Source organism: Chelonia mydas, chromosome 5, assembly GCF_015237465.2.
Source record: "Chelonia mydas isolate rCheMyd1 chromosome 5, rCheMyd1.pri.v2, whole genome shotgun sequence".
In the NCBI taxonomy this organism is placed as follows: Eukaryota; Metazoa; Chordata; order Testudines; family Cheloniidae; genus Chelonia; species Chelonia mydas.
The window spans coordinates 53535027-53607115 of record NC_051245.2 but is presented as its reverse complement, the minus strand read 5'-3'; the positions used below and the strand labels follow the sequence as shown (position 1 = coordinate 53607115).

The 72089-nt window shown below is 40.5% G+C and overlaps 1 long non-coding RNA gene across 1 annotated transcript; it reads left to right on the top strand.

The window, feature by feature from the left end:
• Positions 1-12792: 12792 nt before the first annotated feature.
• On the top strand, positions 12793-58930 carry LOC122465864. The gene is made up of 3 exons (XR_006290980.1): positions 12793-12875; positions 51423-51490; positions 58832-58930. It is a non-coding gene; the product is annotated as an uncharacterized LOC122465864 (long non-coding RNA).
• The last annotated feature ends 13159 nt before the right edge of the window (positions 58931-72089 follow it).

Genomic DNA, 72089 nt, shown 5'->3' with positions numbered 1-72089 from the left:
AACTGGAATAAAGGGTTTTGTTTTGAATTGAAATTATTGCTCTGTTTCTGAACCCATTTCCTTTTCTTGTTTGTCTATTTAAATAAATTACTTTTGACTGAAATAATTTCAGTCTCAAAGAGGCAAACAGACACTATCCCCCGCCCCCCCCCGAAAAAGAAATTAAATAAAAAGGATAAGCTATAAGTACATAAAAATGACTGTGTAGCTGTCAGTTTTTATTGGAAATGGTGCATCATGTGAAGGGAGTGTGTAGAGGCTGAAAACACTTTTCAGAGATTGGAGTGTGTATATAAGGGAATTAATATATTTGATTTTGTTTGTGCACATTGGTAGAAAAAAATTAGTTCAAAAGTTATTGTAAAACATTCAAAAAAGACAAAATTTAGTACCAACATGATGGGTGAACCTGAGCAGAGTTTTCACTTGAGTAACACAAATGGTTATATTTATATGGCCTTTTTCTCATTTATACTAAGGCTCCTTCATGCTGCTCTTGCATCATTCTCAGCAATGGTATGATTCCCCTGTGGAAATCAAAGGGAGTTTTACCATTGATTTTCAATGGAAGCAGAGATCAGCAAACATTGAGAACTTTTCAGTGCTCATCCTCAGACGAAAGGCGCCAGATTTACTTCCCTTGAGACTGAAGTCCTCTATCTACTGAGCAGGCACATCATAGGCATGAGTTGAATCCTGAACTGGTTGCATATGTAACTTTTTTGAAATAGTGATGCAGAAGACATCTTGAGGGCTGTTGGTTTCTTTGGGAAGCTTGGAACCTAAGTCAAGCCATATTTAGAACATAAGAATGGCCATACTGAATCAGGCCAAAGGTCCATCTAGTCCAGCATCCTGTCTTCCAACAGTGGCCAATGCCAGGTGCCCCAGAGGGAATGAACAGAGCAGGTAATCATCAAGTGATGCAGCCCCTGTCGCCCATTCCCAGCTTCTGTTAAACAGTGGCTAGGGACACCGTCCCTGCCCATCCTGACTAATAACCATTGATGGATCTATCCTCCATTAATTTATCTAGTTATTTTTTGAACCCTGTTATAGTCCTGGCCTTCACAACATCCTCTGGCAAAGAGTTCCACAGGTTGACTGTGTGTTGTGTGAAGAAATTCTTCCTTTTGTTTGTTTTAAACCTGCTGCCTATTAATTTCAGTTGGTGACGCTTGTGTTATGAGAGGGAGTAAATAACACTTCCTTATTTACTTTCTCCACACCAGTCATGATTTTATAGACCTCAGTCATATCCCCCCCTTAGTCATCTTTTTTCCAGCCTGAACGGTGCCAGTTTTATTAATCTCTCCTCATACTGAAGCCGTTCCATACCCCCAGTCATTTTTTGTTGCCCTTTTCTGAACCTTTCCAATTTCCATGTATTTTTTTTTTTTTAGATGGGGCAACCACATCTGCACGTAGTATTCAAGATGTGGGCGTACCATGGATTTATATAGATTTATTTATATGATATTTTCTGTCTTATTATCTATCCCTTTCTTAATGATTCCCGACATTCTGTTTGCTTTTTTGACTGCTGCTGCACACTGAGTGGATGTTTTCAGAGAACTATCCACAGTGACTCCAAGATCTCTTTCTTGAGTGGTAACAGCTATTTAGACCCCATCATTTTATATGTATAGTTGGGATTATGTTTTCCAATTTGCATTACTTTGCATTTATCAACATTGAATTACATCTGCCATTTTGCTGCCCGATCATCCAGCTTTGTGAGATCCTTTTGTAGCTCTTCACATTCTGCCTGGGACTTAACTATCTTGAGTAGTTTTGTATCATTTGCAAATTTTGCCACCTAACTGTTTACTCCTTTTTCCACACCATTTATGAATATGTTAAATAGGACTGGGCCCAATACAGACCCATGGGGGACACCATTATTTACCTCTCTCCATTCTGAAAACTGATCATTTATTCCTACCCTTTGTTTCCTATCTTTTAACCAGTTATCAATCCATGAGAGCACCTTCCCTCTTATCCCATGACAGCTTACTTTGCTTAAGAGCCTTTGGTGAGTGACCTTATCAAAGGCTTCTGAAAATCTAAGTACATTATATCTACTGGATCCCCCTTGTCCACATGCTTATTGACCCTCTCAAAGAATTCTAATAGATTGATGAGGCATGATTTCCTTTACAAAAACATATTGACTCTTCCCCAACAAATTTTGTTTCTCTATGTGTCTGACAATTTTGTTCTTTACTATAGTTTCAACCAGTTTGCCCAGTACTGAAGCCAGGCTTATTGGCCTGTAATTGCCAGGATCATCTCTGGAGCCCTTTTTAAAAATTGTCGTCACATTAGCTATCCTCCAGTCATTTGGTACAGAAGCTGATTTAAATGATAGGTTACAGACTACAGTTAGTAGTTCTGCAATTCCATATTTGAGTTCCTTCAGAACTCTTGGGTGAATATCATCTGGTCCTGGTGACTTATTACTGTTTAGTTTATTAATTTGTTCCAAAACCTCCTCTAAGGACACCTCAATATGTGTTCTGTCCTTCCGATATATTTTGTACCCTGGTATTACTGTGTCCCATTGATTATCCTCATTTCACCAAGTTTCTGTGATGCCTATTATATCAATATCCTTATTTAATATGAAGCACTGTAGTTCACCCATCTTATTATTCAGACTTCTAGAATTGGTATATAAGCACTTTAAAAACTTGTCACTTTTTAGCTGTTTGCCGTTACATGATGCAATTGAATGGGTCTTTTTTTTTTCATTTGACTGTTTCTCATCAGATCCTACCTGTATTTTATCATCTTCCATCCTCTCCTCCTTACTAGGACATAGAGAATCTCCATTAATAGATCCTCCCCTAAGAGATGTTTCTGTCCAAACCACATGCTCCTCCACACCTGTCAGCTTTCCCCCAGCCCTTAGTTTAAAAACTGCTCTATGACCTTTTTAATTTTAAGTGCCAGCAATCTGGTTCCATTTTGGTGTATTTGCAGTCCTTCCTTCCTGTATAGGATCACCCTTTCCCAAGTTTCCCCCATTCCTAATCAATCTAAACCCCTCCTCCCTACACCATTGTCTCATCCATGCATCAAGACCCTGCAGTTCTGCAGTTAATCTCATCCGTGTATGAGACCCTGCATGTGGAACTGGAAGCATTTCAGAGATAAATGTCCTGGACTTCAATCTCTTACCTAGCAGCCTAAATTTGGTCTCCAGGACCTCTCTCTGATCGTTTCCTATGTCATTGGTACCTATATGTACCAAGACCACGGCTCCTCCCTAGCACTATATATAAGACTATCTAGATGTCTTGAGAGATCCGCAACCATTGCACCAGGCCAGCAAGTCACCATGCAGTTTTCCCAGTCATTGAAAACCCAGCTATCTATGTTTCTAATAATTGAATTGTCCATTACTAATCATAGACTCATAGAAGATTAGGGAAGGGACCACAGGTGATCATATCGTCTTCCTAATAACTGGAGTTCCCTCCCCCGGAGAGGTATCCTCAGTGTGAGAGGATACCACAACATCATCTGGAAGGAGAGTCTCAACTATGGGATAGTTTCCCTCTGCTCCAATTGTATATTCTCCTTCCCTGATACGTTTATCCTCCTCAACAGCACAGAGGCTGTCAGACTGGGGGTGGGACCATTCTACTGGGTCCCGGAAAGACTCATCTATGTACCACTCTGTCTCCCTTAGCTTCTCCAGTTCAGCCACTCTGGTCTCCAAAGCCCATATATGGTCTCAGGAGCTCCTTTCACCAAACACACACATATGCCACCTGCCCATAGGGCAGATAATCATAGATGCGACAATGGGTGCAATATTTACTTTAAAGCCCTCTAATAATAGTCTTATAATAATAATAAGCCAGTAATTCCACATTATAAACTCCTCTTATGCACACCACATTATCTCAATATAAGTCCTTTGACTTCAGTGGAATTGTTGCTGATTGTCAGTGGTAGGAGGGAAGACTCAGGCCCCAGGAATGAAATGATTTATCATGATGTGTCAGAGCCCACTGCCCTTTCTTGCTCAGCTTCTTCCACAGACCAGAATTTATATAAAAAAATATCCAAGGGCTGTTGGTCTAATAAAAGCTTAATATGTTCAGTGTTTTTTGTTGTTGTTTTTTTAACAGGAGATGGCTAGAGCAGCAGTCCATGTAACAGGTTAGATCCAGGTAGGAGTCCTTAGAATATACTGCACTGGATTTGGGAATGTCGGAAGGAAAATTCCAAAAGGAGATGATGAAAATAGAAAGATACTTGTTTCTCCAAAAGGTGGGTAAAGGCTAAAACAAAATCAAACTTCACAGAAAGAAATAATTGTGTGTTGGTAAACACTTGCTCTTCACGACAAAATCCATAAAATTTTACCATTGGATACACAAAACATGTATGTCCTTGACCAAACCACTATGTGAATGTTTCTCTATTTTGCTGGGTAGAAACTTCACTTCAAAATAATAATGGACGACTAGGATGATCCAAGGAATGGAAAAACCTGTCTTATGAAAAGAGACTCAAGGAGCTTGGCTTGTTTACCTAACCAAAAGAAGGTTGAGGGAAAGATATGATTGCTGTTTATAAATATATCAGAGGGATAAATACCACAGAGGGAGAGGAATTTTTTAAGCTCAGTACCAATGTGCACACAAGAACAAGTGGATATAAACTGGTCATTGGGAAGTTTAGAGTTGAAATTAGACGAAGGTTTCTAACCATCAGAGGAGTGAAGTTCTGGAATAGCCTTCCAAGGAAAGCAGTGGGGACAAAAGACCTATCTGGCTTCAAGATTAAACTCAATAAGTTTATGGAGGAGATGGTATGATGGGATAGTGTGATTTTGGCAATTAATTGATCTTTAAATATTCCTGGTAAATAGGCCCAATGGCCTGTGATGGAATGTTAGATGGGGTGGGATCTGAGTTACTACAGAGAATTCTTTCCTGGGTATCTGGCTGGTGAATGTTGCCCACATGCTCAGGGGTCAGCTGATTGCCATATTTGGGGTCGGGAAAGAATTTTCCTCCAGGGCAGATTGGAAGAGGCCCCAGGGGTTTTCAACCTTCCTGTGTAGCATCAGGCACGGGTCACTTGCTGGAGGATTCTCTGCACCTTGAAGTCTTTAAACCATGATTTGATTACTTCAATAGCTCAGACATAGGTGAGAGGTTTATTGCAGGAGTGGGTGGGTGAGATTCTGTGGCCTGCATTGTGCAGGAGGTCTGACTAGGTGATCATAGTGGTCCCTTCTGACCTTAATATCTAGGGGTCTAATATTTTACTTTCAGCCAATTGTCTTAGCTGGACCAGATCAATTCTGAAAAAATCTACATTTTCTTTAGTGAAAATGCATTCAGTATTTTAGTTGTGTGACCATGTATAGGGCAGCATTTTGTTGGAAGGCCATTCTGAATGCAAACTTTTTTCTTTTGAGCTTTATGCTTTATCGTCTTTCTTTATAGTCTCACAACTAATTGTGCTGATGTAAATCTTCTTCTTATTTTTGTATGGCAAGAGATGTAATTAGCAATGTTCAGATGACCAAGTCCGAATCAGTGGGCCAGTGAGTAGCTTTGGAAAGGCTTGGTGTGAGTCTGAGATGCCAACAGCAAATGATCAAACAAGGCACTGATTTACAATATGATCCATAATTTGTGATTGGTGTCCAGATTAATTTCATGTGTTGTCTTTCATCTTCCAGAGGAATAAGAGATGACAGCATCTGTCAGATAATGTTCTGAAATGGTTCAGTGAGGAACAGTAGGTAAGCAGTTCTTTTGTAGAGTTGGCAATCAAGTGTGTGTTTGGGACACTTATTTTCCCAGAATTCATTCCAGTGTGCCTCAGGATAGAATGAGGATGTTTTAAGAGCTTCAGACAATCCCAAAAAGGTCTATAGAAACATAGAAATGTAGTGCTGGAAGGGCATTCAAGATATAATCGAGTCCCGCACCCTACACTGAGGCAGGACCAAGTAAACCTAGCCCACCCCTGACAGATGTTTGTCTAACTTGTTCTTAAAAACCTTCAATGACAGGGATTCCACAGCCTCCCTTGAATTCCTATTTCAGAATTTAACAACCCTTATCACTAGAAATTTTTTCCTAATATCTAACTGACATCTCCCAGATTAAGCCCATTGCTTCTTTTCCTACTTTCAGTGGACATGGAGAACAACTGATCACCATCTTGATTTTAACAGACCCTAACATATTTGAAGACTGTTATCAGGTTCCCCCTCAGTCTTCTTTTCTCAAGACTAAACATGCCCAGTTTTTTTATCTTTCCTCAGAGATCAGGTTTTCTAAATCTTATCATTTTTGCTACTTTCCTCTGGACTCTCTCTCCAGTTTGATCACATCTTTCCTAAAGAGTGGCGCCCAGCTTAGGCCAAGTAAAGTAGAACAGTTACCTCTTGTGTGTCACATATGGCTCTTCTGCAACACATCCCAGAATATTAGCCTTTTTTTGGAAATGCATCACATTGTTGGCGTATATGCAATTAATGATCCTCTATAACCCCTGGATCCTTTTCAGCAGTACTACTATTAGCCAATTATTCCCAATTTTGTAGTTGTGCATTTGATTTTTTTCTTCTAAGGGTAGTACTTCTTTTTATTGAATTTCATCTTATTGAATTCAGACCAATTCTCCAATTTGTCAAGGTCATTTTGAATTCTAACCCTGTCCTCCAAAGTGCTTGCAAACCCTCCCAACTTGGTGTCATCCACAAATTTTATAAGCATACTCTCCACTCCATTATCCAAATCAACCCCAGACCCAAGATTGACCTCTGTGAGACCCCACTAGATTCATACTCCTAGTCTGACAGCAAACCACTGATAACTACTCTTTGAGTACAGTCTTGCAACCAGTGGTGCACCTATTTTATAGTAATTTCATTTAGACCACATCTCCCTCGCTAGCTTATGAAACTGTCAAAAGCCTTACTAAAATCAAGATATATCATATTTACAGCTTCCACGCCTTTCATTAGATCAAGAAACCTGTCAAAGGAAGAAACTAGGTTGGTTTGGCATGATTTGTTCTTGACAAATGGTGCAAGCTATTCCTTATAACTCTATTGTCTTCTAGGTGCTTACACATTGATTGTTTAATAATTTGATCTGGTATCTTTCCAGGTATTGAAGTTGAGTTGATTGGCCTATAATTTCCTGAGTTCTCTTTGTTCTCCCTTTTAAAGATAAGTAATATGTTTGTCCTTCTCCAATCCTCTGAGTCCTCACCAGTCCTCCATGAGTTCTCAAAGATAATTACTAATGTTTTGGAGATTATGTCAACTGTTTCCTTAAATTCCCTAGATTAATTTAATCAGACTCTGATGACTTGAATACATCTAATTTAATTAAATATTATTTAACCTGTCCTTTCCCTGTTTTGATTTGTGTTCCTTTCCCCTTGTTGTTAATATTAATTGGGTTGTGATCTGGTCACCATTACCCATTTTAGAGAAGACTGAAGCAAAATAGGCATTAAATACCTCAGCTTCTTTGATATAATCCGTTATTAGCTCTCCTTTCCTGCTAAGTAGAGGACCTACATTTTTGTTCATCCTTCTCTTGATCATTATGTATTTAAATAACCTCTTGCAAGACTCATGCGGGACTTCAGAAGGTTCTGGTGGTCCCCATGAATTGATAAGTTCAAGTTGGCTGTGGTTAGGTTGTACTCACAGGCTGTTTGTGACTTTCTTTCTCTGAATTTTGGGTGGGAGTACATGGGCCAGAATGGACAACCATTGAATGGTTGGTTATTTTAATGTTCCAGTTATGAATCTCATTGTGGCAGTAAGCTGCAATCAGAGATTTGGTATGTGAGCTACCCACCCAGATTGGTGCATAATATTCACTGGTTAAATATGCCAGTGATAGTCATTGTTTGAAATTTGTGCCTCAGCACCCCATGTTGTTCCCACAAGTTTTCAGAGGTGACTTTTCTTTTTTCTGATTGTGTGTGTGTGGTTGTTTTTTTCCCCTTTTTCACATGTCTTTTCCAGATGAGCTTTAAAAGTCAAGCTTCTGCCCATAGATTCACCCAAGTACTTCGTATAGGGCTCATTTCAGATTTGTTGATCAAAAAAAAAAGTGATGTTGAATAGTTCCTTAGCCATTTTATTGTTTAGGTGGAAAACTATTACCAAAGTTTTGAAGGTGTTGGTGTGGAGCTTCCAATATTAAAAGCATTCCATTATGTTAAGGTTAGTGGAGAGGATGTCACTGATTGTGAGATCTTTGTTATATTGCAACAGTGATGTTGTCAGCATAAATGAACTTACACAAACTTGTCAGGTAAGTCACTAATGCAGATGTTAAACAGTGAAAGAGCCAGCACAGATTCTTGAAGTAAACCTTCAGTGAGGGTGAGACTGATTATCCATTTGAAAGGACATGATATATATGGTTGCTTAACATTGTGGCCAGGAATTGTGTAGTGCTACACAGCATTTGTTAACTCTTGAGCAATAGCTCAGACTTCATCATAGGCAGTGGATAGCTCTAACAGCACTGTTACAGTTTTTTAAATCTGCTGGAAGCTGGAATCTGCTAGAAGCCAGCCTCAATTTGACTAGTAATGGCAAGAACCTGGTCATAACTTTGTTCCAGTCTGAAACTGGCCTGTTCCTTTGGCAGGATGACCTGAAAGATAAGGGTGAGGCAGGCCAGTAAGACCCTGTCCATTAAGTTGCAGACAGCAGTGATATTGCATTATACCTGGTCGCATCATTCTGATGGTTTCCCATGTTTGAGGTGGGAAACAACTATTGCCTCACACCAGCTCCTTTGGGATCGTCCCCATTGAATGAACAGCAGTGAATAGTTCTGCCAACCATGCTCATCCCTTTGGCTCCAAATTCTTAATGTGAAGCAACAGCATTGACCATCACTTTTGGCTAATAATGGTTTACCAGGTCAGTGACTTCACACTTACAGAGGACTGTCCGGGTTTTACGACTGGAATGAGTTAAGTGAAGACCGTCCACTGTCTCATTTAATCTGTTTAGGTGGACAGAGTTCAATTACTCTATTTGTGCTTTTGCTGTGTTTGGATCATCACTCTTCTCATACTCTTTGAAGAGTGCTTCTGTCTCTGGCTACACTATATATACATATAGGGGCAAGATGACAACATGGTGCTTCTGTTATTGCAATTGATCAGAAAACTACTGGACATTGATTTGTCAGTTTCCCAGTATGACTTACGTAAATCCCCTACAATTAACTCTGTTACTTACGCTTTTTTTCTGAAGGAGAAGTAAAGAGGTCACTTTTCCCCTTCCCATAAGCACTGAATTAGAAACCATTGTCTTATAGAAATGTTCCACAGAAATAGAAAAACAAGGTTTTTTGAGAAATTTCCCTTACAGTATGTTTGTAAATTTGAATGCCAAAAACCATTGCTTTGCAAATGGTGTCTGATTTCCAAGCTATAGTATTTACAGTGTTCACTCAGTTAACTTTTGCTGTGGAAGCCACTTTCTTATGAGCAGGAAGTGGTATGGATTCTGATTCCAATAACAAGTGTGGGGTGGGTGTAGGGAAGCAGGCTGGAGCAGTCATTGAAATGAGTTGTATTCCCCTTCCTATAAAGGAAAGGTGGCATCTGGCAGGGCATTCTCTATGCGGGCTCTGGGACTCTAGAACTCATTCTCCTCTTTTGGTCTGATGTAGCTTGAATTTGGTGACCTTCCAGGAATGCTGCAAATTACACCTGCTTGAGAGGATTTTGGAGAGGGCTGAGGATAGGTTTACTAGAAGACGAAAGAGTGGAAAAGACCTTTTGTGGGTGGCTCGCTGGCTGAACTCCTGAAGAATTGATCATTTGAATGCTGCTGAGATTAAAAATATATGTTAATATGTATTAGAGAGCCTAGAGCCTCCAGTAGAAAATCAATAAATTCACCCCTCTGTAGGGGTCTGTGATACCCTTTTGTGCACTGTTCCAGCTCCATTCCACTCAGAGTTCATGGACTGGGAAAGTGACTAGGCCATTTTTTACAGATATAAAATGAGAGGCTTGCCGCATCTCACTTTGCATCCATGCAGGCATAATCACAAACTAGGATTACCTCAAGGATTGTTGTTACAATAAAAATAAATATCAAGTAGCAGCAAATTTATATTATCCTCCAAAAAGTACAAAATCAATGTCAAGTGATATAAAGAAAACATGTCCACTGATAATATTAGAGACAATAAAGCCACTTTGTAATATTATTGTATTTGATATCAGTGAGGTTCATCCTGTGGACCTTGAGCCAAACACTTCTTTCTTCAGGTCTTTGCATGGAGTGTCATATCTACAGCTGAGAATCAGGCACAGAAGCAGTGTGGGGATCAAAAGAAAGCTCCCCTTATTCCTTGATACATGTGAACAAATGCAGGGAGCACTGAATATACTCACCTGTGGAGAAGGAGACCCCCAAGACATATATTCTCTTTTTTTCCCCAGCGGAAGAAAACAATGCTGAGATCTGGCCATCTCTGCCTCCCAGCTGCAGCAAAAGGGAGGGAAGGAGACAAACAGGAGAAATGTTTTTGTGCCTTCCAGTGGCAAGGGTGGGAGATGAGATGAAGAGCTATTAATCACTCAAAGGAGACATATGACCAGAATATCATCCTATACTAATGCAACATTCTAATTAAACTTATTTATATAATGCCATAGTGCTTTACAGCTTTAAATGAAAAGTATTGGTCCCTGAGACAAAGTTTATCAATAGCTCTCTGCAATACCTTGGCTAGAAAAAATAACTACTCAGCTCTTGAAGGGTGACTGCTTACGAAGTCATAATAAACAGCTCTCACTGGTAAGACACTCCCCCGTTGAACAAGGAAATTCCAATGAGTTTGAGGGGAAAAAAAACATTTCTGTCCCATTCTGTGTCAAACTCCATTTTAAAAACATGTTGAACAAACAGTAACTTGTTTCTGGGAGCTAGCATTATGATGGTGACCAGAGTGAGATTAAAAACAAACTGTGGTATTCCAAGCACATACTTCACTCAGTGGCTAGCCCATACCCCAATGGTAGCTGTTTCATTTCATTTTCTTGACATCCCCGCTTCCTTGGAGTTCACATAACCGTATGGCATCTCACTAGCTGAGATACCATATTGATTACACTCTCAGAACATGCTTTGATGTTGATCAAAAAAGGAGCTTTTTCTCCAATCTCAGGGCCAGTTTTTTTAAAAAGGAGGTCTTAAGGTCTATATGCAAAACAGGAGTGCTATTAAACGCCTACATTTTTTTCATGTAATTGCCACACCTGTGTGTGCAAATAAATCCATGAAGAAATGGCTAGTTGGAATCTCTGTTTGTACATGCAAATGTAGCTTATTCTGCATGTAAATGTGAGTGCTCAAATGAATATGGACCACAGGCCTCCTCTTTAATACAATAATGAGAAAAAGCCTTAACATTTCTTGGAAAAGAATAAAATAAATAGCTTGGATTATACTATTACATTTCTGGTCAGAGCTTGTATAAATCACATGAACATCTGAAAAATCTTAAATTTTTGGAACCCTTCTTCAGTTTCCCTAAACTCAGAGGTCCTCATCTCTATGTAAGGCGCATTTAACACCACCGAAATTAATAGTTACTCTAGTTTTGCATTGGTGTAACTTTGATTAGAATCTGGCCAAAGTGTCCAAGTAAAAGTCCTTTTTATCAGAGACAACACATAATTGTTTATAGTGGAGGTGGGTGTGGGAGAGCACAATTGAAAAGTTCTGATGGTATGCAGCAGGGCTCAGGGCAGGGCATATAAACCCTGGCAGAAATTGGAGAGGGGGGCCATGACCCCACATGCTCCCACACACACACATCGTCTGTATGACCTGCTGGGAGGTGTTTAATTAAACCTGTGTATTTAAAATTTAACTATTTTAAAGTTGTGGGCCTGTGTGATCTTTATAGTTGACAGGAGATTGCATGGTACTTCTTTCATATGAATTCATAAAGGATTAAGTTACTACACAGGCAACTTATATAAAGGGAAAATAGAGGAGGAGTGTGATGGGGTATACCAGACCCTCTGAGGCCCCTTTCTGGAGGCCTCATGGCCCTGCCACACTCCGCCCCAGAAAAGGGAAATGGAGAGGGTCCTCCAAGCTGCCTACAGTGGCTGTGTGGGACACAGCCAGTCAGGGCCCAGAAGGTCAGTATAAGAAGAGCTGCAGGGCCAGAGTAAGGCCAGTTCCTTGCTAAAGCTGGAGGAGTGTGGATGGGGTGTGACTGGCTGAGGGAGCTGCAGAACATCAGACAGGGTGATGCTGCCAGAAGCAGGGGAGAGTGAGAATGAGCCTCAACTGGTGGCTGGGACTCCATCAGGACAAGGCCCTGAGGTAAGTGTGAAGTACGTGACATGGGGCAAGCGGGAAGTACCTAGGGAACTGGAGCAGTGGTGTGACTTAGATAAAGGGGCACAGCAGACAGTTGATATCTACAGGGTCCCGGGGCAGGTCTGGGCTCCCCTACCCCGCATTAGCCACTGGGGGAAGTGGCCTGGGCATTGAGGCACCCCAGAGGGGGAACTGAACTGCAGTGGCCCAGCAGGAGAGCTATGGCAACAAAGGTCCTAAGAGGGCGAAGACATTGTCTCCAGGGAGGGAGCCCTGGGGAACTGCTCTTATCCCACAGCAGGGATGACTTGAGGGAGACGTTACAGAGGAAACTAAGAGAGACCCCTTTTGGACTTGTACCCTGAAAGGTTTTTGCTTTGCTCTCACAGACAGACTGTGTGTGACTTTGCTGGAGGGCTGAGTCACCGAAGACCACCACAGACAGAGAGAGAGAGAAGGTGCAGGCATATGCACTCAGCCAACAGAACGCTCATGATGGGTGAGTGTGCCCTGTTACAAAGAGAGACTAAAGAATTCCTCTAATGCCTTGTAAACCTTACACAAGCTAGTCTGAGCATAAGCTTATGCTCAAATAAATTGGTTAGTCTCTAAGGTGCCACAAGTACTCCTTTTCTTTTTATCTAAAGTGATCACTCTCCTTACAATGTGTATGATAATCAAGGTGGGCCATTTCCAGCACAAATCCAGGGTTTAACAAGAACGTCTGAGGAACGGGGAGAGGGGGGGGAATAAACAAGGGGAAATGGGTTACTTTTTATAATGACTCAACCACTCCCAGTCTCTATTCAAGCCTAAGTTAATTGTATCCAATTTGCAAATTAATTCCAATTCAGTCTCTCGTTGGAGTCTGTTTCTGAAGTTTTTCTGTTGTAATATCGCAACTTTCATGTCTCCAATCGCGTGACCAGAGAGATTGAAGTGTTCTCCGACTGGTTTATGACTGTTCTAATTCTTGACATCTGATTTGTGTCCATTTATTCTTTTACGTAGAGACTGTCCAGTTTGACCAATGTACATGACAGAGGGGCATTGCTGACACATGATGGCATATATCACATTGGTAGATGTGCAGGTGAACGAGCCTCTGATAGTGTGGCTGATGTTATTAGGCCCTGTGATGATGTCCCCTGAATAGATATGTGGACACAGTTGGCAACGGGCTTTGTTGCAAGGATAGGTCCCTGGGTCAGTGGTTCTGTTGTGTGGTATGTGGTTGCTGGTGAGTATTTGCTTCAGGTTGGGGGGCTGTCTGTAGGCAAGGACTGGCCTGTCTCCCAAGATTTGTGAGAGTGGTGGGTCGTCCTTCAGGATAGGTTGTAGATCCTTGATAATGCATTGGGGGGTTTTAGTTGGGGGCTGAAGGTGACGGCTAGAGGTGTTCTGTTATTTTCTTTGTTAGGCCTGTCCTGTAGTAGGTGACTTCTGGGTACTTTTCTGGCTCTGTCAATCTGTTTCTTCACTTCAGCAGGTGGGTATTGTAGTTGTAAGAATGCTTGATAGAGATCTTCTAGGTGTTTGTCTCTGTCTGAGGGGTTGGAGCAAATGCGGTTGCATCGTCGAGCTTGGCTGTAGACAATGGATCGTGTGGTGCGGTCAGGGTGAAAGCTGGAGGCATGTAGGTAGGAATAGCAGTCAGTAGGTTTCCGGTATAGGGTGGTGTTTATGTGACCATCGCTTATTAGCACTGTAGTGTTCAGGAAGTGGATCTCTTGTGTGGACTGGTCCAGGCGGAGGTTGATGGTGGGATAGAAATTGTTGAAATCATGGTGGAATTCCTCAAGGGCTTCTTTTCCATGGGTCCAGATGATGAAGATGTCATCAATGTAGCGCAAGTAGAGTAGGGGCATTAGGGGACGAGACTGAGGAAGCGTTGTTCTAAGTCAGCCATAAAAATGTTGGCATACTGTGGGGCCATGCGGGTACCCATAGCAGTGCCACTGATTTGAAGGTATACATTGTCCCCAAATGTGAAATAGTTATGGGTGAGGACAAAGTCACAAAGTTCAGCCACCAGGTTTGCTGTGACATTATCGGGGATAGTTTTCCTGACGGCGTGTAGTCCATCTTTGTGTCCAATCTCTGGTCACGCGATTACAGACATGAAAGTTGTGATATTACAACAGAAAAACTTCAGAAACAGACTCCAATGAGAGACTACTGAATTGGAATTAATTTGCAAATTGGATACAATTAACTTAGACTTGAATAGAGAATGGGAGTGATTGAGTCATTATAAAAAGTAACCTATTTCCCCTTGTTTATTCCTCTCCCCCCCCCCCCCCCCCGCCACTGTTCCTCAGACGTTCTTGTTAAACCCTGGATTTGTGCTGGAAATGGCCCACCTTGATTATCATACACATTGTAAGGAGAGTGATCACTTTAGATAAGCTATTACCAGCAGGAGAGTGGGGTGGGGGGAGAGAAAACCTTTTGTAGTGATAAACACCCATTTTTTTCATGGTCTGTGTGTATAAAAACATCCTCACTGTATTTTACACTTTATGCATCCGATGAAGTGAGCTGTAGTTCACGAAAGCTTATGCTCAAATAAATTGGTTAGTCTCTAAGGTGCCACAAGTACTCCTTCTCTTTTTGCGAATACAGACTAACACGGCTGTTACTCTGAAACCTAAGTATACTGATTCGAAGTCTTGAGACCTGTCCACTGTACCCTGTTGCCCCCACCATTGAAACCAGTGACACCACTCAGATGCATAAGACAATTGCAATTCAGCCCTATATGTGTCCCAGTTCTGCAAGCACTTATGTATATGCTTAACTATTGGCACATGAATAGCCCTACTGAAGTAAACAGTGCTACTCATATATTTAAAGTTGTACATATATGTAAATGTTCACTGGATTTGAGCCTATGAAACTCACAAAATATTCATCCTATTTATATGTAAGTAGGGCTAGTATTAGGTCTGACCACCATGCCTGATGCTGAAAAGATTTTGAAGATGCACATCTCTAACTATATAGGTCCTGGTTCGTTTATGTCTTTAAGCACATATGTAACTTTAAGTATGTGCATAAGCCTATTGAATTCAATGGTACTATGCACAGAATTAGTTAAACATGTGCTTAATTAACTTGCTGAATTAAGGGTGACAGCTATTGAAGAAAAAATTGTTCAGATGGCCCAAATTTACTTTTAAGCGTCACACTGAGTCATAAACACACTTGTTAGGTATAATTAATTATTTCTATTGTGATAGCATCTAGGAGTCATCATGGATATCAGGAAACCATTGTGCCAGGCACTATACAAACACAGAACAAAAAAATGGTCCCTGACACAAATAGCTTACAATCTCATTGTACAAAGTCCATTCTCACAAAGTATAAAAGACAGCAGGGAGCTATAGACAGATGGGGGAGTACAAAGAAATGAGACAATTTTAATCAGCATGATAGGCAGTGATCTCTGCGCACCAGCAGTTTAACCATTGTCAGTTGTTGGTTTTTTGTAGTCATCACGGCAAAGGAGGGATTTGCAGGGATTTTGAAGGTTAGGTAGCTTAGCAGATGTTAATGGGGAGCACCTCCCATGCGTGACGGGCATCATGGGAGAAAGCACAAAGGTGCTCATTTGAAAATTTAACAACTGGCCAGTGAAGGCCAGCATCATTGGCTGACTGGAGGCAGGAGGAGTAATTGCTTTTCTCAAAGTTATACTCCTTGGATTCAAGAATCCATCAAATGCTTAAAATTTATTTTAGCCTTTAATAATCTAATTGCTGTGGTTATTCTACTAGAATTACATTTTTAATCAACAATCTTCCCTTAATCCTCATTCAATAACCTTCGTTTACCAAGTCTTTAGTTATCTCGCTAAACCCTGGCAATTTTAATTCCACCTTGATTTTTTTTTAATTTTAATCTCACTATTTAATGTTGTACTATAAATGTAGCTTCTTTATACAGTATATAAATTTAGCTTCTTTATACAGTATGCTCCCCAGCAGCTGTTTTCCCTGCTGCATGTGGATTAATCATATTGCATATTATCAACTCTCATACAGTGTTTCACACTTCATGCACAGTAGATAGAGTACCATAAATTACATTATGTGTTCAGATCAACAGTTCTGTCTCTCACTCAATGTGTCCCTTCATCAGCTGTGTTATTAACCACTTTAATTTTGATTTTTACATTTATAGCTATCAGAATAAATGTTTACTGTTTCCACAGTAGTGCTAACCTTATTGGTTTGGCAGGATTTTACTATAAACTGCATTTTTTAGACTAGAATATTTTAACAGCTTCAAATTGTATCAAGTTGAAACATGGCAAAAAGATTGCTAGCCTGAAAGTGGTCTTGTTTTTAATACTGAAATATTGTAAATGGGTTAGACCCTGATTAGCATCACAAAATAAAGACTTAGGCCTCAGTTCAGCAATTTACTTTAATACATCTTTAAGTCCCATTAATGTCACCAGTACTTACACCATTGCTTAAAGGTAAGAATGAGTTGTATATGTTGAAATCAAAATTAAAGTGGATCAATGAATCAAGGTTATAGTCCTAACTCTGAAGAGCTTATGATGTAAAGTTTTGGAGTTTAAACTGTAATGTAGCATTGTACAGAAGCATAAAACCTAACAGATCTTGTAGTTAATGGACAGTGGCTGTGTCCTTTGAATCCAAATCCAAAAACAAAACCTGATTCTTCCAAAGTGAGAAAAATACATTTTATGTACCAATCCAACTGATTAGTCTCTCATTATCTTTGCTTAAGGTTAGTTCAGGCCTTTTACTATTGCTGCAGTTACCCTCCCTCAGTCACCTGTCCTATTGTTTATGTATGCTTTTATTAATTTAATTTAGATTTTTCTAAAAGCCTCATTGTGTCTAAAGTTCAATATAAATACATAAGGATGGTATTGAAAAGTGGGTTTGGGCAACATGCAATGCACAGGGTCGTTGCCTTCCTTATGTACTACTACTTATGTAACTGCTATTTGCTAATTTTCTGCCACTTTGGCAATTATAATTGAGTCTGTCAATGTGTCCTAAATATTTTAATTAAATCTACCCAGTTTCCATCTAGATCCTGTGTTTTGTGGTTTTTGAAGGGAATCATTAACTAGGTTTTTTTTCTCCTCTGAAGTGACTGTATATACCAACGAGTTATCTAGTTCCTTTGGTATTTTCTTTTAGTTGCTCCAGCTTAGATTTTTATTTTATCAAGTAAATTAGAGGAGATGTTATCTATGTGTAAGTCTTGACAGAAATTCAATACCACTTGAGTGATCGGATGTGAAAAATCTAAACTTGAAGAATTTGTCTTGTTGCTATCACTTCTCCGGATGGGTGTTTGTGAGGCTAAATGGTTGCTTGCTCTCATGCAGTGTTGGAAGAGTTGTATTGCCAGAGACTTTGTGCTTCCCAAGTTTTGGTGGGATGGTACAACTTGGGCAATGCCTATAAACCTTAATCCAGCATGCATCAAGTATTGCATCTGATGTGCTGATGAGAACTCCTATGAGCTCCCAAGAGGTCCATATTAAAATTTAGCCAGCAGAATGAAGGGGGGTTTGGAGTGACTTCTCTATCCACAGTGGCACTCACCTACTTGCGTGATATGGCTAAATCATCCCTGCCAGAAATTAGTTATTTCAAGAGAGTTCTGAAAATCAATATTTTTTGCCTTTGGAATGCACCACATTGTATGTAATAGGTGGTGTTATGAAAAAATTTTCATATAGAAAAATTACCTCTGGATTCTCCTGCAATGGGTAAGATCCTTGTCCCATTGACGTCAAGGGGAATTTTGCCACTGACTTCAATGGGGTAAGGATTTCACCCCAGGTCTTTGTTACCTCAACCCCATTTCAAATAATATAAGTTGAGCCTGGAACTATAACTCTTAATATACTCAATATATTTTTTTCAGGGAAAATTACGAACACTTTCAATAAAGTACACTCAGTGTCTTCTGCCAGTGATGCTGCCTCATTTATCAGCCATGATTTTGGAAGTGTTTTCTTTTTCAAAACTTAAAGAAAAATAATAGATTTCCCCAATTCATCAACCTTCATTTCTGCAGAAAGTGCAAACAGGCCCAGGGGAGCGTGGGGGGTAAGAGGAGAGATTGCAGGAGTTTCTTGTTAAAATATTGACTGCACATCTGTGTCCAGTATAACTACATGGAAAACATTTAATGTATGGATTTTGATAATGAGCATAAAAAATTGAAATGGTCTTTTCATTAGACAGTTGACACTCCCAAACATCAGCTAATACTAACTGGGCTTACTCCTACAAGCAATTTACACACAGAAATAGATGTTTTTATAGATGGAGGTTCACTGAACTAAAAATGGGACTGCTCCTGGAGGGAAGTTCCTCTTGTGTGTAAATGCTTACAGGATGAAGTCAGGGAGCATTTTTAGGGACAGTGATGATGGTATTTAGTTTTGGAAATCCTGTTATTCACCACTTAAGGTATTTTCCCAAAATGAAAACTGTGAAGGCTTTCTTTAAAGTCTACTTAACATAAGAGTTTTAAAAAATCACTGGGGAGCATGTCACTGGAAGCACATGTTGAAATCAGTAACTTCTTTCCTCTGCCTCCCATCACTCTCGGCTTTCTATTGAAGCAATTATTTTGTAGTTAGAAGTATTGTGATCACTCCCCAAATTCACTGATTCTGAATTAAAGAGGTCTAGATTAACCCAGGAATAGAAAACACTTATTCTTAACATGCTCTGTTCTCAAGCGTTAGAGCTTTTTACCAGGGTTCTCTTCCCAGACAAGAAAAGGAAAGTGTACCTGGCATGGGAAATGTTGAACTAAACTCTAATTTCTTGTAGACTTCTCCTTCAGTATGATCTCTTAGACTTTTTTGTGAAAGATACTCTTGTGGGTTGTGTTCTTTCTCTTTATTGCCCATCCATTCCTTTTTGGATTCTTGGGCAGGACCAGCTGACTTTCCTGAGAATAAATTGCAGGTCTCTTTGCACAGGTAAGGCCTTATAAAAATGGGAGAGCAGACCCTAGTGAAATAATAATGCCAAATTTGGGCTGGGTCAGGAGTGAAAACAACGTTTGTTTTCCATTTTTAGTTGCTTCCTGACTTCTCAAAAATAGTATCTGATTGTCTGTATTTCAGTGGAATAATGATAAAATGCTCATTTTCTATTTAGTTCTACAGTCCATTCCTGTTTTGTCAGGCTTTTTGATAGAATCTTTCATTTGACATAATAGTATATGAAACACATTCTAATGGCTCTCAGGAGAGAAAAGTCTTTGCAGTATTGGAGTTTAAGTAGATCTTCAGAGACCTGACTTCTAATCTGTATCTTTGTTTTATTTTGTCCTTATGGTTGTCATATAGAAGAGTTTCTGAAATCTCACATTCACTTTTCCTTCTCTCCTTGGGCATCCCATATACACATATTTAAATACAGCTCTTTTAATACACCATATTTAATATAAAATTGTTTCTCCATTTGTAAAAAAAGGTTAAAGCCGGGTACTGAACTAGATGTTACCCCCCATTTCTGTCTCTCACTTCCTGAAGCCTCCTGTCTGTTTATGCAATGCTCTTCTTAAGGGAACTTCCAAACTTTCAGGTCTCTTTTCATATCTGAAGGCTTATATCTCTCCAGCACCTTGTTCTTGTTTCTTGTCTCTACAGATGGTCACGGGTGTGTCATGGCAGTTAAGCCTTACGTTGTAACATCTTGTGTTGGTTTTTGGGTTGACTTAGTTGTTCATATTTAGCCTCAAGCCTGTAAGTAAGGAGCCTCTCAGTCCCTGTTTGGACGTGGATTGCATTTTAAATATGAGTATGTTCATGTACTGTGATCAGGCCAGTTAAAGAGCTCCTTTAACATCACTAGAAGCCACTAGTATTTATGTTATGATTATTGGATGAAGAGTTTGATCAGTCAACTCTCAGGGATTTTCTAGCATATTTTTAAAATGACATTTGGATTTTGGTCCTTTTCATTTTCATTCTGGTCATTTATCATTTATATAATGATATAACAACATATGGTATGATAAAAGTATTGAACTGTGACAAATAACAGGTTCCTGCTGCAAAATGCTTATATCCTAGGGGTCAAATTCACCACCAGAAACCGTATTTTTAATTCTTTTTTGACCTGAGCGGCTACTTAAAGTGCAGTCTTCCAGTTGGGAATAGAAATTGACGATGGAGTCTGGTGTGTTCTTTAATGCAATCTTATTTATTTACAAACACTAAAGGAGATAGTTTCTCTGCTAATTGTCTCAAGTCTCTTTAGCCAGCTACAGAAACCCATTCACTATTTTCTTCCAGGGTTTTACACTATGCTTGTCCAGTTTGTCTTGCTCTAATTTTGTTTTGTTTCTCTGATGCATACATCTTGTGAAACAATATCTAGTGGAACTTCCACTCACCTGTTGCTAGTGTCTAGGAAGACTCCATTGTGCCTTACTGTAGGTGAAGTTTCTTTATCTCTTACAGCTATCTTAAATGAAAGGTTCATTCATACCCATCAATTTCAGTGGGGATTTTACTCTGAGCATAACCAGATTAAACCTTAATTTAAGGTCTGGGTAGTATATAAAGTTATGGGCTGGGCTGAAGTGGTGCATAAGTCTTCTGCTGGCCCTTTGCACTAGGGGTAAATTTCCCCCAAGAAACACAAGTTGTTAAATACAGTAAATACAACTTGAGCTGGACAATATTTTTTGGACAAATTATTTATCAAAAAAATTGATTTAGGGTCAACCAAAGCCATTCATGAATTCATGTCGAGTTTGACGAATAGTTTGCTGAATTTGATTGAACTTAAAAAATCAAGATGTTTTGATAACGTCAACCAGAATTCATGAATAGTTTTGGTGCCCCCAAATATGGGGTGGTGGGTTTGTTTGTTTGTTTGTTTGTTTGTTTGTTTGTTTGTTTGGAGAATTCACTAAAATAGTGTCCTGCTCTAGTGAAAACCAGAGAGGAGAAATACTCGCTACAAAATACCCAATAGTCTGGTGATCAGGATGCTCACGTGGGATGTGGGAGTTCAAGTCCCTGCTCCAAATCAGGCAGAAGGGGCTTGAACCCTTGTCCCCTATATACTACGTGAGTGCCCTGACTACCAGGCTATTGTATCTTTTTGTCCCAATACACAATGGGAAGGTTTTTTGAAATCTTGGAAACTTACATGGTCTGGGAAAACCATTTCCTACTCAGCTCAAACTACAACAGCATCAGTTTTGTTCTCTTTAATGCTATAGCAGTATTGTTTCTGTATTTTGGGAAATTTCTAATTTGGCTATGTTTTTAAAAATGGCAATGGAATGAAAACTAACATGCAAGGTATTACCAGTAGGAGTGTGTGTGTGTCTCTCTCTCTCTTTTTTTTTTTTTGTCTTCTTTTAAAACTAACTTTAAAAAACAGCAGTACTCCTATTTTTATGTAGATGTATGGCAATTGAAAATAACCTATATTTTGTCACAGGCTGATTAAGTTAAAATATAGCTATGTTTTAAATGAACTCTTTTTAATAGGAGGGAAATATAAAGGCATTGCATACCATAAATCAAATGTAATCAAACAACGCACCATTCTTATAGATTGAGCAAAATCCTTTTCCTGCTCACAATATTCATCACAGCTCAAATCTTTGTGCAAAGCTAAAAACTCTCCACCTCTTAGTCCCTCTTATACACCTGGCTGCTCAGCACAATGAGTTCAGTAATTGTTTTCTGCTTAGCTCAGCCATATTGCTACACAGCAGGAATCTTCTACACCCAGACAATTTGGGCAGAAATCCGAGGAAGCTCTCTTCTTTGGTTTTTACCTTGTCACTTCCAAATATTGTTAACATTGTCAATAGGGAATAAGTATTATTATGCAGACTTTTGGAGAGAAGACTAGATTCCCCAAGCTAGCTATATTCATTCCTGTAGGGAATTTGTACCAAAGTGTAGCTAATTAAAACAGTAAATATTCTGTCCTCCCCAGCCCCATTTTTGCAATATTTTTCTTGCTGATATTCTTCTTACACCAAGAGAGGCTTATTGCTACATCACGTCTAATACACACTCGGTACGCCACAGAGGACACATTCCAACCATATAAATTGGGCTCCATTAGGAAAAACAGTGCTTCCAAATAAACATTAGCACCGTCTCATGCTTTTTTTGGTGAATATGTTTAAAGTTGAAGGCTCTAATCTCATGCAAACTTCCATTCAACTGTGAGCCAAAATATTCCTCGAGTTTGCTATTGCCCACATTGGTAATATTTGTAGGTGTCCAATGGTCTGTGCAGTCCTCATAGACTGTCTCACTCCATTACTTTTAATGGAGCTAATTCTCTGCTGTCCACATTAGGAAAGAGGTAGCTGAAATAAACAAAGACCTTCCTTCCTATCTCACTCTGAGAATGAATGGAGATCTAGCAACACGAAGTAAGTGCTCAAACTCTCTAATGTATTTTTAAGTTTGTCACAGTACAAAAATCTTGTCTAACAATATCTCCTCACGTATACATTGAACTTTTTAATTTAGGCTTTATAATATAGTTAAACTTTAAAGCTAGCTAGTGACTTCACTGCCACTGGAAATACAAGGCTCAATCGGCAGCCTTGGATCTAGGAAGGTACAGAACATACAGCCAACTATTCCTCCCAAAGCATGAGAATTCTTGAGTGGTGACAATGACAGCTGCTTCCCCCATAAATACCGTATATGGGTCACACCGTGGTTGGAGGGGCAGGGTAGAGTATATAGTGCACAGACTGATTATTGGACAACACAGTGAGTGCTTAGTTGCTCTAAGTTAAGGCAGCACAGGATTGGGGAAGCAGAAAGTTGCTTACAGCTACCTTTCCATCCACTCTTGACTGCACTTTGAACAGCTGAGGTTGGAGCTCATAAAGTTTAAGGTATAAACCTGTCACTGTTTGCATGGAAGTATTTGATTCAATTTTTTAAAAAAATCATTGCATTTGTATTACTAAAAATGTGCAAGCCTTTGCCAAGATGATGTCTTATTTCTGGTCATAGCAATTTGTACTACTAGGATAGATTAACGTGGACAAAATTACCCACATCATAAGAATGGCCATACTGGGTCAAACCAATGGTCCATCTAGCAAGTACCAGATGCTTTAGACAGAATGAACATAGCAGGGCAATTTCAAGTGGTCCATCCTGTCAACCAGCCCCAGCATATGGTATTTGGAGGTTCTGGGACACCCAGAGCATCGGGTGGCATCTTTAATCATGTTGGCTAGTAGCCATAGACCTATCCTCCATGAACTTCTCTAGTTTAGCTCACCATCAGTCTTTTCACTTTTGTGGAATACAAGGGAAATATAAAAGTTTGGATAATGCTTTTGTAGGAAAATGAATCAGAAGTGTAAAGTTTAAAAAAAGAGACCCACCGAATACTACTTTGTCTCAATGCACATCCATAGCATTTCAGTTCCTATTGTATTCCCAGATAAAAACAAAATCTAGAAGCTTCCAGTATCTAAGTTAACTTAGCTTGGAAAGCAGTGATATGGGAACCTCCAATAGTCTGGAAATGAAGTTAAGAAAAACATCCAAAAGTTGTTTGTTTGAATCTGTGGACATCTCACCAGGCCTACTCAGGTACTTACTACCGTAAAACTCATCCATAAGATAACTTACATCAATTAGATACAGACTATTTGTAGACTTGCAAAAGGGTGTGGCATGGAGAAATGGTAATTGCATTTTTCCCCAATATCCTTGATCAAAATGAAAATGGAGAACACAGTTGTTTGCAAGAATTTACAAAAGGTCTTTGGGTTAGTTCAAATTTATTTCATTTTGAAGGTGAAAAGAGCAGCAGCTACTGACAGTGTCCAATACAGACTCTTAAGTGCTTCAGTTGGAATTGAGAGCCAACTACTGAGCAGTTCAGGGCTTTAGGGAGAAAAGTGGTTTCTCTCAATGAATACCAAAGACTAGTAACAACCTCAAGGCAGTACACAGGCAATAGTGTTCACTTGACCAAAAGGGCAGCCTGGAGAATTATATTGCTATTTGTTTCTTTTCCATTCGGGATTTTTGTTGGAGGTAAAAGTGCCTACAAAAATTATTATTCCTCATTAGAGAACTACAGTGCAGGTGCTGCATTTGTAATCAGGCCAGCAGTTTCTTGAGGCATTTTAAATCTTGAATCCTCTCCATTCCTTACAAGCATCCTATTTACTATCCCTGAGCAACAAGGCTCCAGATTGTGCTTCCTGTACAAGGAGATGCTTATTTTACTAATACAAATTAACAAAACAAAACAAAAGCCTAGCATCAAATTAAAGGTGGAGTTTAAAGACATTTTACACTAGGCCAGAAACCCAGAAGTTTGCTGATTCTCTTTTTAAGAAACATGATTTATTAGACATGGGTAGTAGATGTGCATAAAATGCAATTGAGACTCACAAATATGCACACCCAACCAGATGGATATGTAACAGAGTGCTTATAGTAGTAATGATGTAATATATCTGGCTTTATTTAAAAGACTAATGCCACAGTGTTTATAATACTTTTTTTAAAATGTCAGGTGAGGCACTAAAACCTTTGCATCAAAAATCTTGCACTTGGATTTGTGCAGCTAGACTGTTAATTATTACCTTGCAGGTTTCAACCCACAATGCACACTGTACAAACAGTGCCCTAAACAAAAGGGTGGTTCTATGTAAATTAGATTTAAATTCTATGATTATATAACTGACTGTCATAATGGAAGAGTACTGAGGAAGGCAGTGCAGGGCAGAGCTGAAGTTGTGTTTGACACTTACTAATTTGAGAGTGTTTAACTTTTAAAAGTTGTGTGTCAAATTGAAATAGCTTGTGCTACGGAATTTTGTTAGTTTGGAGGATTTGTTTTTGTTTTGTAGTGATGGCTTTTTTTCAGTCTAGAGTCTTTATACCTACTTATCTTAAAATCAAAGAAAATATTACCAGGAAGTCAGAGCTGAGCTGCCACAGTATTTCAGTGCATGGATGCATAGGTAGAAGGATAAGCAAAGGGACAATGAAACAACCAATGCTGTTTCCCATTCTCTCATACCAAAGTCTGCTTTTCTACTAGGTTCAATCAGGATTCAATAGTTCCTGCTCCTAGTTTTCTCTCTATAACCAAGTGGGCCTGGTGCTTGCTAGGGAGCTGATCCTGAAAAGTACTGAACTCCTGAAACTTCCATTAATGTAATTTTGAATTGAAGGCACTCAGCACTTCGGAGGATCAGGCCTCTGGGAGTGCGGACAAACCTCAGAACTCAGCCAATGGCTTCTCCATTGTTCCTATGCTGCATGCTGTTAAAAACAGCTCCAATTCCATCTACATATCAGTTAGAAATTTGTCTTTCTGCTCATGCCCCAAAATATTGAGACAGCTCCTCTGAGTATTCCCCAAATCCCAAGTCTGTATGTTGCCTGGATCCCAACATCACCTTGCCTTTCACTTTTCTGTCTTGTATGTAGGTAATCCATGGTTAAGTGGCTATGATTGCCCATATTTTAGACAGTTTTCTATCCTCGGTGATAACTACTGTGACTTAGAGGCATTTTTGATTAAAAAAACATGATGCATTTCAAGGTGAAGATGTGTACTGGGAGGAGATGCTGTGCACCTGTTAAAATGACCTGTTTTACAACCCTAGTGAAGGCAAGGCAACTGTTTTAACTCATGGCTTTTCCCTAGAGTTTACCTCAGCCAGCTAACATGGGTTAAAAATGCACCATTTTTGCTAGTGAAGACACAAACTAAGCCGCAGCCCAGAATCTCTCCCCAGGCAGAGTTGGGGCTATAATCCACCCTTGAGTCCTCACAGTCTTGGTCTGCTCTTGGGGGCTGGAGAAGTCCCCAGAGTAGTGAAGTGGTTGTCATGGGGTTATTCAGAGTCTTCTAGATTGCTTCACTCCTCTTACTTCCTGTTTAATTAGAGGGTGTCCACATCTGCTCTCATACACTGTTACATTGTTGACTAAAGCAGCATGTTCTGAGCCTGCCGTACTATAAGTAGAGTTGTTTCTCGTCCACTATGTAATATATAATAAGTCCACCAGGAAGTGTAGAGATGCCACACTTCCTGTACACTCTTTAAGCAAACTTTGGTTTCCTGTGACATGTTTCCAGCTGGAGCAGAAACAAAGCAGTCCAGGACAAACTAGTCCCAGGCTGCAGCTACATACAGCAGTAAGGAGTTTTGTTACCTCACTGCTATACGTAGTCCTGTTCCTAAAAAAGGATTTATCTTGACTTTGATCTTCTCATCAGTAAGGTACTACACACTGAGCTGTCCCTTTTTAAAAACCCGTAATAAATTAGACAACCCTGGGAGATCTGTATAGGCTTCAGAAGGCTTTGCAGGTGGACCAAGGGGCTGTAGCATGGCCCAGAATCTCTGTAACGTACAGCACTGTGACCCAACATACCTTTCATGCCTACAGCCCTGCCCCAGCCATGCTACCTATACTTAAGGATTGTACATTGGTATTGCCAGAAGGCAACCTTGTTGCTCTTATAGAGAACCAGTGCTGGAGGAATCCTCCCTGGCTATATAACCAGACTTTTACGGCCGATTTATGCTGCTCTGACCTTTTACCTGATGTAAAGTGGCTGGAACTAGAGTGAGTTGTATGTCAAATTAAATGGCTAGGCAGCAGTTCTGCGGAAAAGGACCTAGGGGTGACAGTGGACGAGAAGCTGGATATGAGTCAGCAGTGTGCCCTTGTTGCCAAGAAGGCCAATGGCATTTTGGGATGTATAAGTAGGGGCATAGCCAGCAGATAGAAGGACATGATCGTTCCCCTCTATTCAACATTGGTGAGGCCTCATCTGGAGTACTGTGTCCAGTTTTGGGCCCCACACTACAAGAAGGATGTGGAAAAATTGGAGAGAGTCCAGCGAAGGGCAACAAAAATGATTAGGGGTCCGGAACATATGACTTATGAGGAGAGGCTGAGGGAACTGGGATTGTTTAGTCTGCAGAAGAGAAGAATGAGGGGGGATTTGATAGCTGCTTTCAACTACCTGAAAGGGGGTTCCAAAGAGGATGGCTCTAGACTGTTCTCAGTGGTAGCAGATGACAGGACAAGGAGTAATGGTCTCAAATTGCAGTGGGGGAGGTTTAGGTTGGATATTAGGAAAAACTTTTTCACTAGGAGGGTGGTTTAACACTGGAATGCGTTACCTAGGGAGGTGGTGGAATCTCCTTCTCTAGAAGTTTTTAAGGTCAGGCTTGACAAAGCCCTGGCTGGGATGATTTAGTTGGGGATTGGTCCTGCTTTGAGCAGGGGGTTGGACTAGATGACCTCCTGAGGTCCCTTCCAACCCTGATATTCTATGATTCTATGAGTATCTCACCTTGTGTATCTCTGCCCTATGCTGCACACACACTGTGCAATTTTCTGACCTTCAGGGGCTGCAACTTTGTCCAGTATTGCTTGTACCCAACTGAACTATAAACTAGATATTTCAACATATTAAGAGGAAAAGGAGTATTTGCACTTGTTTCCTGGCTGCTTTTGAAAATGGATCTAATTTTTAAGAAAATTACATTTGAATACTACTCCAAAAGGAACTAAAGGATGTTTTTAAACATATCTCCTCCACAAAACCATCTACAATCAGTCATGACACAAATAAATCTTTTTGCAGTGTACATACAAAAACTAAGACAGAATGAAATGCAAGTTACTGTGTGTGATCTTAACAAGGATCTGGTGAATCTGTATTAATTCTGCATAGTTGATTAGTTGGAAAATAATGGTTCTGTATTGGAAACAAAATGTGTGACTTGGGCCTGATTGCGGTGATGCAATTCAGAGAAACAAACAGAATAGCATGCAGCTTTACCACAAAACCAATGATGGAAGGAGGAAGTATCCTCAGAGCTGTACACTTTACAGATTTAGATACATTTGTTTCTAATGAAACCAATTTGTGGTGGTGGTGTTTTTTAAAGGGTATATGCAATGTTATCAATATTTCTCCCACAAATAGCTGTTTTGACTTATGTAAGTGTTATCCCCAATTTTAAAACAAGTAAGAAAAATTGAAATAGTAAGAGACTTGCACAAATGACACCCAAGTCACTAGGAGAGTCAGGATTAGAAATCAGGAGTTCTTGGTGGTTAGCCCAGAAGTCAATCCACTAGACCATGCTGTCTCAGGAGAAAGCAACACCCAAAACCCCAATGGTACTTCATGGAGTATGTGTTTCAAAGGCACAAATTCAGTATTTACATGCTGCGCTGTGATATGAGGAAAGATCAACAGAAAATGACTTGTAGATTAAATATTCTATACTACATTCATTTGCATATAGGTCAACCTATTGAATCATTCATGCTGCCTTGTACTTAGTAACATAAGGGAGTTGGAATCTGCCTTTTGATCAATTAAGTACATCTTAAAGCCCAGGAAAAAAAAAGATTAAGAAGCTGCTGTAACAGACTTTTCAATAAATCTTTTGGGGAAAAGAATAAATGTAGTTTTCAGCAGAACAAAACTGCTTTCTATCAAATAGACTGGTCTGAAATTTTGCTTCATGAATTTGGGATTGGCTTTTCCCATGATCTGATATGTTGAAGAAAAACTTTCATGTAATTACCTCTGAACAATTATATCATATTGAGGACTACCGACTGATTACAAATGAACAACTTCTAGATTAATTTTCACAAATCCAATTTTTTTGGAAAATGCCAAGTTTATTCTAGTGTAAATTGAAAAGGGAATGCTAAAGTATAGAGAAATGTTGCACAAGTCACTAACCCTGCACTGAGAACTGTGCAGGTGCAGCACTGACTTCTGGGCAGGTGAATGGGTTTGCCTGGGTGGTTCTAATTGCAGGATCAGGACCTAAAAATCACTTCTTGCTACCTTTACTCACACAAATAGGCCATTGAAGTCAATAGCACATTTGGCCCAAGTAATAAAGTTTTTGAGATCTACTGATGAACAGTACTAGGTAAGAGCTGGCTAGGTATCGTTTGCTTGCTAGTATTTTTTAAAAATTATTTATTATTATTATTATTATTATTTATTATTTATTAATTTTGGAATAGCTTCTGTAAATAGAGAAATCTGATTCTCCAGTCTGACTTTTTCTGGTTACTCTTCCAACAAGCCTAGAATAGTTGCACACTACCGCAGCAATAATCAGGAATGACATAACTGACAATGCTGACATTTAAATTATCAGAATTAGGCTTCAGTGTTAACATCCCATTGAAGCAAAGGGGAAGTTCAGAACACTTAAGAACTACTGCCTTTGGCTGTTAGAGTAACATTTCCTTCACAACTGTAAAAGCTAGCTCAAAGCTTAACCTTTCTTATAGTGAAAGCTTCAGCTGACGTGGTCCAAGGAGATTGAATCACCAAGAATTGTCTCAATCCACCTGATGCCAATGAGGGGTCAGCATTTCCTTATTTGCCTGCAGTGTTTGAGACTAGAAGTATATTGAAATGAAATGTAAATAAGAGAAAAGAGCAGTGAATGTTATGTTTTTCTGATCTATGGAAATTGTTCTCCCATTATGGTGGCTTCCACTTACCTAATCGCTGATTTTGCCCATCAGTGTTTTGAAGACCACATTTGAAGTTCAATGTGGTTTTGACAGCTAGGAGCGGGGGCTGCTTTATATTACTTTCTCCTGCTCATGCCTTTCCTGATTCACCATTCCATTCCTGAGATCCTATTGATTTCATCACTTCGGGATTGGTGCCTTTTGTCCAGAGTTCAGTGGGATTTGAGTGCTGAGGATATTTGACAATCTGGTCCTTGCTGTATAAGTGACATTTCTGCAAACTCGGTACTGCCATTTTAATATCAGTTACATGTAGTACACTGCCACTTACACACCCAATAGAGGACAATCAGCACTGTGTGTCACTGCTGAACTTGATTTAGAAGCTTCCATGGTAATTACACCTTCTTATTCCAAGATACATTTGGCTGTATTTAGCACATCCTCATCTATCACAGATCCTGACTTCATCTCCAAATATTTGGAAAGGGAGAGCAAGGGGAGGAAGGAGACAGGAAGAATTAAGGAAGGAACAGGGAATCTACAGAATTTAAGAATCTTAACTACTCCTTTTTGACCTGAGCAGCTAACCACAAATGCAGTGTCTTGCAGGTTGTTACATTTAAGAGGAGAAATTGATGCCACATCCAGTATATTTGATGCAACTTGTTTATTTACCAAGAATGTACCAAGTCCTGTCCCCATGACCACAAGAGGAACCAGCAGCTGATAGATTTGTTGCTCACAGCCCTACACCTCTGTTAGTCAGCACCAGACTGTAAAGCCCACTTTCGAGGCTTCCTTTAGAGCTACACACTGTTTGTCAAGGCTGCAGCTGAAGCTTCCATCTGTCTGTTTCTTTGTGCTTCTCTACTCATCTCCCACTCACACACAGCACCCCTAGTCAAACGATACCCAGTAAAGCCCTTCCCTCACATAGTTCAAATGCTTGAATGGCCTTGGATGTGCTTTTGTTTTGGAGACCCCTATTATTTCAGAAAGAAGCATAGCTGTTTCTGGTTTCTTAAATGAAGGGTAACAGTTACACCCTCAAGCTTCAACATGGTTTAATCCAACATATAACATTATTGTAATGGTGAAACATTATACGCTTTAAGCCCCTGTTTAGATCCTGAAGTTTATTGCTACTTCTCACTTACTAACACAAAGCACTACAGTAGCTGAGAGACCAAAGCCTTTATAACACTTACTCTTCAAAATTGGCATAGTTTCAGCAGAAACTGTTGCATTTCATTAAATTCTTGTTTTCAAACCCCTTTGGAGTTCAATTCTGGTGCAGAAGCAGCAGTATAGTTAAAACATGTTAAAAGAGGTGGTGGTGGTGGGAGAAAACATTTTTGCTGCAGCAAATCAATCAGAAAGCACAGCAAGCACCATCTCAGCAAGTCAATTTCAAGATGGGCCAGCCTATTGTAAACTACGTTGTCACATGTGGAATCTGAACTTAATCCCTTGGCTGATAGAGGCAACTTGCCTATAATTGCCTGGCGGAGGGAGTGTCTTGCATTGCTCAAGTCCTTTCTTCATTTTTTTTTTTAAGTGGGAAATTAATTAACTTTGGAGGGAACCTTTTTGTAGCCTTCCTCAGATAGAGAGGGATACTATCCAATAGTGACTTCAGGGAGCAAATAGGCCAGTTGCACCTGACCTTGACCATCTTGACCACAGTATTCCCTCCATGGGTAAGCCTTAAAGGCATACAGGTAAATCTCTCTTCCTGTACATTGCCTCTCAGAAAAAAACTACTAATTTCCTGAGAGCTTGTTTTATAGTTCCTTAGCTATTAAAATCCCCTACATCTGTTACTCTGCATATTGCATCCCTCATGTGATGCAGACCACACGGGTTCTTGTGTTTCCAGTTAGATATTAAATGTGTCTTGGCAACCAAGTTATGGACATGGTGTAAAGAATTATTTTTAAATAGGCTACATAAGATATTTTAGCCTCTTTTCTGATATCCTACTCATAGCCATCTGCCTTTACATAGCTGACACCTCTGATACCTGACGGTGAAGCTTCTGACGTGTGACTCTTGATACAACCTGGTAATTGTTGGTACTTGTTGATTAGCACATTAGGCCCAATATTGCACTACAAATACTGCCAAAGATTCCCAGTTACAATGTGGCCATTCCCTGTCTGAGTTACAAACATTGTCACAATGTGTACTGTAGTGTAGAGCGGATGTTAAAAGGTCAACTGAGAGCCTGGTTACTTTGAGGGAGGGCTTAAATCTTTTTGAAGCATTTTGGTCCATTATACTAAACATTTCTTATTGCCTGTCACTTCTCTGAAATTATAGTTTCCACTGGAATCAGATTTCATAATTCCTGAAACAGTTGAACATTGTAGTGACATCAAATCAACAAGCTAAAATATCAAATGTGTTTCAGCTTGGGGAAAGATTAAAGGATTAAAGGTAAGCATGTAAACAAATCATGCTGAAAAGAGATTCAAATCTTCTTGTAGTTAACTATTAATTTAATGAAAAGAGGCCAAGAGGAGTTAAGAAAATATTGTAATACTGCTTGGGGACAATTAAGCATCTCAAAGTGCAATAGGCAAAATTGCTGACAATGGCTTTTTAATGATCAAGCATACGTGCCAAACTTTGAGCCAAAATGTCCCCTGAAACCCATGTTTGGAAAATATAAGAATATGCTAACTTTAGGGAATGGTGATCTCCTTAAGTTTCCTACTCAAAAAAAAAAAAAGAAAAAAAAAAGAAAATATTATGTTAATGAATAATTTAGGATGCTAGACATATGGTAGCAAAAGATGGACAATTGCTGAATGGTAATAGTATACTCTACGTTTTGTTAGTTTAAAGTTAGTAGTTCAGGACAATGTATGTTAAAAAGATAATTGAGTTGCCTTGATGTAATATTCATGACATATAATAACAGAATAGAGAATGAAAAACAAACTATTAAAGTTTGGGTAAATGAATAATTGGGTGTATTGAATGTTAGATGACACAGAAGGACAAATTAATGTATAAAACAAAATCAAGTGACTGACGACCCAGTTGGAGAACACTGCTCCAGAGACTGAGATGACCATTGTGAAGTGGAGAGCTTGGAATTTGGTACCTTGCAACTTGGTAAATTGGGCCCCTCTTGTTCCATCTTATCTATCGTATGATCTGTTATATGTTTATGACAGAAACTATAAGTGACAATAACTCTGCCTAAGTGTTTATAAATGAGGGCAAAATATTGAGTAAGGCTAAATTTTGTAGACTCATACCTCAGTTTTCCACTACAACAGGTTGGTGCAATGTGACACCTTATGTATAGACTTAAGAGACAAATAGGGCTTGAGCCATGTGACTAGACAGTCTGTGAAATAGTCCAGGAAAACCACCTGACCGTAGTCTGATTAAAGACATGTTCCAAACAAACAAATGAACAAAATGGCTGTTACATCATTCAGATTACTGCAACATTTTATGCCAAAATTAATTCCAGATAAAAACTGATGTATGTGAAATTACATAAACATGGTCTAATAAAAATGTTTTAAGTGTTTTAGGTTTTGCTAACTTTAAGATTTCAACAACAACCATCTTCCTTTCTTACCTCCTTCTTTTTGAATTGTCCACTTCTAAATCTTTCCTTCTTATTAACTTTAATTTGAGCTGGACAAAAAATAGAATTACTGTGACAATATAGCTCAGGTGAACAACAGTTACGGGTTAGGCTGTTGACCACTGGGGCTAGTGGTTGCTTTGACTCTAAGCAGGTGCTCTATAGGTGTAAAGAAGGATTTTTTTTTCCCTTACCAAGCAGTTTTATGGGGTTTTGTTGCTGTTTTTTGCATTCCCCAAAGCACTCAGGAAGCTCCGTTTGAGTAGTAATGGAAAACAGAATCATTTCTCACAAACTTTAAGACAGGTGGCCAGTGTGATAATGATGGTAAAGAAGCAATTTTTCTATCCCTATCCCAGTCATGAGTACAGGGCTGAGAGTAGACTTGGTCTGGACCCTCTGCTTTTAAACGACATGGGGTGGAGGATTTCTAAATTGAGTACAAATTGGGGGGACATGTTAAGTCCTTATACCAGAGAAGAGTGGATAGAAGGACTATGACAGTGGGCGTAATCCTGTGAATTAATGGGAGGATGGCTGTGGGTAGCATCTGTTTATATGTGGTGACCATTATAGCTGTTCTGCAATGAGCCAGTTGTTCTGCTAGATTGATGCCTTACTGAGTATATTTTTTTCTGACAGTTCTGCTGCATGTAGTTCATTTAGTGAGCTGTGGCCATATGCTTACACCGCACTCTTTGTGACTGTTTCTTTCTTCAGTGTATACACAATATATGTTCCAAAAAACAGTATTGACTAGACAGAGAAAAAAAAACACATGCATTTATTTTCCCAAAATGGGAAAAGTAATCATATGTGTGACAACAATTTGCATGCATGTAACACCTGATCTGAGCATGGTGATGTGTAATTGTAGTACACAAGTACCAGTTTGGTAATTATATCCTGACTGTACCTAAATAACCACATCATCACTTAAAAGATAGGTGAGGTTGACAATTGGCCAAGGAACTTTTCAGAGACAAGGTAGCAGAAATCTGCAATAAGCATTCAGGATAAAAATTTCCATAATTCTTCATGTAGTTGAGACTTCAGTAGGGTGACAATTGCAAACTAATCTGTTCATTCATCAGGATGAGATCAGCTCTTGGCCTTTTACAAAGGCTAAAAGCATAGCAGTGATTTGAATGCTATCAAACTAGTATTGTTCTCAGCATCACAGCTTGTGGGCTAGCCTCCCTACATCTGAGTAAAGGTAGATCCACTTCTAAAATTACTATATTTTATAGCCTGTCCTCTGGGCTGCGGAGATAAAGGTTGGGGGAAAAAAATTAAAACGACATGTCAGCCTCACACAGTAATCCATATCAATACAGTCTTTGCTCCTCTCAAGAGTGATCTTGCCGGACGTGTATTGACTTAACAGGCCTGCCACTGAAAAGCTCTTCACTGGCTGCCAGACCCATTGCAAAAATTAATCTTTCAAAAATGTACAAATCAGCAAGCTGACTACTGCCCATTTCCTTTATAGAATGTATTTCCATGATAAAAAGGGGATATGTGTGTTTAGTTATTTAGTTCAACAGCTCACTTGAATAGCTCTCCTGACTTAGGCACCAAATACTTCTTTCCTCTGATGTCAAATACTTGATTGTGATCAGCTGTTAGCCACTTAGTATGGCAGTGGAACCCCAAAAGAACTTTACAGGCACTTGAAGTGTGTATATATATATATAGTTCTCCACGAATATTCAGATGGAATATTTATCAAATTGTAAACCCTTTTGCAATGCCCAAGTAGATTTTCTTCTAACACTTAATAAACCAGGATTTATATTTCTGCTGACATCCAACTGCCTCAAATATGTATTTACAGTGACAATAATTAAAGGGAAAAAGGCTTGAGCATTTTTCAGTTTATCCAGCCCTCAAAGGCTGGATAAACTGAAAAATGCTCAAGCCTTTTTCCCTTTAATTATTGTCACTGTAAATACATATTTGATGCTCAGACTCCTCATAAATCAAGCCTCTCCTGAGCTTTATCCATTCATAACTATGGGGTTAAAGTCAGCCCATGAGGTTCATCACCATTGTAGCTGAATTAGGCCTGTTGCCTCTGTTATATCGTACATTTTGATTTCTTTAAGTACACAAACATGCTCAGTCTGTCCTCCATTGTTGCGCTGGGTTTCGCATTCCTAGTCCTCTCTGCTTTGAAAGTGTTTGCAACCTTCTTCACCCATTTCTCAGCCTCTTGCACAATTTGCTCCTGTGCCTTCATCTATGCAGCTCCCTATTTATAATTTGACCCTTCTAAAATCATGCCACTTTTAGGTCTTTGTCTAAAAAAACATGTTCTGCCACTTTGCTTACAGTCAATCTTCTTGATTTGTACAAAACAACTTTTTTTTCCCCTCCACTCTACCTCTGTACTTCTCTGCCCTTTCTCCTTGTCTAGAAAGAACCTAGTACATTCCCCTTTAGTTCTGTTAATTGACACCCATAGAAAGGCATACTCTCTGGGCACAGATAGGATACTACCATTAAAGAAACACTAATAATGAAAATAAGTTCACTGAAACACATTTTCATTGATACTTCAATGAGATTATTTCTTACTGCAGTTAAGTAGATTTATTGGGTCAAGTGTTCCAAACTGGACAGAAGGCCTTTCCTACAAAACTATTAGTATTTGTATCCAAATTCAGCTCATTGCTATGCAGATTTTCACCAGAGTTCTTTCCCCCAGGTCCTCTCTAGGCTCTGGACAGGTCTCCAGCACTGAGCTGGGCCACTGTTCTGTGACATCCAGGTGGTTTTTCCACTCAAGCTCCAGTTCAAAGTGGCTTAGCCCTGTGGCTGGGTCCCAGATAGGAGTGTCAATGAAGAGAACAAAAGGAGAATTAACAGAAATAAATTATCCCAGAGCTGGGTTAAGGCTTTCTTCTTTCAAGGAGCCTCATGGCCAGAGCTGGCTCTAGGCACCAGCAAAACAAGCAGGTGCTTGGGTGGCACATTTCTAGGGGTAGAAATGTGCCCCAGCTCACCTCTGCCTGCTCCCCTGAGCGTGCCGCCACCGCTCCGCTTCTCCCCCCTCCCTCCCAGGCTTGCCGCGCACCAAACAGCTGTTTTGCGCAGCAAGCCTGGGAGGGAGGGAGGAGAAGCCGAGTGGCGGTGGTGGAGCAGAGATGAGCTGGGGCGGGAAGTGGTTCCTCTACCCCCCCATTACTTCCTGAGCTCCCCCCACCCTCACTCACCTCCACTCCACCTGCTCCCCTGAACGTGCTGCCTCTCCCTTTCCTGAGAGGGAGGGGGGAGAAGCAGAGCGGCGGCGTGTTCAGAGGAGCAGGTGGAGCGGAGGTGAGCTAGGGTGGGGGGGTTACGGGGGGGGGAGCCGCAGGAAGCAACGGGGGGTGGGAAATGTGGCACGCCCGGGGGAGGAAGCAGGGCCGGGGATTTGGGGAAGGGGTTGGGAAGAGGCGGAGTTGGGGCGGAGCTGGGGGCATGGGGGCACGAAAAAAAAAGTGGGGCGGCCAAAAATTTTTTTGCTTGGGGTGCCAAAAATCCTAGAGCCGGCCCTGCTCACTGCACTGTGGTTCTAACTTGAGTTCACAGGTAAATAGAGAGGAATAGTCTTGTCTCAGAGTGAGTCAGCATCAGGCTCTCCCTGCCTGAGAGGCCATCAGATAGCAATCATCTGAGGCACTCCTCCCTTCAGACAGCCCACTGTTCAGAACCTGAGGGCTGAATGTCTGTTCTCCCTGGTTTGCCCTCAGCTAAACTGGGTTTCTCACTTGTAAACTCCTCCTCCCATTTCCAAGATCTCTCTCAGGTATGACAGGGCAGGGGCCTGAGCCCAGATGAGCTCGTTAGTCCTTTGTTGCCTAACATGCGGCTTGTACATCCCATCACAAAATTGGTTAAATATATTTACCTAATTTAGCAAATATAGTTTTGGCTCAGAGAGATTACCACATTTACACTGGCCCAAACTGAAACAACCACAGAAATAATTATAAAGTCCTCCTGATCTATCTGCCCTTTAAAATGAGGTCCATGAGACAACATTCCAGCTTCTCAGCTCTGTGACTTACCACCGCAGTTCAATTTTGTGTATGCATATTGCATTATCCCTCCATTCTGCCTAGGATACCCATTCTCTTCTCTTTGGCATGGGGCATATTCCTATGTACAAGAATCCTAGCTCACCTGCTTACAAAGTGAGCAGGTAGAGCCAGAGAAATGGTACCACATGAGCACTTCTTCCTGCAAACATTAACAAAGCTGGAAATCATAATGTCAAGCCCACCAATGTTGAGTGTGTACCTTTAAAAAAAGGAAGATATTATTTTTGCAATCTATAAATACAGCAGGAAAAAGTGTTTTTGCAATAACTCATCTGAAAGGTTTTTTTTCTATCATCAGGGTTTGTTAGAGCATAGAAAGAAAACATGGGGATGATATTTACTTATTACTAATTTAATACCCCAGTCAGCCTTTATAAGCCTGCGGTTGCCTATATATATATAGGCAACTTTATAATATATATATTATATATATATTTATTTATTTAATATTTATATTTATTTTAATATTTATTTATTATATATTATATATATTTATAATTTTATATAGGCGACTTTATAATAAGAAAGCAAATTGTTCTAGTATAGAATGCAATAAAACCTTGGTACAATATGTATATCACATTTGTATTGTAAAAGGGACTTTCAAAGGTCAAATAGTGGCTTGTTCTCATGATTCATGGCTAAGACACTTACATGAGAAATTTAGTAACAAGTAACAGAATTAAATAATACATTAGCTATGGTGTAAATAAACCAAACCTAGCTAGTTTGAATTAATAAGCTAGCTAGGGTTAGCTTAACTACACCACAGCTAATGTATTATTCAGTTCTGTTTCTTGTTATTAAATTTCTCATGTAAGTGTCTGAGGTATGAAATCATGAGAACAAGCCAGTAGCTGACCTTTGAAAGCCCCCTTTCCAATACAAATTTGATAGGCCTATTTTATATATATAAATGGAGGCAGAAGTGACATTTTCACATCAATCCTTTGCTGAAGGTCAAGAGATAAAGAATATGGTACAAAATTGAAGAAAATTGCCTAAGTCGTTGGAGAGGCCAGTGCTCTGTGTGTGTGTGTATGTAGTTTGCATAAACAGTGCTTTATATATATCCACTGGTAGCAATGATTGAACTGTGCACTATGTAAAAAAGTTGGAGAGGCTAGTGCTCTGTGTGTATATAGGAGACTTACACAAAGGTTACAAACATTCTCTCTCTCTCTCAGAGTGATGTAAACGTAAGTTACGGCAGGTGAAATATAAACTTCAAATGAGGGCTAAGAAGGGATGTGGGTCCTAAACCTGCAAAAATTCATCTGCTTAACTTTACTACCATTCTCATAATACAAGAACAAAGAAATAATCAATGAAGCTGATAGGCAGTCAGTAAAATTCTTTTTTCTCCCCCACATAGTTCACAGTGGAATAATTGCCACAAGAGACTCTTAAATCCAAGAGTTTAGAAGAATTCAAAATAGGATTAGACATTTTGATGGGTGATGAGACCATCTGCAGTTGCATTACATAGAATTAAAAGAAAACAAATGCTTGTGCTTCAAGACAAACCCAGCTACTAAAATATGGGATTTAAAAAGAAGCAAGCATTCCCTAATTAACTTTCATTCTAAGGCTCTGGTATTGGACACTATAGGGGAGAGGATACTGAATGAGATGGACCACTGTTGTGATATTGGAAGACAAATCTTCTCTATGTTCCTAGTGACTAGTTTCAAAATTATTTCACCGAATGTATTGTATTGTCTAATTCTTTGAACCTCTAAAACTCTCCCTTGCTAACTACTGTACTGTAGTCAGCCTTAAAACTTTCCACTTTTGATTTAGATAAAGGAATAATCTTCAATATTTGTGAGTAATATATATTCCCTGTATTTAGTATGTTTGTTTCATTGTCTCCTAATGGACAGTATTTCAGTCCAGAGACAGAAACCATATTTTCTTGTTATACTTTTATGTAATTGGCATATACTTTTACTGTCTCATTTTGCTGTAGTTAGTATAGGACTGCAATAGCATACTATACTGTGTCATTTACTATATTAGCCAATAACTCTGTTGTGTGCAGATTCTTACTGTTTCTTCTTTCCAGCATTTAGTTTACCTACCTAAAATAGAGAGGAATGAAAGAGTCAGTTCTGGTACATTAAGACAATCAGGATTCAATGTAAGAAAATATACCCTTTCCTGTGTGCCTAAATACTGATTTCTATTAGGGGGTAGTCTGTTAATCTTCTTCCTCTGTGCCACTATTCATAATACCCAACCTGAACATATTTTATTAACTAGCAAGAGCTTTAGGTCCAAATCCTCAGCTGCACTGAGCTTAGGTTGGGCATAAGGAAGGAAGATGGCTTTATATCACCTTTCTTTTCCCCTGATCCTAAGGGGTGTTTCAGCCCTCAGTAGAACCGGTGAGAAATTTTCCAATGAAACAGAGTTTCATAAGAAAATGTCAACTTGTAGAACCTAAGCAGTTTCATGAAAACTGTTCATGTTAGACAAATTCTCATCAAATTACAGCCAAGGTGGTGTTCTATAATTCTTATGGCTCTCTGCCAGCTTGCTTGGTGTTTTCTGAGGCTTCCAGAGTGCATGGGTCGAAGGCAGCCCCACCATATGGACTGCCCCAGAGTCGGGGACCCAAGGAAAGCCTTAATTTTGGTCAGCAGTAGTCCTCTCTAAAATTTAGAGCAGACTAAAGACTGTCCCACAGGGACCTCTCCGCTGGCAGATTATCAGATGGACAACATAGTATCTACTCTCATCCTGGCATGTCTCTTGCAATCATCTGTTACCTACTCCTTTGGTATATGGTGTCCTATGCCACTGAGGGGGGGAGCAGGTGGTATAAAACAATCATTGATTTTTACCACTCCAGGGAATTCCCTTACAGCAGAAGACTTTTCAGCTGCTTCCTTAGAGTATCTTTCCAGCTGCAATGTGCGGCCTGACTGGCCAGATTAAGGGGCAAGTCCACAAATTCTGGTTGATTTGTTGTAGTGAAGCAAGACTGTACAGGCCCGAAACACTTCCTTCCTCTGTCCTCAAGGAAGACTGGTAAAAACAGAAGCTGTCTGAAAATCAGAGTCCTTAGGCAGTCTCTATGAAGGTATATAATTAATCATATGTTTGAAGATTTGATACTGAGGATGTGGCTATAGTTGGATGGCAAATACAAACAGTGACACATACTGGAGAAATGTCATTGCTAATGTGGAAGCATTTCTTAAACCAAACTTTGGTTCAGTTTTAATGGCTAGACAAGCCACTATTATTTCCCCATTCAAAACACTAGATGATAGTCATGACTAGTGCTTCTGCTTCTGGTGATGAAAGCTGTAGAAAACTCAGATTTAAATTCTAAACACTGTGAAACAGTAAGTAATTTCACAAACTGTGGCCCTAAATAATAGATTTCTACAACATGCTGTAGTGCAAAACACAGTGGTTATAGAAGTCATCTTGCTATTCTCACTGACACTATTGTAACTTTGGAGTCAATGGGATTGCACTAGCGTGCATGAGAGCAGAGCCATGCGCTATATCACTACTGTGTGTTCTGCACTGGGGCCTGCTTTGGGCACCTATACCTTTACAGCCAGATTCTTTTTGTTTGTTCTGCTGTAAATTTGCTTTGTGGCTTGCCCTACTCCAGCTGCCACTTACGCCAGGGTGAAAAGATAAGAAGAGTAAGCTAGTGATGTGTCAAGGCCAGGTGTGGTGGCGCTGAACTTCCTCAGATCTGATCTCACTGGTGTAAGCTGAAAGGTAGAGTACGATCCCTTCTGCTTTAATGCCCACTGGGGCCAAACAGACAGGAGATTAAAAGATCATGTAAAGAGTTGAACACCAGAAGCTATTTGCAAAGTACAGCAACAATTTCATTTAGTCCTACAAAACCTATGAACAATGCTACATACTGTTGAGTGGCATCTATTGGCACAATTTCTATTAACTGACCATTTTTTATACAGGCATCTCTTCTGTAGTGCAGTTTAGTAACAATGAGCTCAGGGAACTACAGCTAGTCACCATGTCTACCACCGTCCACTACTGAAAGGGTATGTTATGTCAAGAATCAAAGGCTTAATTTGTCACAGTGGAGTTTTCTCTCTGATTTTTCCTTTTCCTCTCCTTACCTCCCCACACACTTTTTTTTTTTTTTTGGTTTCTCCATTCCGCAGGCTGTGCCACTGCCCCTTTTCTTTTTCCGTTCTCTGTCACTGACTCTATTTCCAGTGAAATTAGCTGAGGTTAGTTCCAGTGTTAGACCCCCTGCTTTTCAGCCAGAAGTATAAGCTTTCAGTCACATTGAACTTGTGAGTAGTAACAGAGTCCATGGAGACGTCTGCCATGAATGATGACATTTTCCTTGTTCTTCCTGGAGCACTGTGCAGACCCTTGAAACAAACAGTAATAAGCCTGCTGAATCAGACTGAGGATGAAAGATGCCAGTTTCACCCTGTTTCTGGGTGAAGTCTATCTTGTGGGGAACAAGTTTCTCTCCTGTTTGATTATGACATCTTTTAGATGGGATTCACCACTACCTCCAGTTTGGGCATTATGATAGAAAATATTTTTGAAAAGCTGCTCAGAGTTTTCAATTCTCAACAGAGCTGAGTAAATTTTTTCTGAGAACTTAACTGGCCAAACAAATGCAGGTTTGGTTGACATGGCCCTTTGTGAATTTGACCCAATTATTTCAGCTGAGAAAACATTTTTCGGGGAGAGAGTCTGAATGGGTGCTATCCTCTTTAGCTCAGGGGTTAGAACATTGACCTGGGAAATAGGAGCCCTATGTTTGAATCCTCACTCTGGAACAGGGACTTGAATTTGGATTTTCCCCTTCTATGCTGGGTACCCTCAAACCACTGGGCTATTAGCTAGTCTAGAGTGATTTGCTCTAAATCTCTACTGTGGAGCCTTGTTCCATTTTTAATCAATACTTAAACACTCATTGAACCAAAGAGAGAGGCGGATGCTGTAGTCTGGTGATTAAAATAATCTCTGTCAGTAAGGCAGGAGGAGAGTAGGAGATGCGAATTCAAGTCTTCTCTCTGCCTGATTTAAAGGAGGGACTTGCATTCACATCATGTACTCACCTCCCCAACCTCCGTGAGTGCCTTAGTCACCAGGCTATTGAGTCCTTCTCTCTCTGGCCCAAAGAGTATTTAATTATATATTCAAAGTGGAACAGCTTCAGTGGCAGCAAATCTGAGCACTGCACCACAGAACAGCTTAGTCTTGTGTAGGGCGCTTGTTTATGAGGTAGAAAAGCTGAGTCCAATTACCTCCTCCAATGTGGTCATTCAAATCTACCTCCTCCTACTTTCCAGGCAAATGCCCTAACCATGGAGCTAAAGGTTGTAAGAACACACATGCTTTTCTGATGGTGACTGGAACAAAACATTTCATATGATCCACAATAGACTTCTCGAGTTTGCTGACAAATTCCAAATAGAACATTTTCTGAGGTTTTTTTTTTGGTTTACTGATGAAAATTATTTATTCTACCAGCTCTAATTCTTATAGTCAGAAATTCTAACTTTGACAGGACAAAAAGGGACACATGTTTTGCAAAGTATTCACAAAAAAATCCCCTTTTTTGACAAGCTCTAGTTTTCTTGTTTGTTCATTTTCTCCCGGATACTCCCTCTTAACGTTTACTGGTCTCATTCCTTAACAGTGCTCCCCATTATGTATTATTTGAGGTATCACTGCAGACAAGAGGAGAAGGACACCATCTGCCACCTAGAGAAGTCATAAACGAATTATATCATTTTTGGTGGGTTTCTCTTAAACCAGGAACCCATGAGAGTCACACAGGACTATTAACAAGTGATCCACTTGCTATCCTCTAATCCTGGTCTTCATATCCAATGGATATTGCAATGGTGTGCAGGCTACTGGCATTGTTTGTATGGTAGCGACCTCACTTGATTACTTCTAGAGATGTTTTGAACAAACATGGAACTTGGCTGCTCTCTTATCTTTGTGTGCTTGGTGTGTTGTAAAACTTTCCTTTTTCCTGAGCATCCTGCAGTAAATGAGAAACCATTCTGAGTCCTTCTAGAGAAAGGAAGGACTCTGTGCTGTAGGAAGAGCAGAGGTGCTCATTTTGCATTAAAATAAGGTCTCCACAGCCTTTGACTCTATGCGGAACTCCTACCAAACTGGGAGTATGGGAAGCACCATAACTTGGCATCATTATAGCCGACTTAATTTAGCCTATAATAGACACCCCAAAATTCTGTCTCTCTATTAAATAGAGAGGGATATTTGGCACAAAGTCCTGCTTTTTAAGAAGAATTTGCTGTCAGAAAACCTCAGGATGAAAACAATTACTGCTGCTTAGTCCTGCCTGGAAGCAGAGAACTCTGGGGATGGGGGTAATCGGTGTACAAGTTCTAGTACTTCTGAATAGAAGTCCATACTAATGATCTTGAAGTCCTCTGATGCAGAGGACACACCCATATGTTTAAAGTTACCAGAGTACTTGGGCAGTCACTCTCGCTGTTCCTGGAGTGAAAAGTTAGTCAGCATCCTCTATCTTCACCCTATCAAGGAAAATGAGAAAAGGAGTCTTTAAAAAAGCTGAAGTGTAAAGCTTTATTTTTTCTCCATCTTCTTTTGAAAAAGTAATTATTGGTTTTGATTATCTTATTTGTTTTCTGTTTTTTTCAGAAACACTTTCCCAACAGTCCCAAGGGAAACTTGATAGTAAATTGAATCACAATAAGCAATGTACATTTCTCTCCTATGGGTTATTCCTCCAAATAAATCTAGGAAATACCATGCTTAAAAGTGTCCCTTTATAGATATATAAGTGGGAATTAAGATGCAAACACAAGAATCCTTTGTTATAGAAGAGAAACTCGAGAAAAATAGCATTTATCAGGAAGCCAATGTCCTCCCCACAAAGGGTTCAACTGTCTTTTCTTACACAGACTAAGAGTAGAAAGCAGGGACCCATAACTTTTATCTTAGATGTCCTGAAATTGTCAGCAATGCTTACCATACTGTCTATGGACCTAATTCTACTTCCCTTATTCATGTAGAGTATTATTCATTTGTTTGCTTATTTATTTAATTGTATTACGATAACACCTAGGGGCCCTCTAGTGTGCTAGGCCCTGTAAAAATTCAGAACAAAGAGATGGTGCCTGCCCCTCTGCAAGGAGTCCCTATGCAGTTACTGGGTCTCTCCCCTGTCACTTGCCATTATCCTCCATTCATCCTTAGTCAATAGGAATACTTAAGGACCAAGGTATTCCTTAAAGAAAGAAAAGTTTGCAAAATTTGGCTTTATGTTAGTAATGTATAAGACAGGCAGGATGGGCACATGGGAGAAAGAGAGAGAAAAGTCATATCTAAATATGCAGGATGTAATTTGGAATGTTAAGTCAATATTCATAGAACCACAGCAATGTAGGGTAGAAGAGACCTAAAGAGGTCATCAAATACAGGTCCCTGTCAACCTAGTAAATCTAGAAAGTGTTTGTCCAACTTGTTCTCAAAACCTTCCTTGGAAGCCTCCCGTAAAAACCAGTGACAGGGATTCTACAACCTCCCTTGGAAGACTATTCCAGAATTTAACTACCCTTATAGTTAGAAAACATTTCCTAATATCTAGCCTAAATCTCCCTAAACCCATTACTTCTTGTCTGACCTTCAGTTGACATGTAGAACAGCCATTACCATAACTGAAATCTGTTATCGGGTCCCACGCTCAGTCTTCTTTTCTCAAGAATAAACATGCCCAGTTTTTTTTAACCTTTCCTCAGAGGTCAGATTTTCTAAACCTATATTCATTTTTGTTGCTCCCCTTTTTTGTTGTTCTCTTCAATTTATCCACATCTTTCCTGAATTGTGGTGCCCAGAAATGGACACAATACTCCAGCTGAGGCCTCATGAGTGCCATGTACAGCAGGACAATCACCTCCTGTGTCTTACATACACTTCTGTTAACACTCTCCATAATGTTATTAGCCTTTTCTGCAACTGCACCAAATTGTTGACTCATATTCAGTTTGTGGTTCACTATAAGCCCCGATCCTTTTTAGCAATACTACTGTTAGCAAATTATTTCCTATTCTGTAGTTTTGCATTTGATTTTTCCTTCCTTCCTAATTTACACTTGTCTTTATTGAATTTAATCTTATTAATATCAGCCCAATTCTCTAATTTGACAAGGCTCTGTCCTCCAAAGTGCTTGCAGTCCCTCTCTGCTTGGTGTCACAGGTCATCTGCCGATTTTATAAGTACATTCTCCACTCCATTTATCCAAATAATTAATGAAAATATTGAATAGTACCAGACCAAGACTGATCCCTGCGGGACTCCACTCAATACACCCTCCCAGTTTAACAGGAAACCATTGACAACTACTCTTTGAGTAAAGTTTTCCAAATAGTTTTCACCTAATTTATAGTAATTTAATCTAGATGACATTTCCTTAATTTTCTTATGAGAATATCATGTGGGACTGTGTCTAAAGACTTACTGAAATCATGAATGATCATGTCTACTGTTTTTACCCATCCACTAGTCCAGTAATTATGTCAAAAGAGGAAATTAGGTTCCTCTGGTATGATTTGTTTTTGGCAAATCCAAGCTGGCTATTCCTTATAATCCTCTTACCCTCCAGCTGCTTACAAATTCATTGTTTAATAATTTGTCCAAGTATCTTACCAGGTATTGAAGTTAGGCTGATTGGACTATAGTTCCCCAGGTCCCCTTTGTACTTCTTTTTATGTTGGTCCTTCTCCAGTCATCTGGGACCACATCTGTCCTCCATGAGTTCTCAAAGATAATTGCCAATGGTTCCAAGACTGCTTCAGCTAGTTCCTTAAATTCCTGAGGATGAATTTAATCAGGCCTGACAATTTGAATACATCTAATTTAACTAAATATTTTTGAACCTAACCTGTTCTTTCTATATTTTGGCTTGCATTTCATCCCACTTGTTAGTATTAATTGTGTTAAGTATTTGGTTACCATTATCTTCTTTCAGTGAAGACAGTTGCAACATAGGCATTAAGCACCTCAGCCTCCTTGATGTCATCAGTTATTAGCTCTCCTTCCCTGCTAAGTAGAAGACATATACTTTCCTTGGTCTTTTTTTTTAAAAGAACATCTTCTTAATGCTTTTATGTCCCCTGCTAGACATAATTCATTTTGTGCCATAGCTTTTCTGATTCCTACATCCTTGTGCTATTCTTTTGTACTCCTCCTTAGCAATTTGTCCATGTTTCCACTTTTTGTAGGATTCTTTTTGATTTTCAGATCATTAAAATGCTCCTAATGGAGCCATATTGCCTCTCATTAGTCTTCCTCTCTTTACTTTGCATCAGAATAGTTGGCAATTGTGCGTTTAATATTGTGTCCTAGATAACCTGCCAGCTCTCCTGAACTACTTTAATCCTTAGATTTTCTTCCCATGAGACCTAACCTATCAGTTCTCTGAGCTCACTCTTTCCTTTCTTTAGAATAACTAAATCTCTCATTTCAAGATCACTTTCACCCAAATTGCCTTCCACCTTCAGATTTGCAACCAATTCATAGAATCATAGACTATCAGGGTTGGAAGGGACCTCAGGAGGTCATCTAGTCCAACCCCCTGCTCAAAGCAGGACCAATCCCCGACTAAATCATCCCAGCCAGGGCTTTGTCAAGCCTGACCTTAAAAACTTCTAGAGAAGGAGATTCCACCACCTCCCTAGGTAACACATTCCTGTGTTAAACCACCCTCCTAGTGAAAAAGTTTTTCCTAATATCCAATCTAAATCTCCTCCACTGCAACTTGAGACCATTACTCCTTGTTCTGTCATCTGCTTCCACTGAGAACAGTCTAGAGCCATCCTCTTTAGAACCCCCTTTCAGGTAGTTGAAAGCAGCTATCAAATCCCCCCTCATTCTTCTCTTCTGAAGACTAAACATCCCCAGTTCCCTCAGCCTCTCCTCATAAGTCATGTGTTCCAGACCCCTAATCATTTTTGTTGCCCTTCGCTGGACTCTCTCCAGTTTTTCCACATCCTTCTTGTAGTGTGGGGCCCAAAACTGGACACAGTACTCCAGATGAGGCCTCACCAATGTTGAATAGAGGGGAACGATCACGTCCCTCGATCTGCTGGCAATGCCCCTACTTATACATCCCAAAATGCCATTGGCCTTCTTGGCAACAAGGGCACACTGTTGACTCATATCCAACTTCTCATCCATTGTAACCCCTAGGTCCTTTTCTGCAGAACTGCTGCCGAGCCATTCGGTCCCTAGCCTGTAGCGGTGCATTGGATTCTTCCGTCCTAAGTGCAGAACTCTGCACTTGTCCTTGTTGAACCTCATCAGATTTCTTTTGGCCCAATCCTCTAATTTGTCTAGGTCCCTCTGTATCCTATCCCTACCCTCCAGCGTATCTACCACTCCTCCCAGTTTAGTGTCATCTGCAAACTTGCTGAGGGTGCAATCCACACCATCCTCCAGATCATTTATTCTCCCTGTTGGTCAGAATCAAATCTAAAATGGCTGTCCCCTTAATTACTTCCTCCACTTTCTGAAGGAAAAACTTGTCCCTAATACTTTCCATATGTATTGGAAATGTTGTGGTTTGTCATATTAGTTTACAACAGATGTCTGGGTAGTTAAATTCCACCATTACTGCCAGGTCTTGTGTTTTGGATACTTCTGTTGGTTGTTCTAGATATGTCTTATCCACCTCCTCTTCCTGATTTGGTGGTCTACAGTGGACCCTTACCAAGATACCACACCTATTTTTTTCCATGTTTATCTTCACCCAGAGACTTTCAACTGCTCTGCCTCTCACTCCTTTGGAACAAAGAAAACTATGTATCGAGAATATACACAATTCAGCACCTCCTCCCTCTTTTCTCTGTCTGTCCTTCCTGAACAAGCAATTCCCCTCAATACCAATATTCCCCTCATGAGACTTATCCCACCAAGTCTCTGTGATGCCTGATAAGTCATAATTTATCTTATCTACTAATACTTCCAGTTCTTCCAGTTTATTCCCTATGCTCCTTGCATTTTTATAGATATCTAAGAAGTTCAGCAGATTCTGTCGCTGATTTCGCTCTTGTTGCTCCTATGTGCTATTGTAATTTTCCCTGTCCTGCCCCACAACTTCTAGCTGTCTGTTAAGGTTGACTTTTTAAAGCTCACTTACAGGCTTTTTTCACCTGCCCCCTTTGAACCTAGTTTAAAGCCCTTCTTACTAGGTTGATGAGTCGCTGCAAGAATATGAACTTTCCCTTCTTGATCAGGTTGACTCCATCTCTTCTCAGCAGCCCTCCTTCCCTTCTATCTACACTGTCTAGGCAGCCATGCATTCATCTCCAGGATGTGCATCTTTTTCCTGGGCCCTTACCTCAACCCAGAGGATGGACAAGAACACAACTTGTGCCCCAAACTCATTCACCCTCACTCTCAGAGCCCTGTAGTCACTGCTGATCAGCTCAGGGTCATACCTGGCAGTATCTTTAGTGCACACATGAAGGAGCAGCATGGGGTAGTGGTCAGAGGGATGGATGACCCTCAGCAACCATTCTGTAATGTCTTAGATCTGGGCTCCAGGGCAGGCAGCACACCTCTAAAGACATAATGTCAGGTTGGCAGATGGATGCCTCCGCCCCTCAGAAGGGGGTCCCTAATCATCAGCACCCTACATCTTCCTCTTGAAGATGGTTGCTGTGACCCTCCTAGCCTTGTGGTCAGGTGGCTCCTCTTCCTCAGCCATTGAGGAAGAGCAGCCTCCTGCTGCTTACCTCCTGTTGCCAATACAGCACACCAGTTCCTGGCTGCAATGGATGGGATGGAGAGCTATCTACTGCCCAAGGTGACCCACAGCCACTCTCCTCCTGGCAAATCAGCTGGTGTCACTGTAGTCATCCGTTGTCGGCAAGCATCCGCCATCCCAGACATTTCTATGTGTGTCTGCAAAGAAGTCCAGATGCTATGCAGTGAGCCACCTCCCCCTGCAGCTCTGTTACTTGCTTCCTGAGGGACTCCAGCAACAGGCACTTCTCGTGCTGAGTGGTTCCCACTGCCTGGCTTTCATAGGCAGGGACACGCAGGCCACTTTCTCAGCAAATTAAGACCAGAATGTGGTGGGAAGCCTCCACAGTCAAGATACCTGTCTGGCAGAAGACTCCAAAAGTGCCTGGAAAGGAAGGGTTAGCAGCAGTGATGGCAACATGCCGTTTTCCCATTGAGATGTCTTCCTTGTAGAATATCTACAAGATATCAGACTAGGCTAGGTAAAATGCAAGTATCTTTGCAATACAGGACAATTCCGCAGTGGCAGGGAGATGGAGTAGAATGTTATTTGTAATTTCTGGGCCTCAGCATAGTGCCACTAAAGTCAATGCAGGTTTACCCAATTTACATCACGTGAGGATCTGACACTATGAACAGCACATCTGAAATCAGTTTATTCCTTTCAAAACAGAAATGTGGCACCTTTAAGAAACTACTGTGAACTCCCTGGCTTGACAAATGACATAGAAATGCCTTACAGAGACACATATTATTTAGCTTCAGAAACATGTAGTTTTAGTTCCTATCTGGATTGTATAATGCTAGAGATGCCTTTCCAGACAAGCAGAAATGTCAACACCAATATATTTTTAGAACAACAGTTTGCAGCTACTACAAAATATAGTTCTAAAATGACAGAAACAGGTAGTGAGGTATCGATCATAAAGGGAAAAGGAATCTTTGTTTCAACTTGATCCTCTTAATGTATTTAAATGGTTGGAAGTAATTTCTGTTCCTGATATTTACATGTATTAACCTCTTAAATATGTGTGGACTATGTTTTAATTCCTCTTCATCTCAATCATTTTAAAGCAACTAGACATTTCATTAACCAATTTTCATGAAGTGATATCAATTTAAATTTAGAGCAAAACCATCCACCAGCTGGTATGCAGGCATTTCCATAAGCTATCCCCATTGAATAAAAGATGAAATAAATAAACTGTCACTTACTTCCTAATCATGCACCATTTGAAAGTATGGCCCCAGTATCTTAGTGTCTCAGTACCTCCCAACTGTTCATGGGCTTGTCCTAAGAACACTCCTGTGAAAGGTTATCCCCATTTGTACAGATAGAGAACTGAGGCAGAGATTAACCTAGAGTAGAATAATATAGGAAGTCTGAGGTGGAGTCAGGAACTGAAAGCAGAGCACAGATCCTTAGCTATGCAAATTAACTTCAAGTAGAGCTATGATGATTTACCACCGCTAAAGATCCTGCCTCTAAGCTTTTTTCAGTGACCCAGGCAACAGGAGTGCCAAAGTCATTTTTCTTGCTATGGTGCCAGACAGCCATGCTTCTGTGCCAGTTTGATGGTGGTATATAGTTCTATATTTGAGTTAAAATCCATGCAGCGGTGAGGACTGAACAGTCCTTTAAGATCAACATTTCCTGATAAATTTGGTTGCCTTACACAAGCTCAGCTCCCAGTTCATGGATTTAAACATCAAGTTCGTAATAAATCAGAAACTCTTCTGCAAAGAATGGACAGCACTTTTTGCAGGTCCAGAGTGTTGCATGTTAATGGGAAGAAGAAAGCCATATATTCAATACTGGGTGTTACAGCTGAAGAGACTAAAAGTGCCCTACTAAATAATGAGAACTCTTATGGAATTACTGTGTTCTTTCAAGGTCAATTAAAAAACTAATGCCCTAATAAATAAAAACGTTCAGAAATCCCTCACAGAATTAAATGGGGTCATTATTTGACCCTCAGTCCAGATGATCATTCTTTGCAAAGGAATCTCTTTTCACCTCTTTGGTTAAATTTGCAGATATCTGAATTCTGGGAACTACGTTGCCTGTTGCGCCAAGCCACTGACGCTAGGACTATGCGCTATAGGTAAGATCTTTACTCTTGGGGGTGACAGTAGAGAGAGTTTTGCTCCAAGATTAAAGAAACTGAATAAATATTTGTTGTTTTTAACTGTTAAAAGGAAAGCAAGAGATACAAGAAGTTTAAAGAAAATAACAGCTGGTGACCCATAACAGACCTTCCTGATGAATAGAGGGTATGATCCTGCATTCCTTTCATAGGATAATCTAATCAACTTCTGTCATAAATATAAAGGGAAGGTCTATAAATATAAACCTTTAAAATCCCTCCTGGCCAGAGGAAAAATCCTTTCACCTGTAAAGGGTTAAGAAGCTAAAGATAACCTCGCTGGCACCTGACCAAAATGACCAATGAGGAGACAAGATACTTTCAAAAGCTGGGAGGAGAGAGAAAAACAAAGGTTCTGGGTCTGTCTGGGTGAGGCTTTTGCCGGGGACAGAACAGGAATGGAGTCTTAGAATTTAGTAAGTAATCTAGCTAGGTATGTGTTCGAATATGATTTCTTTAAATGGCTGAGAAAATAGCTGTACTGAATAGAATGAATATTCTTGTCTGTGTGTCTTTTTTGTAACTTAAGATTTTGCCTAGAGGGATTCTCTGTGTTTTGAATCTAATTACCCTGTAAGGTATTTACCATCCTGATTTTACAGAGGTGATTCTTTTTACTGTTTCTTCTATTAAAATGTATCTTTTCAAGTACTGAATGCATTTTTCATTGTTCTAAGATCCAAGGGTTTGGGTCTGTGGTCACCTATGCAAATTGGTGAGGATTTTTACCAAACCTTCCCCAGGAAGTGGGGTGTAAGGGTTGGGAGGATTTAGGGGGGAAAGAAGTTTCCAAACTACGCTTTCCTAATAAAAATAAACCCAGATAAATGTTTGGTGGTGGCAGTGGAAGTCCAAGGGCAAAGGTTAAAATAGTTTGTACCTTGGGGAAGTTTTAACCTAAGCTGGTAAAAGTAAGCTTAGGAGGTTTTCATGCAGGTCCCCACATCTGTACCCTAGAGTTCAGAGTGGGTAAGGAACCTTGACATGGTGGCAGAGCGGTGGGATTAACTTGAAATCATTTTGTGATCAATTTGAGATTTTTTGAACCAGAAAAACAGATTTTAAAAGAAAAGGAGTACTTGTGGCACCTTAGAGACTAACCAGTTTATTTGAGCATGAGCTTTCGTGAGCTACAGCTCACTTCATCGGATGCATAGCATATCGTGGAAACTGCAGTTTCCACGATATGCTATGCATCCGATGAAGTGAGCTGTAGCTCACGAAAGCTCATGCTCAAATAAACTGGTTAGTCTCTAAGGTGCCACAAGTACTCCTTTTTTTTTTACGAATACAGACTAACACGGCTGTTGCTCTGAAACCAGATTTTAAAAGGGAATTTTTAAAATCCTTTGGGCTGCTAGAAAGCAGGTCTCCAGCTGGCAATAGCTGGAAGTTGTTTTTTTTTTTTTTTTCCGCTTTGCTTTGGGGCCAGAGCAGAGACAAAGGCAATTGTCTTTGTGAGCTGCAGTTTCTCTTCCTAAAGGCTGACAATCACTATCAGAGAATATAGGTATCCTATTCAGCACAGCAAAATTTTACAAGCCAAGTCTTTTTTTTTGTTTGTTTTGTTTTTGTTTTCTGTCTAACTCTCGGGTGTAAAGTTAGATTCAGTTAGTTAAAAACAGAGAGGTTAGGATGACATACTCCACGGTTCAACAAAACCTGGAATTAGCCAGATTTGAGGCTAAGGAAAAACAAAAGGAATATGAAAGACAGATAGAACTCATGCGGATGGAGAAGGATGTAATGGAGGCAAGGGAAAAAGAAATGGAGGCTGCCCACAGGAGGGAGATGGAGGCAAGGGACAAAGAAATGGAGGCAAGGGACAAAGAAATGAAGGATGAACTGGAGATGGAGAAGATAAAGGCTCAGCAGAATATACCAACAAACCCTAGCAATCCTTCTCCAGGTACCACTTCCCATCCCAGAAAGTTCCCCACCTACAAGGCAGGCGATGATACTGAGGCCTTCTTAGAAAACTTCGAAAGGGCCTGCCTTGGGTACGGCATCTCTACAGACCAATACATGGTAGAGCTGAGGCCACAGCTCATGGACCCTTAGCTGAGGTGGCGGCTGAAATGCCTAAGGACCACATGAATAAGTGTGAACTGTTTAAAACCAAGGCGAGAGTCAGAATGGGGATAACACCCGAGCGTTCTCATCGGAGGTTCAGAGCCCTAAGGTGGGAACCAGACGTGTCATTTACCCGACATGCCTACCACATTGTGAAACATTGGGATGCCTGGATATCAGGAGCAAGTGTTGAATCTCCAGTAGATTTGCCCTTCTTAATGCAAATGGAACAATTCTTAGAGGGTGTTCCTGAGGAAATAGAAAGATACATCCTAGATGGGAAGCCCAAAACTGTAATCAAGGCAGGAGAGATTGGAGCCAGATGGGTGGAGGTGGCAGAGAAGAAGAAAACTGGTCGCAGTTGGAGCAGAGACCAGAAGGGAGAACTCCAGACCACACCCTATTACCGAGGGCCGCCCAAGGCCCCACCTACCCCCCAAAGAACCCTCCAGACACCTTATTGTCCCGCCATACCATTCTCCAGCAACCCACCTCAGCCCAGTGACCCGTCAGCTGGACGACGTTTTAAATGTAATGAGCCGGGGCATGTAAAGGCCAACTGCCCCAAGAAGCCCAACAGATTACAGTTCATTGCACCGTAATCACACCAGAGATCCTTAGGCCCAGATACCTCCCAGATACCCTTGGAGCGGAGGGAAACTGTGAGTGTGGGCGGGAAGAAGGTCACAGCATGGAGGGACACCGGAGCACAGGTGTCGACTATCCATGCTTCCTTAGTGGACCCCAATTTAATCAACCCAGAGATCCAAGTGACGATTCAACCCTTCAAGTCCAACTCTTTCAATTTGCCTACAGCCAAGTTGCCTGTCCAGTACAAGGGCTGGTCAGGAACGTGGACTTTTGCAGTCTATGATGATTATCACATCCCCAAGCTGTTGGGGGAAGACTTGGCCAATTATGTGAAGTCCGCCAAGAGGGTGGGAATGGTCACCCACAGCCAGACTAAACCAACCGTCATGCCTAGCGCTGTTCCGGAAACTTCTACCAGGACCCGGTCAGAGGTGATGAACCCGGACCCCAGGCCAATGTCTGCAACAGCAGTAGTGGATCCAGTCCCAGAGACCCAGACGGAACCAGTTCCAGAACCAGAACCGGCGGAACAACCAGCACCAGACCCACTGCCAGCACTGAATCCAGTACTTGCAACCCCAACACCAGAGGGCCCCACTGAACCTGAACCGATAGCAGCCCATAACCCTACACAAGAGGCTCAGCCAGAGCCTGAACCCCAACATAGTGCACCAGCAGAGAGCGGTTCACAGTCAACGGAACCAGCCCCATCCCCTACATCACTTCCAGAGGGACCAAGCCTAGGACCACAATCCAATGAGGAACTGATGTCTCCAGCATCAAGGGAACAGTTCCAGACCAAACAGGAAGCCAATGAAGGCCTCCAGAGAGCTTGGACGGTGGCATGGAGCAACCCACCGCCTCTCAGCTCTTCTAATCGATCCAGGTTTGTTGTAGAAAGAGGACTTTTACACAAGGAAACTCTTTCTGGTGGACACCAGGAAGACTGGCATCCTCAGAGACAGTTGGTAGTTCCAACTAAATACCGGGCCAAGCTCTTGAGCTCAGCCCATGATCATCCTAGTGGCCATGCTGGGGTGAACAGGACCAAAGACTGGTTGCGGGAGGGTCATTCCACTCGGAGGGAATGGGCAAGGATGTTTCTACCTATGTCTGGTCTTGTGAAGTATTCCAAAGAGTGGGAAAACCCCAAGACCAGGTCAAAGCCCCTCTCCAGCCACTCCCCATCATTGAAGTTCCATTTCAGCGAGTAGCTGTGGATATTCTGGATCCTTTTCCAAAAAAGATACCCAGAGGAAAGCAGTACATGCTGACTTTCATGGATTTTGCCACCCGATGGCCAGAAGCAGTAGCTCTAAGCAACACCGGGGCTAAAAGTGTGTGCCAGGCACTAGCAGACATTTTTGCCAGGGTAGGTTGGCCCTCCAACATCCTCACAGATGCAGGGACTAATTTCCTGGCAGGAACTATGGAAAACCTTTGGGAAGCTCATGGGGTAAATCACTTGGTTGCCATTCCTTACCACCATCAAACAAATGGCATGGTGGAGAAGTTTAATGGAACTTTGGGGGCCATGATACGTAAATTCGTAAATGAGCACTCCAATGATTGGGACCTAGTGTTGCAGCAGTTGCTCTTTGCCTACAGTGCTGTACCACATCCCAGTTTAGGGTTTTCACCATTTGAACTTGTATATGGCCGCGAGGTTAAGGGGCCATTACAGTTGGTGAAGCAGCAATGGGAGGGATTTACACCTTCTCAAGGAACTAATATTCTGGACTTTGTAACCAACCTACAAAACACCCTCCGAACCTCTCTAGCCCTTGCTAAAGAAAACTTACAGGATGCTCAAAAAGAGCAAAAAGCCTGGTATGATAAACATGCCAGAGAGCGTTCCTTCAAAGTAGGGGACCAGGTCATGGTCTTAAAGGCGTTCCAGGCCCATAAAATGGAAGCATCGTGGGAAGGGCCATTCACGGTCCAGGAGCGCCTGGGAGCTGTTAATTATCTCATAGCATTCCCCACCTCCAACTGAAAGCCTAAGGTGTACCATATTAATTCTCTAAAGCCCTTTTATTCCAGAGAATTAAAGGTTTGTCAGTTTACAGCCCAGGGAGGAGATGATGCTGAGTGGCCTGAAGGTGTCTACTACGAAGGGAAAAGTGCTGATGGTGTGGAAGAAGTGAACCTCTCCATGACCCTTGGGCGTATGCAGCGACAGCAGATCAAGGAGCTGTGCACTAACTACGCACCAACATTCTCAGCCACCCCAGGATTGACTGAACGGGCATACCACTCCATTGACACAGGTAATGCTCACCCAATTAAAGTCCGACCTTACCGGGTGTCTCCTCAAGCTAAAACTGCTATAGAATGGGAGATCCAGGATATGTTACAGGTGGGGGTAATCCGCCCCTCTGGAAGTGCATGGGCATCTCCAGTGGTTCTAGTTCCCAAACCAGATGGGGAGTTCCTTTTTGCATGGACTACCGTAAGCTAAATGCTGTAACTCACCCAGACAAGTATCCAATGCCACGCACAGATGAATTATTAGAGAAACTGGGATGGGCCCAGTTCATCTCTACCTTGGACTTAACCAAAGGGTACTGGCAGGTACCGCTAGATGAATCCGCCAAGGAAAGGTCAGCCTTCACCACACATGTCGGGCTGTATGAATTTAATGTACTCCCTTTCGGGCTGCGGAATGCACCCGCCACCTTCCAAAGACTTGTAGATGGTCTCCTAGCGGGATTAGGAGAATATGCAGTCGCCTACCTTGACGATGTGGCCATATTTTCAGATTCCTGGGCAGACCACCTGGAACATCTACAAAAAGTCTTTGAGCGCATAAGGGAGGCAGGACTAACTGTTAAGGCTAAGAAGTGTCAAATAGGCCTAAACAGAGTGACTTACCTTGGACACCAGGTGGGTAAAGGAACTATCAACCCCCTACAGGCCAAAGTGGATACTATCCAAAAGTGGTCTGTCCCAAAGTCAAAGAAACAGGTTCAATCCTTCTTAGGCTTGGCCGGTTATTACAGACGATTTGTACCGCAATACAGCCAAATCGCCGCCCCACTGACAGACCTAACCAAAAAGAAACAGCCAAATGCCGTTCAGTGGACCGAAGAGTGTCAGAAGACCTTTAACCAGCTTAAAGCGACACTCATGTCTGACCCTGTACTAAGGGCCCCAGACTTTGACAAACCGTTCCTAGTAACCACAGATGCGTCCGAGTGTGGTGTGGGAGCAGTTTTAATGCAGAAAGGACCGGATCAAGAATTCCACCCTGTAGTGTTTCTCAGCAAAAAACTGTCTGAGAGGGAAAGCAACTGGTCAGTCAGTGAAAAAGAATGTTACGCCATTGTCTACGCTCTGGAAGAGCTACGCCCATATGTTTGGGGACGGAGTTTCCACCTGCAAACCGACCATGCTGCGCTACGGTGGCTTCATACTGCCACGGGAAATAACTAAAAACTTATTCGGTGGAGTTTAGCTCTCCAAGATTTTGATTTCGACATCCAACACATCTCAGGAGCTTCTAACAAAGTGGCTGATGCACTCTCCTGTGAAAGTTTCCCAGAATCAACTGGTTAAAATCGTCCTTGAGATGCGGAAAATATTGTTAGTCTTTAAGTACTTGGTAGTATATTTAGAGGTGCATGTGTCTTATTAACTCTGTTTTTCCTAGAGCTCCAGGAAGAAATCCCAGCCAGCGTTTCACCCTAGCTGTGATTTGGGGGGCGTGTCATAAATAAAAAGGGAAGGGTAATCACCTTTACTGTTTCTTCTATTAAAATGTTTCTTTTCTAGAACTGAATGCTTTTTTTCATTGTTCTAAGATCCAAGGGTTTGGGTCTGTGGTCACCTATGCAAATTGGTGAGGATTTTTACCAAACCTTCCCCAGGAAGTGGGGTACAAGGGTTGGGAGGATTTTGGGGGGAAAGACGATTCCATACGACGCTTTCCTAATAAAAATAAACCCAGATAAATGTTTGGTGGTGACAGTGGAAGTCCAAGGGCAAAGGGTAAAATAGTTTGTACCTTGGGGAAGTTTTAACCTAAGCTGGTAAAAGTAAGCTTAGGAGGTTTTCATGCAGGTCCCCACATCTGTACCCTAGAGTTCAGAGTGGGGAAGGAACCTTGACAACTTCAAATAGGAGTTTGAACATTTTTTTCTCTAGTGGGAATTTTATCTGCACAGAACTATGGTATTGGGCCCAGATTTTTTTTTAAAGATGAAGATAATGTAACTTTGTAGTCAAAATAAAACTGAACCTAAAATTTCCCCCCAGAAGTGAACAGTTGCCCTGAAAGGCAAATTGCACAGCTTATCCCAAGCCATAAGCAAAGGTTTCTAGAAATAGTTTCTTATCTCTGTGGAAAATGACGTGACAATAGTATGTTACAGAAGGGAAAAGAGAATGGAAAGCATACAACATGTTGTTTACTTAGATAGGATATGAAGGAAGTAGAAAGCTAGAACTCATTTATAACACAAATTTTATCGTTTCATGGTTTTAAGTGCTTTATTAAAAAAAACCATTTATAATGTCTACCGGTAAAGAAGTATAGTATGTGAAATGATGCTTTCAAAATAAAGGAAAATCAGCTTCCAATTAAGACTAAGTACCATCACAGTCCTCTCAAGAGATGCTCTGTTTGTCTTATAGATGCACTGCAGATGTTCCTCTCAGGTTGAAGATGGGGTGGAAAAATGCAAATCACTTCCCACACTGTCATTATCTTCTTCCCTGTTGATATTATTAAAGACCAGTATTACTCCTTCGAGATCTGAAAAATGATTAAAATGACTTTTTTCCTGCTTTTTTGTGTTTATGAAAGAGAAAGTGAACCACAAGTAAAGATTTCTTTTTCTCTCTAGAGAACATTTACATCATGGCAATTTTTATAATTACTTTAAAAAAAAACAGAAATGTAGCTGAATGATTAAGACTTTTTGACGATTTTAGTTGCATAGTCTGCATTATTAATGGTTGCCATTTCCTTTTGGGGAAATATTTCAGCATCGACAAAAAAGTTATAGATGGCAAGCTACAGCTCTTAACCAAGGAGCTATTCATTATATTCATTAGGTTAAGTTGGAAGCAAAGTCAGAACCTCTGAGGAAGTACTGACACTGTATATCAAACATCATAGTTTATTTTTACACAAAATCCAGTAAAAGTTCACAAAATCAATTGGAAAAGTCAAAGTGGCACTGCTGGAATTAGGACATCTACATTAATTAAATTGGTCTGAGGATTCCAGGTTGCGGTGGACACCGCATTATTCTACAGTCTCTCTCAAAACAATTGACATTTTAATTTTCTGCAGGTGCTTCAGCTTCACTCAAAAAAAGCTATTCCCTAAACTACTCTTAATACTGTAATTGTGTGATTTCTCATTAGAAACCCAGCAACATACATGATTGGGAGTGGATTTGCAGATTTTCCATTTAATTTTAGGACGTGGATGAGATTTGATGTCCAATAAATCTCTTGTCTTTCAAAAGCATAAACAGTTTAGCTAAATCAACAAAGATAGAAACATTGGGTTCAGTCCATAGAGTTGTGCTGATTTACAGTAGCTGCGGGTCGGGACTAGAATTTTTTTTTAAATACCAAATGAAGCAGTGATGTATAGTCTCACAAGCCAGGCACATTGAGATTAGAGGTGATGTGCAGGTGGCAAAACCCACCCATCTATTCCAGAAAAACAAAGAGGAGTCTGGTGGCACCTTAAAGACTAACAGATTTATTTGGGCATAAGATTTCATGATTTTTTTACCCATGAAAGCTTTGTGGATAACAATCCTCATTGTTTTTGTGGATAGACTAACACGGCTACTCCTCTGATACTTGCCATCTATTCCAGTTGTCAGGTTTTTACTATCATCTCTAATTGTGATGTCCATTCTACCACAGAACATTCAATCAGTGTTACAAGAAATAAAACATTTCACAGGTTAACCCATGCAAAATCTGGGATAGATCCTTGCAATCAATGAGATATGTATCTTCCTTATTTATTGTTTTCCTCTTACTTTCTTCCCTTTAGTAGAAACTCAGTTATACTGAACGGTGCTAATGGGTACCATTTAATTGAGGCTTTGGGTGTGTGCACATTAACATTTACTTGATGGCTAGCATGCAATAGTCACACCACAGCTTGCTGTGAATTATTATTCATGTAGACATGCATTCTGATACAAAGACTTCATTAAAGTTAGTGGGTGTCCCAGCCACTTTTTCAGGCTCATTGCAAGAAGAATTTAAGCCCCTTTATAGAGAAATGTCTACAAACAAAAGGAAGGACTGCCTAAAGTATATGCCAGATCAGTGCTAAACTGTAAGGGCTGAGGAATATCCCTGATTGCAAATGAAAGGCTACATGATTTGTTTTGCAGCCGATGTATGCTAGAGGTAGAAGGCCTACAGAAGCAGTTGTGAGCATGATAATAATGGGAAGCAGAGAGACAAAGCTTTCTAGGCACAGAGCTGATTGGAGAAGGAGACCTGGGGATTTCTGAGCAAGGAAACTGCCTGGCATGTGTTTCCATTGTATTCAGGGAAATAGCACTTACTATATTTTTTGCAAATAAACAAGATTACACCAATAAATATACTAGACTCCTTTTGGAGGGGAAATCAAGGATACAGAACTTGAATATTGGCTAATCGCCTTGAATATTGACTAATTGCTCAGGCTACCTTGAGAAGGAATTCAAAAGGTTTCAAAACAACAGTGGAAGTCAGACTGGATGAGGAATCTGGCCAACTTAGCTAAGAGAAGATATTTATAATATGTTGCCATCCCAATTGTAACCACAGAAGCCCTGGGAAGAGTTGGATTGTCCCAGCTCAACTGGTACAAAAATCTCACTATCTTTGAAACAAAAATCTCTCGGAGAAGGTTATTAGTCTCAGTTAATCATCATAGATGAACAGGGTAAACAAACAGAGTGGGTTTTTTTCTAGAAGCCAAGTGGGGTGGCTCAGCTCTGATGCTGCTGCAGAACTTATCCCAAGGAAAGAGCCTGAGTTCTCCAGATCTAATAAAAGCTCTTGATATGCAGTTTGGAGCCAGTCATCAATCTGAGCTGACTAAGGCATAACTAAAGGCTACAAGGAGAGGGAAATATGAGACCCCACCTGAAATGGCAGAGGACCTGAAGAAACTTATGTTCCTGGTATATCCAGATACCAGGATAGAATAGCTACGAACTATTTTATAAACACACAGCTGGATTTGGACTGGTAGATCAAGAGCAGTGAAAGGAAACCAAGGACACTTTGTGAGACTATGGAATTTGGAACTTGAATCTTTCCTTGCCACAGTTCACCAGAAAAGGCAGCAGATACTAGTGAAGAAGATGGAAGCTGATCATCATGAGCCCTGGAAGTATAGGTCTCATATGCATGATGGAAATGGTGATTCTGAATCATTTTGTGATACTTCGAAAGGTTTTAAAAACCGAATCTAACAGTCTTTCTCCAAAAAGGGAAATTGGCAACAATGAAAAAAATTGAAGGAAGAAGTTCACTTAAAGGTTAGCACTGTGCAAAGGTTAGCACAAAAAGCATAAATTTAAGGCAAGACAGAACAGAGTATTAGGGGTCCTTAGTGAAGTTCCTCATCCTGTTAGGGAAATGAAAAGGGGAAACCAAGATGAAGGGACATGGTTTGGAGGTACAAGGTCTAAACCCACAGTTTGTTTAGATCTGGGCCATTATACAAGGGAAGTTTAGCTAAGAGCTGTGAAAAGCAAAATAATTTTAGAACTGGCTCAAACATCAGTGATCAGAAGTACTAAAACAGCTAGAGAATGGAGGAATCCAAAACTGAACTGCCTAATTGATCTCAAATGGAAATGGTGACTGAGGAGCATGCATCCATCCAAAAATTTAGATTTGAAAACTGGATGTCTGGAATTTAAGCAAGAGGTCTGGCTAGCTGAGATAGTGGATGAGCTAATAATTGATTTAGGTTTTGTTATGGCTTATAGCTGTAATAAATGATAGGACAGGTTTCTTGCAAACTCAGACTGTTGAAGTTCCCTTTGAAGATGTGACCCATGTGGAATAAATGGTTTGTAGGCAATTTATATGCAGTAAAAAAGTTAGGCAGCATCCAGGGCAGAAGCCATAATAGCAACTATGTGCTGTGGTAGGATTCCAGGAAGGATGATGAACTTTCCAGGATGAGAACTTTGATACCCACTGTCTCAGATGGCATTTACACTGACAGAAAGAAAATTGAGGTTGTGCAGAACTGGCCAATTCCCTGGACAATCACAGAGTCTTGTATGGCTCTGCTTTATTATAGATGGTTATTTGTGTGCTTGCCAATATTGTGAAACCATTGCATAAGTTGAGTGAGAGAGAAACAATTTCAGTGTTGGGAGTGTGATTTAACATGCACACAATTGAAAAGGGTCCTTGTGACTGCTCTGTAGCTTTGTATCACAATCAGTGGAACTGGAGTCAGAGGGCCCATATTCCCTGGAGGACTGTTAGGAAGGTGTTTGATTTAACTAGAGGTTATTGGCAAATACCTTTAGATAAGGATTTACTGAAAAATGTGCTTAATGGGACTCTGTGAGTTCACAATGTTAATAAGAGCTACTTTTTGGCGGCTGGTCAACCAAGTGTTAAATGGTTTGCAGAGCTTTGCAAGGGCTATGTTGTTGACATTGCAGTATTTAGCAACACTTGGGCTGATCACAAAAAACACTTGAGAATTGTGCTGTCAAAGCTCAAAGAGTCAGGCCTAACCATAAAAGCCTCTACATGTAAAATTGGAGCAGGCAGAGTTCCTTATTTGGGACACTGGTAGGGAGAGGTCAAATTTCAACTTTTAAGGAAGTAGGGGATAAGATGAAGCCATTGTACATTGGCCTGCATTCCCAAACCAAAAAACAGGGCCAATCTTTCTTAGGTCTGGTGAACTATTTGTGGGTTCAGTGACATTGTCTTTTTACACAGATCTGTGACTATAGATACAAAGTCTGATCTGCTGCCTCCAGGTCAACAAGTGGCTAACCATACCACACTTTTATAAGAAGGGGAGGTGTGGGAGAATGTAGCCCTGTGTTCATACCCTACATACTATTATAATAATGTTTGAACAATGTATGCCTTGTTAGGCATCATTTGAAAACTCATAATTTGCTGATCAATAACATCACAGCAAAATACATGTAGCAGTGTTATATGTGAAGTTATAAATTTAAGCTGAGATGACAAGTAAAAGTATGTTTTCTAGGTAAGTCTGGGGAATGCTCAAACTAGTGCCTCAGAGACAAAGGGTATGCTGGTACATCAGCGAGGTATAAACAAGGCTGATGGACCATTATCTGCTAAGTGGCCATTCTTTGGCAGGAAAGGCGGCAGGGGCAAAAACATCTACCTCTTAGCAAAGAAACAGCATGAAGTTTCCTTCCACAGAAACTGCTTGTTGCCTTGCTCCCAGCTGGAAATGCTTCTCAAAGGAGGGACAGGACTATAACAAGAAGGGGTAGACACCCACCCCCCCCCAAGACACCCCTCCCTGCCCTCACATTCAGTACACCTGAAGAGACCAAGGAAGCAGTCATTGGACCGTGGGGGAGGAGCCCTGACCTACGGTGTTTGCTCAGTAAGACTACTGAAAGCATGAGATGAGAAAAGTTTGCTTTGAATCTAATATAGTTTGTTAAGTTAGGCATCAGTGAGCATTTTAGCTTTATTTTTTCTTGTAACCATTTCTGACGTTAATGCCTCATTACTTGTACCAATTTGGCATCTCTCCTTGTAGTTAAACTTGTTTGCTCTAATCCCACGCGTTCAAGTGGAAGTGTCTGGGTAACTCTATTTGGGGTTACTAGTTGTGTGCATATTAGTCCCTTAAAGGAAAAATAGACTTAATATATTCATACTGTCCAAGAGAGGTGGGAAATCTGGGACTGGGAGTGTGTTGGGGCCAGCCTATGGTAATTTTTTTAAGACTGGTAAGAGCCAAGGTGTGGCTGTCTGGCTGCAGCGCACACACATAGATGTAACTGGGAGTGACTTACATGCTGGCGGCTGTTTGTGAGCAGTCCAGGTTGGAGGCTACAGCAACAAGGCATTGTAAAGGGCACCCCAGGTTACAGGGTGATACAGCTACTCATTAGTCTGGATTGTACCATGGTATGTGTCAGAGGGGACACCAGAAAGAGAGGGAACACAGGGTATTTTGGTTGGAAGCAACACAGCCACATGGACGGAGCAGTGCACAGGGTTTAATAAAGGTCAACTTGTTCAACTTAACTTTGAAGTTTGCAGATTAAACCAGCCTACCCACTTTTCAAAAACCCTTTCAGATTGGACATAGATGCTGGTGCTTACAGAGTGAGGAGAACATTGATGCAAGAACATAAATGACAATCTGAGAAGGAACCAAGGGGGACCAGCTTGGCTGCCCCAGAAACTGAGAATGTAGCGGTGGAAGCTGAGGCTGTAAGACATGTGATCAAAATGAATTCCCCAATAGAACAGGCAAAGTGTGTTCCAATTGATAGACTCCACAAAAACACTTGACTTTCCAGGAGACCATTGAAAGTGGCTCCTACCAGCTGGCTGGAAGGGGATAGGATAGGGAAAGAAATTTGGATGGGAGTAACATTGATTTGGGATGGTGATGTGAAATGTCCTGACAGAAAACAGTATGTAAAAAGTTAAGCTTGAATTATTTTTAATTTGATTAATTTATTTTCTTTCTGTCTGGGGTACAAGTCATTCAGCATGACACCATCTTGAATTCAGTCAAGGGTGATGGACAGAGCTGAGATGGGGGCACAGTTAATATGCCAAAAGGTGCCAGCAAGTAAGTCTGTGAGCCAAAGACAACGATGGACCTCATTAAAGTTAATGGGTACACCAGCACTCTTTCAGTCCTAAAACAAGAAGCAATCAAGTCCGTTTATATAGAAAACAGGTACAGATAATGAAGGGACTGCTCAAAGTATGTGGTAGATCAGAGCTCAGCTGAATGGGCTGAGGCAAATGTGAGGACTAAGCTATTGTTTTTTCAGCCTCTGTGTGCTAGAGGTGGAAAGCCTGAGGAAGGAGATGTGAACATAATTCCAAGGGGAAGCATGGGGTGGAGGGACGGCTTCCTGGGCACAGAGCTTACTGGAAAGGGAGATTTGGGAATTTCTGAACAAGAAAACTGCCAGCTATTTGTTCCACTGTGTTTAGGAAAAAAGAACTCTGTATATATATTTTTAAAAAATAAACAAAATTGCATATAATATACTTGACTTACATCACTGATTTCTCCTCCTACTAAAACAGCCTTGGAAAGCGCCAAATATAGACTAACCACCCAGGCTTTCTGTCAGGTGCCACTCAGTCGCAAGCAAAGTGAAAATGCAAATTGTGACCTCTTCAAGATTCCAGCTTATTTCTATCTGATGCCTAGATCTGAACTGCATCATTTACTCCATCATTGCTCTAGACTGCCCTGCCCTACTGGCTTACAGCCACAGGCTCAATCTTTGAATTTACAGAATACAAGGATCGGGAATAACAGTAGTGATAGACCCTCCTTCATGACCCAAATGAGGTGCTGCGATGGTCCTATTTCCTGTCTTCTCTGAATGTTGGATTAAAGCTGAATTGAAGAAGCACATGCTGCACTCTTACAACTGGTCTAGTAGTGCACATGCTGCTCTGGCAGGCATTCCTCTAGCACACCTGGAAACACATGGCCTGCCACTGAGGCTGAGAGAATGCCTCCAAGCCTGTGAAGTTATAGCTTTAAAACATGTGATAAAGAACTTTGTCTACTCAGTACTGGTCACTCTATAGCAGTGGTGGGCAGTTTGTTCTGAATCCTATATCCTCAACTGTGACCCACTGAAGCACTGTGAATGTAGGTTAAAATGAGAATTGAAAAAATTATTTGATCAGCGTCTTGATTTCATTACTATTTTTATTGCTATAGAGCAGTGGTGGGCAACCTGCGGCCCGCAGACTGCACGCAGCCCATCAGGGTAATCTGATTGCGGGCTGTGAGACCTTTTGATGACATTGACTGTCTGCAGGCACAGCCCCCTGCAGCTCTCAGTGACCACGGTTTGTCATTCCTGGCCAGTGGGAGCTGCGGGAAGTGGTGGGCCGCAGGGACATGCTGGCCGCCGCTTCCCTCAGCTCCCATTGTCTGAGAACGGTGAACTGCGGCCACTGAGTGCTATGGGGAGCCGTGCCTGCGGACAGTTAGCAAAATGTCTCACGGCCCACAATTAGATTACCCTGATGGGCCGCATGCAGCCCCCAGGCCGCAGGTTGCCCACCACTGCTCTATAGCAATAAAAATAGTAATGAAATCAAGACTCTGATCAAATAATTTTTTCAATTCTCATTTTAACCTACATTCACAGTGCTTCAGTGGATCACATTTGAGGATATAGGATTCAGAACAAACTGCTGAGAAACAGGGTACTCTCACCACAAACTGGTAGTTATTTTATTATTAGATATACCAAGCCGGAAACAAAAGTAAACTTCTGTCTCACGACACTGGTTAACAAGAAGTCCAAACTGCAGTCTCCAGTTAGGCATCCCAGCCCTTGTTGCACCACTCAGACACTAAACTTTATGATAAGTGGTTATTTAAAGCCAATTTCATCAAACACAGGGTCCTTCTAATCCCAAGAGATCAGCCACATAGCCAGGTCAATATATAACTCAGATCTTACCCAATAAGCACGGTGTTTCCTTTTGGATCTAATATCTAAAGGTTTATTTACAAGGAAAAAAGAGGAGGAGAATTAAAATGGTCAAAGAAATCATATTCATACAATAATTGTAAAGTTCTTATATCAGGATTTTAGCAGTGCTGGAATAAGCAGCTGGCTTGTAAAGTTCCTGGTAAATTTGAAAAGATTGGAAGGTCCTCTGTCCATTAGTTGTAGTGCTCCTTTTAGTGAAAGTCCATAGTCCAGAGATCAGAGCAGGAAAGAGGCAAAATGGAGATGTGCCCAGGGTCTTTTATATCTTCACCCCTGTGGAGTGGATGCTCTCAGTCTTAGTTTGTGGGAAATTACAGGCACAACATGGAATCCAGGGTCATATGAGCTAGTCACATGCCCTTGCATGGTTTGATGACTCATAGGAGCAGCCATTACCCATACTTTGGCTAAGGCATCCACAAGAAGGCTCATCAGGTGGGGACAAACTTCTTCTAGGCCCATTGTGAGTTAAGTATTCTTTGATTGGGACATCAGCTTGAATAGTCCATTCACAATGTGCTGTCTCATTTCAAAGTAGATTTTACATGGTGGGTGTTTCTGAGGAATACAGCACATATGTAGGATGTCAGTCTGTAGTCAAGATATATAACTTCAGATACAAAAATGATACATGCATACATACAGTATAATCACCAGCAAATAATAACTTTTCAATTGACACCTTACATGACATACTTCGTTTAAGATTTGTTGCAATTGCCTAACAGTGGCAATATTTATTATATAAATAGTTATGTTTCAATCATACATCACAACACCTACTTTCAACTTATTTTTTACTTCTAATTTCATGGCAATAAAAAGTTTGGAGAATAATTTTAACAAAATAAATCTACAAAATATCTGTAACAAAAGCTACTTAGTTCTGAGACTGAGGATTCCATCCAGAGTAGAACACTCTGATGTTGCTAGCACAAGGATGCTACTCAGGGCAACTTGTCTACAAATCTATAGAGTCCTCCCTCAAAGTTCTCTGGAATGTTGCCAAGAAACTACACACAAAATGTCAGGCCCCCGTTGATGATACTTAGAAAACCAACTAATTTTGCCTGAAAAACTGGAACAGATATGAGCAGTAGCAAGGGCTGATAGCCAAATACAAACTGTTTTACAGCTTATCAGGGACATGTTGCCAAGATACATAAGTAGTGTTCCAGGCTCAGCCTAGGCATTTTATGTCATGCTAGGCCAGCTGTCTGAGTGAAATGGCCTAATTGTTTACAGTCCCTGAATTGTCATTCCCAAAGGTTTGAGTGTTGACATCCTTGTTTGGATACATGAAGGCCATCCAGAACTGAGAGCCACACAGCTCTCAGGATGGTTCTCTGGCAGAAGTGCAAACAGAAAACAGAAGGAAAAAGCTTGTGAAATGTGCAGAATCAGCAAAGGGTCCATGCAAAAAGACCTGTTCCTTATAATGCCATTGCTGGCAGAGAATGCCAATGTATTTTTGTAAGCAAGTGGTATACATCTACCATATCTAGTTATTCCTGATTTACTCAAATACTACAGTTACACTGGTTGCTACAAAAAATAGCATTTATGCATAGTTACATCACAGTGGTATCTAAAATATTGTCATTTATATCAAGATGAATCTCCAATATTTGGAATGCTCAGTCTGTTCTTGAACATGCTCTGCACTGTGGTAGTTAGAACAGGTAGTTAGAAATAGAGGAATCTCTGTGGTTACTTTAGATAAATATTGTATTTTTTTACTAGCTAATATTGTATTATCAGATATGGTGATATTGAGAAGTCTTTGGGCAGTTAACACCTCAAGAGATTTTATTACAAAGAGCCTAAGTTTATTAGTTTTGAGTTTGAACATCTTGCTTCAAGTCTGATTTAAAATATATTTCAGGTTGCAAAGAGAATATAATAGCAAGAAGATCTGCTGTTAGCTTCATGAATTTAGAACAATTCTTGCAATGGATTTAACACAGTACGACTTCTACCAGGAAAGCAAATAAGATCTACACACTGAAAGAGAATTTACAGGCAAAAGGGAGCTGACCTCATAGCTGCCACGGTAACAAGAGAGACCAAGCAGTCATGTTAAGAACTTTTAGTTGTCCAGAACTCAGTCTCATAGATTTAAGTGTCAGCGGTATACAATTACTATGATCAGGGAAGGCTTGGAGCCAAATTCACACCTATTATAAGACCAAACTTTATAGGAACAAATGACATCTGTTGAACTAGATTTCAGAATTAGCAGACATTGAATAGGGCCACACATCTTGTTTCTATCCAGGAAGAAGGTAAGACTGCAGGGCTGGATTGTCCCTTGCTTAGTGGAAACATGAGCCCTAGGGTGCAGAAACAGACCAGGTAAGTTGCCTAAATCAATCACCCTGGAATGACTGTTGTAATAGTGACCACTGGAGTCAATGGATAATGACTGCTATGATAGGACAGGTATTGGAAGCCATATTACTGAAACAACTGTGCAAAGTAATACTTGGACTTAGACAAATTATCATGACATTGCAAAACTACTTGTTAAATGTGAAATACTTGCCCAGGAAGGAGTTTATTATAACAGATACAGTTTCAGTTTTAATATGCATAAACTGTATACAGCAAGGAGACTGACGTAAATATGGCTAAAGTGCTAACCATTTCTCAAATAAAATTTGACCCCAACAAATGTAGGTGTACATTTTCAACATATACCTTGGGCATCCCCTTTTTGAAATTTGGTCCTTTCTATTCTGACTATTACCACCCCCAAATGCTAAATGTATGCAACATCCTATGCTCTTGCCTCCCTGATACTAACATCTTCCTCTCTCAAGTCTATACAAGATTCGCTTCTAGAATAATCTTCCTTACACATAGCTGTTGCCCTGTTATCACATCACTCCACTAACTCCCCCTCCTTCTTCCTGTCAAGTTCAAGCTTCTTATTTCAACCTTCAAGAAGCTTCATAACTCTTACTATTTATGCACTCTTATCTCATATTGCATCATTCCACTTGATTCATCCCCTTTAATCTACCAATGATGTCATCCTCTGCCATCCATTTGTCCATTCCTCCCACAATCATCTTGTTGTATCTAGCTACGTGCAGTTACACCAATTTGGGCTTGTAATTTTGCTCCTAGGTGGAACTACAATTCCCAGAATGCATCACAGGAAGGGGAAAAAAGGAGACACGAAGAGGAGGAGAAAAAGAACATAAGCTCTGTGAAGAAGTGAGGAGAATAAACCTATAAAACTTACCTTTTTTATTATCTAGCTTCCTGGGTCTTTCTCTTATGATTTTAAGTACATAACACCTTTGTACTTTTCTCCATGTGGGCATGGAATGCCTTAACTAATCTTTGAGAATATTGGTCTCTCCTCCTTCTGATTCCTCCTCAAAATCCACTTTTTCCAAAATACTTATAAATCAACACACATTTAAATGGTGAGGCTCAAGGGCAGGTGGGACACATAGATACTTATTGCTTTAATTACAAGTATATATTATGGTTGTGTATATTTGTGTTCCTCTTTCACACCGTTTTTATACTGCTCATCTTAGATAGTAAACACTTCATTGCAGGAACAATGACTGTCTCTATCTTTGTACAACACCTAGTATAGTAAGGCCCTGATTCCCATAGAGGCCCCATTTTAAATGACAAAACATCCAGATGTAGATATCCATTTTCCCCCCCATTTGAATTAGATTCCCTCCTTATTATTATTTAGTTCTAATTTATTTTGAATTATACAACATTAATGGGCACCTACCCATTCATTCTAAGTATAGTTAACATCACTTAAAATACAAATACAAAAAAAAACTTTCCTTCACTGTAAATAATTCCAAAAATTCTATCAGAACAATCCTCAAATATGGAGGAAAGAAGATAGATTTTGGAATCCTATGAATGACTAACTTAAGCAAGGGCTCCTTTTTACCTATTGGGGAACTATATATATTATGAAACTGTCACTGGAAATTGCCCCTCTCATTCTCAAAGGAACTTCAGTTCTGGAGAACATTATGGTTCACAATCTTAGAAGCTGTTCTGTGTGACTGGACCCCTGCGCCTTCATGTCATTCCATTGACTCTTATGGGGCTCCATATGGGTATAGGGGTGTATCCACAAGAAACAAGTTTTAGGATGTGTCTATAGTTTGCTAAGTAACTCATGTCTTACAACTCTTGGCAGGATGAACTATGAGTTAAACTTATTAACTTAGAATGCTGTCAGGGTTCCCTCTCCACTCTGAACTTTAGGGTACAGATGCGGGGACCCACAAGAAAGACCCCCTAAGTTTATTTCTACCATCTTAGGTTAAAACTTCCCCAAGGCACAAATTCTCCCTTGTACCTTGGATTAGGTAAATGCTGCCACCACCAAGTGATTTAACAAAGAATCAGGGAAAGGACCACTTGGAGTCCTTTTCCCCCAAAATATTCCCCCAAGCCCTACACCCCCCTTTCTTGGGGAGGCTTGAGAATAAACAAGATGAGCACAGACCACCCTTGGGTTTTTTAGGACACTAAAAAAAAAATCAGATTCTTTAAAAAAACAGAACTTTATTAGAAAGAAAAAAGGTAAAAGTAGCACCTCTGTGAAATTAGAATGGGAGATAATCTCACAGGGCAATTAGATTCAAAACACAAAGAATTTCCCTCTAGGCAAAACCTTAAAGTTACAAAAAGAAAAACCAGGAATACACCTTCCTCTCAGCATAGAGAAAATCACAAGCCAAAACAAAAGATAATCTAACACATTTCCTTGCTAAATATTTACTAAGGAGTTGGAGTGCTTGCTTTCTTGTTCTGTCTCCGTCAAAAGCCACATGGAACAGACAAAGCCTTCCCCCCCCCCCCCCAGATTTGAAAGTATCTTGTCCCCTTATTGGTCCTTTTGGTCAGGTGCCAGGTTACTTGAGCTTCTTAACCCTTTACAGGTAAGAAGTTTTTGTGCCTCTGGCCAGGAGGGATTTTATAGTACTGTATATAGATAGGTGGTTACTCTTCCCTTTATGACAGATGCCTTCACCTCAGTTATGTGTGTTTGTTGAAAATGGTCAGAATAAAAACATGTTGTATCTGATTTGTATGCAGTGCAGTGATTAATGATTTCTCATGAAATAGCATATCTCCCCTCACTATTTATACCACAAAAAGTTAACAGGTGCTTA